At 34.2% G+C, this 72089-nt stretch overlaps 5 protein-coding genes and 1 pseudogene across 5 annotated transcripts; 1 reads left to right on the forward strand and 5 right to left on the reverse strand.

The window, feature by feature from the left end:
- Positions 1-19558: 19558 nt before the first annotated feature.
- On the reverse strand, positions 19559-20990 carry LOC143615000 (uncharacterized; annotated as a pseudogene).
- A 7430-nt stretch (positions 20991-28420) lies between these two features.
- LOC143614993 (small ribosomal subunit protein uS13z/uS13y/uS13x-like) lies at positions 28421-30315 on the forward strand. The gene is made up of 4 exons (XM_077088264.1): positions 28421-28521; positions 28591-28751; positions 29738-29926; positions 30048-30315. Exons 1-4 carry the CDS (start codon positions 28519-28521, stop codon positions 30151-30153), a joined length of 459 nt encoding a protein of 152 aa, XP_076944379.1. The 5' UTR covers positions 28421-28518; the 3' UTR covers positions 30154-30315.
- A 3977-nt stretch (positions 30316-34292) lies between these two features.
- On the reverse strand, positions 34293-35166 carry LOC143614995 (transcription repressor OFP16-like). Its single transcript, XM_077088266.1, has one exon. It carries the CDS (start codon positions 35161-35163, stop codon positions 34543-34545), a length of 621 nt encoding a protein of 206 aa, XP_076944381.1. The 5' UTR covers positions 35164-35166; the 3' UTR covers positions 34293-34542.
- Positions 35167-39855: 4689 nt separating this feature from the next.
- Positions 39856-41097, reverse strand: LOC143615001 (uncharacterized). Its single transcript, XM_077088270.1, has 3 exons — positions 40608-41097; positions 40172-40509; positions 39856-40104 (listed from the first exon to the last, which is right to left on the reverse strand). Exons 1-3 carry the CDS (start codon positions 41095-41097, stop codon positions 39856-39858), a joined length of 1077 nt encoding a protein of 358 aa, XP_076944385.1.
- LOC143615002 (uncharacterized) lies at positions 40360-42197 on the reverse strand. The gene is made up of 3 exons (XM_077088271.1): positions 42140-42197; positions 40594-42027; positions 40360-40559 (listed from the first exon to the last, which is right to left on the reverse strand). Exons 1-2 carry the CDS (start codon positions 42195-42197, stop codon positions 41258-41260), a joined length of 828 nt encoding a protein of 275 aa, XP_076944386.1. The 3' UTR covers positions 40360-40559; positions 40594-41257.
- Positions 42198-67298: 25101 nt separating this feature from the next.
- Positions 67299-67712, reverse strand: LOC143615004 (uncharacterized). Its single transcript, XM_077088272.1, has one exon. It carries the CDS (start codon positions 67710-67712, stop codon positions 67299-67301), a length of 414 nt encoding a protein of 137 aa, XP_076944387.1.
- Positions 67713-72089: the final 4377 nt, after the last annotated feature.

Raw genomic sequence — 72089 nt, forward strand, 5'->3', positions numbered from 1 at the left:
GTGTTTTTTTTTCTTGAAATCGCGTCTTTTTTTCTTGATTATTTGTTACATTTTGCTCGACATTGTGTTATATTATGTGATTTAGTTGTATATTTTTATTTATTTATCGTGTTTTTGTTTATTTTCATCATTATGTCTTTTTTCTCGACATTGTATCTTTTTTGTCTTTTCTTTTTGAATGAGAAAGGCGTGAGAAACATTTTAGTTTTTTTTTTCGTTTTTGATTTATAATTTGAGTTACAATTTTTTCTTTAATTTTTTTAAGGTTTTTTTGTTTTTTTTTTGTCACAATTCTTCGCACACTTCTTATTTTGTCTCCCTTTATATATATATATATATATATATATTTTAATTTAAAAACCGTTTTAAATTATTGGTTTTTTAGGACCGTAAGTATGCTAAAATGAGCCTGTTTGGATTTTCTGATGGAGTCTTAAAACCCACAACAATTTGTAAAGTACCTTTTATTTGGGGCAAAATTTTATATTTGATTAACATGTTTTTAGCATTTACATGGCCACACAAAATTACCAATGTTCATTTTCTAATCACCTAGACCTCGTATTCAATCGATTCAGTCATCTAACCAGCCTTGGGTTAGGCATACACAAACATGCGAGCTTTGTGTTTATGGGCTTGCTAGTTTATAAACTCTTTTGTAATACGGTTTATGGGTGGATTATCAATTGCAAAACCTTTTTCACACACTTAAAAGGTGTATTCGACCCAACTCCATCATGTTTATCATCCTTGATCCGATTCTCATTTTTTCACATCGTATTTGATCATGTATAGCTGTTATTTCATCTTCTACACGATCTAGTGTTTCAGCCACCTAGACCTAGTACGCTATTCATTTGTGTTAACTCCGAGAGGTGTTTGTGGACCTATGAACGATGTGATTGAGCAAATGCATGCCAAAAAAGATCACCAATGTTCATTTCAAAGTCACTGCATCCATTGACATGACTTTCCATCTAATCACATAATCAACCTCAGTACCTCACATCACCACATCTAATAACCAGCCTTTAGTCACCCTCGTCTCTTCAAGACTAAAAAAAACACACACACTAAATTAAGCTTTCACATACTGAAGCAATCACTACTGAAACCCAATATATATGTATATATATATATATATATATATATATATATATATATATATATATATATATATCAAAAAAAATTTAACTCGGATATATATATCAAGATTCATCAAACACAGGAAAATATATAACCAAAACACAATCTTTGTGTGCATGCATCTATAGCTAATTTAAAATGGTGATCGACTCTGAAAATCCATATTCATGTACATTAGCAGTTGTTGTCTATATAAGACTACCTGCAGTAAGCAGAAAAACATATATAGTTAAGGTGGTATATTAAGCAATATATAATGAGAAGCAAAAGAAAAAAGAACCTTATACTTTTCAAGATTTATAGTTTATTTCTTGTGTTAACCTTAATCAGTGACACGAGTTGTTGCCTATTCATGTCAGGAGTCTCATTCGGGACAATTTTGGAAGTCAAGTATTCAATCTCAATGGGTATACAACCTTTTATAACAAATGTGATTTATTTGTCTGAAAAAACAAAAAAGATAGCATTTTAATATATCCTTTTTAAAAACAGTTTTCGCTACTCTTACTACGTTTAAATGTTTTAAAAATTTGCATTTGAAAAGTCATGGTTAGAAGTGCAGTGGACATAAAAAAGGATGTAACTATTGCTATGATTGATCATAGTTTCTTTAAGCCTTAAGAAACATGTCACATATAAGCTTTGAAATTTCTCATAAATTAGACTAAAAACAACACAATATCGAATTTGTAAAATACCTTTTATTTGACGTTATTCTTGTTTTTCACATGTTTCTGAAGCATTTTTGAGTCATGGAAGATTACAATGCTCATTGATTTCATTTTTTCCTTTGTTGATTCTTCAAGCAGCTTGAAGCCGTAAGCGTCCCTCCATATCAATACAGTATCAGATGTGGCAAGAATGACAAGCTCCCAGACACCAAGAGCACATAAAATCTAGAATTAAATACACGATAAAGTATTATAAGTTCTTTATTATTTACGGTGCATATGTCCAATCAATTTTTGCAGTAATAAAGTAAAAATAATTAAACTATATGGGAACATACTGTTTCGATTGAATCTAGAAGACGACGACACATTCCTTGACGCCTATGCTTAGTAGCAGTGCCAGTATATGGCATTTTTGCGACTTTCCCCCCTGAATCTTGTCATGATTAATGCACAAAAATAGAGTGTGTGAGTGTATAATACAAAGTAACGACCCGTGTTAATAGATTTGCATGAATAAGCTTAATTAATGTTACCTTATGGTTGATACGGAAATTAATTATGTACCCTTTTCCAGTATAGCCGTAAAGAAACTTGAAGATTCAAGTCGCCAAAATTTTGACCTGCCAAATATATATAGAGCCCATGATGATCAGTTGTTACTTTTAAACAGAGAGCTCACAACTTAATGCTCCTATAATGTAACACTGATTAAGGAATGTAGTTGTCATAAAAAAAAACTTACCATTTGTTGTATAAAATATTCTTGATGTTATTTGTTTGAGTTGCCTCGTCAACACTTGGTTCGAAACAATTATTCAATATCTTCAATTCCTTATTATTGCATTTTTTCCTAGAAGAGGTTGAATATCGTCCAAGATCATAACGCTTAACAAGCGTGCACGAGAAACCATCTTCAAGATCAATCTTGAGCCCCAAAATCCTTTTGTCGTTTATAATAAACTTGTTAAGAAAAGTATATAACGATTGGGCGTTCAAGAAATCCGAAATCCGAATAAAACCGAAACCCAAACCAAAATAAACCGATCCGAATTCTTATTCGGATATTCGGATTGAATCAATCCGAATAACTAATTCGGATCGGATTCGGATATGGAATTTAAAAAAAAATCGGATTGTTCGGTTTATTCGGATATTCGTTTAATCCGAATAAAAAACATGTTTTTAGTGATATTTTCCGGTTTGGTATATTTATTAGACTATTATTTGAAGTTTGAACTTTAAATTGTGTTAAAAGTAATTCGTATTTTTCGGTTTGTATGTTTATTGTGATTCTAAACTATTAAATGTTTGAACAAAAAATTAGAAAATTTTTTAGGTTTATTTTGTAGTATTTGGATATTATCTGAATCCGATCCGAATTGAATTTAGATAGTTTCGGATCGGATAGGAATTTTCCTAATTCGGATCGGGTTGGATTTCGGATAGGGTCCAAAAATTTTCAAATCCGAATGACCCGAACCGAATAAACCGAGTAATTAGTTATCCGATCCGATGAACACCCATATATAACGATCACGTACATTATATATATAAAGAAGCGATGATGATCAATAGCGATAACTTTAAAAAGATGGTAATGGATACCGATACCGTTGATATTAGTGTGTGCATTCGATAGTTTGTATGAGAAATTAAGATAAAATCAAATAAACTTGGTAAATATTTAAAAAGATGTTCAAGGTTTATATACGTACCAAACTCTATAAACAATCAACATGTTATCAATAATTGTCATGTGTTCTTCAGTCCCCTGCATCATAAATCGAAAAAATAAATTAAAAAGAATATAGATGATGAGATTATACAAAATATGATTAAGAATACTTACAATTGAATCCCAACGCTCAGCATCGATAACGAAGCGATCCATATGATAAGAACTAAATGAGAATTAGGGTTTTATGGTGGTAGATGCACCACTCTTGATGCATATGAGGATTAGGGTTATATGGTGGGAGATGCGCCGCTCTTGATGCATTTGATAATTGAGAAGTAGGGTTTATTTATAATAAAGCGTCGATGCTATATTTTTCATTTTAACCCCTCGATTTTACTTTATATATTCTGATATCTATTGTTAATCATCCGTTTCATTTAGCATATGTCCATCTATCTAGTCTAATCTATTCATTAATAAAGCGTTAGCATTTTATATTTCCGTCTACTCTCTAGTTATTTTTAAATGTTTATGTATGTGATATACTTCAAATTAGACATGTTTATTACCTAGTTATATATCTCTGTCACTTATTTGTTATTTTGGGTAAATTACACAAATATTTCTCTAACTATATATTTAATTAAGTATAAGTAAATTAGTCTAGATGTGTAAAAATAAAATGTCGTGTCATTTAAAAAAAAGTTTTAACAATGTTAGATACGTGACTTTAACCGAGAAGAAGTTGAAACCATAGATGCTAAATAAAAGACAAATTGCAACTAATGGATTGAAAGAATAAGTTTGGTCAACAATAGGCCAGGACTTGACAATATTTAAGTCTTATTTTTTATTACACGCTAAAACAATCCTCTGTTTTTTAGAACGACTAAGTAACGTCGGATACTCTGATGTCTATTTTTAAACAATTATTTTCCCATTAAAATTCACATGTTTACATTTATATTCGTACTTTATAAATAAAGATATGATTATTTAACTTATATTAACCCTTCCAAAATTTTTATAGTATAATAAAACACATATGAGGTAAAGATATTATAAAATGATATGATATAATATGTTGTGACATCATATGATATGAAATAAGTGACATGATATGGTGTTATTTGATATCATAACATATGATGTAATATTAGGGATGTACACAATCGGTACCGGTAGGGATGAGCATTTTGTCCAAAATACCTGTACTCGTACACGCACCTATACCCGTACCGATTAGCCGATTTATCCTAATCGGTACGGGTGTTGGTACTCATTTTTGTTGAATTTTGGCACAGGTACAATCGGGTACGGGTACGGTACATTTACAGTTGATATTTTGTACATGTTTGGATTATATAAGGGTTTTATTGAGATTCTTCATGTTTAATATGCAAAATAAATTCTCCAACCATGTTATTATTAAACAAGTACCAAAAGTTTCTTTAAAATTAAATAATATAACATCCAAGACTCGAACCAACAAACAAATCACTTAAAGTCGACGACCGACTTATGGTTCTTCAATACTATATTATAATAATTAAATCGACGGCCAATTTGGTACATGCACTAATTTGGTACCCGTCACGTACCTGTGCAAGTACCGATACCCGGACTAATTCAGGTAGTTTGTTACTCGTACCGGTACCGGTTTCAAGATCTTCGAATATTTGGAAATAAAAAAGTAAAGTGGTACAAAAGCGGGTATTGTACCGAATTACCCGTACCAATACTCGTATCCGTACCATACCGAAAAATTTGGTACGAGTATTGGTACGTGTTTTTATTGATCTTTGGTACGAGTACAATCGGGTACAATTACGGGTACGGATTACTGTCCCACGCTCATCCCTAGGTATCGGTACAAAAGTTTTGAGTTTCGGGATCGGTACGGTACCGTATTTCCTGAATTTTTACCTTCGGTACCGGTACTGAACCGAATATTACGGTACCAGTACCGGTACCACGAGTTTGCAATTTTCGGGATCGGTGTTTTCGGTACCGGTATTTTCGGTACCGAGCTCATCCCTATGTTATATTGTATAATTTATTAGTATACAATACGATATAATTATAATATGTTATGCTAAGGTATTATACGATATTATACAATACTATCCAACATGAACATATGATGGGTCTGTTTGGTATGAAGTAATGGAATGAACGAAAGAATGAAATGGACATAAGAATGAAATAAATCATTACTATTCTATTATCTTGTTTGGTTATCACGTATGAATGAAATGAATAATCATTTTATTATTATTTTATTATTAAATAGTAAACTATTCAAACATAATAATTTTTTATCAATGAATGAAACGGTAATAACATAATGCGATATAATAATAAAAATATAATAACAATTATAATTTAATACAATTATATTTTAATAAAATAATAATGATGATATAATAATAATAATGATAATAATAATAATAATAATAACTATAGAAGTATCACTAACAACAAGTCAACAACAACTATAATAATAATAATAATAATAATAATAATGTTCTTGATCATTTCCATTCTATTTAATAAAAAATGAAATAAAAACCACCTTTTATCAAGGAATGAAAAATGTAATATATTGAATGAATTGCATTCCTTAGGCGACATGTTTGTGTCACCCCACCCCTTATCGCCCCTCCCACCAATAATAAATCGCCACGTCATCATCATCATAATACAAGCAGGTGTCGTCCCGCCCCATATCGCCTCTCTTATCGCCCAAGGGCGATGTTTTCGCCCTTGTCGCCCACATTGTAGCTCCACTACACTTAGCCTAATATGACATGATAAGTTATGATATATGTTAAATATTTATTATGACATGATATTTTATGATATGATAGATTGAGTTATACTACAAAGTACAAAGTGTTATATAAATGAGAATGGTAAGAAGTTATAATTGATTGCTATGTGTCAAGTAAGGATCAAATGGGGAAAGACAAAGGGAAAAAACACATATTTCTTTAGTCATTTGCAATGCACATGTCAGTTCTCCCATAAATTAAAACGTCTATAAATTTTTCGTACGTTATTTTTTTAAATAAAAGGTTCACCATAATATCAAAGTTTTTTTATCTTTAATATGAGTACGACTTTGTGTTGGTTCCCGTATCACCAATCAATAACAATAAACAGATCTCAGATCTGTATATAAGATTAATACGAGTAAGGATCTAGCTCATAATTAACATAGATTTAGTGTTGCATATATGTGTATATATTATCAATAAGTTATCAATAATGTTTGTATAATCTTAGGTGAAGCTTGAGAGAGATCTGGACAGCAAAGCCTTTCAAAACTTTCTCTCAAAAACTTAAATTAAAGTGAACAGTAGTTCACTATATATAGAAGGCGACCTGGTTCGTTAACATCCCCTAACGAATCAGGAGGGAATACATTATAATGTCTTAATTCGCTAACATTCCTGGCGAACTAGACTTAACTTAACGAACTAGTCTTAGTTCGCTAACATTCCTAGCGAACTAGACTTAACCTTAACGAATTGGTTAAATATAAACATTAAATATTACATTAATTGATAAATAAACATTAACGATAAATACAAAGACTCCAAACGCAAAACCGTGCACTAACACTTTGTTTTATAAAGAAAACGTTATTGTCTTTCTACTTGTCATTGTGTGTCTCCATTTATCATTGTGTCTTTATGCACATCATTATGTGTGTGTTTTAATAAAGTGATGAAATCTAAAAATTGTAATCGTGAAATAACACTGTTGTGCAATCATAATATGTAAATATAATAATAAAATAACAACTTTAATAAATACATAAAACACAATGATTAATACATATTACATAATAACCTGAAACATAAAATATAATAGTAAATACATATTACACAATGGTGTGAAACTAAAACACAATGGTAAACTAAAACACAATGATGAATATAAGGACACAATGGCGAACAATAGACAAAATGATGAGTATAAAGACACAATGACGAACAAAAGACACAACGACATAGGTTTTATTTAATAATATATATTTAATATGAGTACTGATTGAAAAACACAATGACCATAACCTATAACACAATGTAGAAAACTAAATTAAAAAGCATAATGACCAACCAATAGCACAATGTATAAAAATCCACTATTTTTTATTTTTATTTTTTTAAAGCAACATGATACTCATATTAAAAATATAAAAACGTTTGTTTTAATGATGACTTTAAAATAAATTACCATATGAAAAAGTTATGAATGTTTTAAAATGATGAATGAATTGACATGCATACTACATGTGAAAAGATAAAGTCAACAAATATTAACTATTCCATTAATTCCATTTTTATCATTTTTTCCTTTTCAAATTAATAACAAAAGTTCAAATCTAAGATCGATTAACTTGATTCTTTTTACACTACTCATTTTATTTGACATTAACATAGTTATAATCAACTTATTAAATGTTTCCATTTTCATATTAGCTTTCTTATTTCCGTGTTATGCCTTTTTGATTTTACGCTAGAAGTTCTATTTATTTTTTTTTATTTTGTGTAAATTACACAAGTCGCAAACTTTAAGTTATAAGTAGCAAGCTACATAATTAGTCTATGAATGTAAAATCTAATTTTTGTTCCATTTAACAAAAACGTTTAACAATGTTAGAGGCATGGCTTTTGTTGAGAATAAATATAAACAAAATATGCAAAACAAAAAAAAAATGCCAAAATAAAACTGATGGACTTGAATAATAGGTTTGGCGACACCATATAGAGCATGGACTAAAACGGTAATATAATCTTACCTTATTTAAAAGGGGGCTGCTATTTATACATCCATACACCCTTTAAAGAGAGTGTACCTAAAAGATAAAAATGTGAGTAAAAAAAGTGTCTAAATAGACAACCCCTTTTAAAATACCTTTAGTTTGGCTACTTTTAACATATATTTTTCTCTATAAAAATTAACGTGTTTACATTTATAATCATAGCTATAAAAATATAGGGTCAAATTATTCTACAAAAATAAATAAAAATGAGAAGGATGAGAATGACTTGTAGCCATACAAAAAAACCATAAAAAAAAATTATAACTCAAAATTTAATAAAAAAAGTAAAAACACAAAAATATTTTCATCGTCTTTCTCGTTCTCATAAAAAACACAATGGTAAGTGAAAAAAGTCGTTGTGTCTTTTTGTTTATCATTGTGTTTTGTGTTTATTTTCGTCATTGATTGTGTCTTTTTTCCTTAATATTGTGTATTTTTTTCTTTCTGTTATGTTACATTACTCAATATTGAGCTAATATTTTGTTCGACATGTTGCTATATTTTGCGATCTATTGTGTCTTTTTTTAGTTATAATTGTGTCGTTTGTTCATTTTCGTCATTGTGTCTTTTCGTCATTTTTTTTATTTTTAATATATATATATATATATTAAACGGGAATGATGGCGAAAGCATCTTAGGGTTTGTTTGTTTACATCTGAATGGAACCATTCAAATGTAAACATTTGATTCATTCAGACTTCAGACTGTTTGGTTCCAAACAGAAAAGCATCTGAATGGTTAAAATTAGGTCTGAATCATTCAGACTTGTTGTTGTTGTTGCTGAATGAGACAGATCGAGGCTCATTCAGACCTGACTCATTCAGATCTGACTCATTCAGATCTGAATGAACCAAACAACCCCTTAGTGTTTTAATTTTTTTCATTTTTTATTTATATTTTGAATTATGATTTTTTTATTATTTTTATTGAATTTATTTTTAAGGGGTTTGTTGTATGGTTAAAAATTCTTCTCACACTTCTCATTTTGTATCTTTTTATATTTTAACTTTACCCTAAAAACATATGCATATAATTTATTGTAATCTATCCTTTTAAAATGGTACTATAAATCAGGTAAACATATTGTAATATAATGTGATATATATCATATGATGTGATGTGATATACTGATATAATATAATGTTATTTGATATCCTTCTGTAATACAACACGCTATGATATAGTATAATAATATCGTACATATAAGAGCATACTGAGCCCATGCATAATGCATATATGAATGGATTTTGTAAATTATATTGTATAGTTATTAGTGATTGCGAGTAGAGCATAGAGAATGTTATATGAGAACATTCTCAATCTGTTCTATGTGGTTATAAGTGGTTGTGAGTAGATTGAGAGAAAATGTAATGGGGAAAGTTAAATTTGGTTTCTATTGTTCACAATGTATAATTTTTTAATATTTTTGAAAAATGTTTGTCCGTGGAGGAAAAATAAAAGATAATGATAAATGTAAAAAAATGACTATTTAATTGAAAATGAGATAGAAAATGTAGTAAATTTTAATGTAATTATAAGGATATGAATAGAGAATGTGCTTGGAATGCTATGAGAAAGTTAAATTTGGGTTTACATTGTTCATGCCGTATAAATTTTTAATATTTTCTTAATGTTGTTGTGATTGAAGAAGAGATAAAAGGTAATGATAAAATTATCAAATATATTGTTTAATTAAAAATAACAAAATATTTTTTTGGGTAATTATATGATATGATTTGTTATGACATGATATGTTACGATGTATATTAAATTATATTATTCGATATGATATGTTATATTGATTCGTTATGACATTATATGTTACAACATCACATGTTACGAGGTGATATAATAATCACATGGTATAAGATGATATGTCATGATATTATCTATACTCTTTAACTAAAAACTACAAATTTTTTTACTTATCACTCACACATTTTAAACATCTATATATTATGATATGAAACTATATTATCGGGTGCTGAATCCGTACCAATCTTTAAATTTATGTTATGGAAATCATTATTTTATTATTTATGTCCTTGTATTTAAAAATATTTTAAATTATAATAATCTGTATTTTATAAATAGAAACAGGATCAAATACATTTCATTCTTAACATGAAAACAGTGGGAAACCAATTTGCTATTATAATTAGGTTTATTTTTTATAGGTGTTTGCTATTATTTTTTTTCGTAATTTCTAATTTTCGATTATGAGACTTTATAAGTATGTTGATTTATATTTTGTTGTTATTGTTATAATTTTTTTTCTTTTGTTGTTATAAGTATTTGTTGGTATATGTTGTTATTATTTTGTTTTTGATTTTGATTATTTTGTTGTAATTTTTAGGTTTTTTTCTTTGTTATTATCAATCAATGTTTATGTAGATTGGTATTGTAGTTGGTATTGTTTCTTACATTCTCATTTTTTTATAAATTCATATTATTTCCTACATTCTCATGTTAAGATTAAAATGTACACGAATCTTCCCCTTTATAAATAAGCATTGAAACACTTTGTCTCAAAAGATTGTTTTAGAGATGCACTTTAGTTTTGAAACTTTGAATTAACATGACTTAATAGAATCATTACAAATTGGATTAATAAAACTTTACAAACATGACAACTATTAAAACATAACCGACTAAACCCCAACCCTAATTCGTAAGCCCCCTCGCGTGAGGGGCTGCGGGGTATATTACGGAAAAAAAAAGACAAAATTGCCCCTCACGTGAGGGGCACACTGATGAGTTTAACGATTAGACTTAACGGGGTTAGTGGGGTTGGGTTTAATTGCAAGTAAAATGAAACGGCATGGAAAAAAATCGCAAATTTGAAACTATTAAACTAAAATCGCAAATTTGAAAAAAAACACAAGGACGAAAACCACCGTTTTAATACCTTAAAATAACATTACATAACTACATCTAAATATCTACTAACTAGCCTTGGGTTAGGCTTACACAAACATATGGGCTTTGTGTTTATGGGCTTGTTAGTTTATAAACTCTTTTGTAATACGGTTTATGGGTGGATTATCAATTGCAAAACCTTTTTCACACACTTAAAGGTGTATTCGATCCAACTCCACCATGTTTATCATCCTTGATCCGATTCTCATTGTTTCACATCATATTTGATCATGTTTAGCTATTATTTCATCTTCTACACGATCTAGTGTTTCAGCCACCTAGACCTAGTACGCGATCCATTTGTGTTAACTCCGAGAGGTGTTTGTGGACCTATGAACGATGTGATTGAGCAAATGCATGCCAAAAAAGATCAACAATGTTCATTTTAAAGTCACTGCATCCATTGACATGACTTTCCATCTAATCACATAATCAACCTCAGTACCTCACATCATCACATCTAATAACCAGCCTTTAGTCACACTCGAAGCAATCACTATTGAAAACAAATTTTTAAAAGCAAAATAAACATAAAAACCTTCCCTAATATCTTTAACCCCATTCCACTAGTACCTTTTCTTGCCCACAATTTTGTCATAATACCCAAAGATCATGAACAAATTAAAATAAGAAATTTTAAGTTCAAAACTAAATATTTCAAAAAAAAAAATTAACTCAAATATATATACATATATCAAGATTCATCAAACACAGGAAATTATATCACCAAAACACAATCTTTGTGTGCATGCATCTATAGTTAATTTAAAATGGCGATCGACTCTGAAAATCCATATTCACATTAGCAGTCGTTGTCTATATAAGACTACCTGCAGTAAGCAGAAAAACATATATAGTTAAGGTGGTATATTAAGCAATATATAATGAGAAGAAAAAGAAAACAGAACCTTATACTTTTAAAGATTTATAGTTTATTTCTTGAGTTTAACCTTAATTAGTGACATGTTGCGTATTCATGTCAGGAATCTCATTCGGGTGGAAGTCAAGTATTCAATCTCAACGGGTATATAACCTTTTATAACAAATTTGATTTATTTGTCTGAACAAACAAAAAAGATAGCATTTTAATATATCCTTTTAAAAACAGGTTTTGCTACTCTTACTACGTATAAATGTTTAAAAAATTTGCATTTGAAAAGTCATGGTAAGAAGTGCAGAGGACATAAAAAAGGATGTAACTATTGCTATGATTCATCATAGTTTCTTTATGCCTTAAGAAACATGTCACATATAAGCTTTGAAATTTCTGATAATTTAGACTAAAATAACATGTCACATAAACATGACATATAAACATGTCACAAGAATTTGTAAAAATACCTTTTATTTGACGTTATTCTTGTTTTTCAAATGTTTCTGAAGCATTTTTGAGTCATGAAAGATTACAATGCTCATTGATTTCATTTTTTCCTTGGTTGATTCTTCAAGCGACTTGAAGCCGTAAGCGTCCCTCCACATCGATACAATATCAGATGTGGCAGGAATGACTGGCTCCCGGACACCAAGAGCACATAAAATCTAGAATTAAACACACGATAAAGTATTGTAAGTTCTCTATTTATGGTGGACATGTTAAAGCAATTTTTGCGGTAATAAACTAAAAATAAATAAACTATATGGGAACATACTATTTCTATAGAATCTAGAAGACGACGACACATCCCTTGACGCCTATGCTTAGTAGCAGTGCCAATATATGGCATTTCTGCAACTTTTTGCCCCTGGATCCAGTCATGATTAATGCACAAAAATAGAGCGCGTGAGGGTATAATACAAACTAAGGACATGTGTTAATAGATTTGCATTAATAAGCTTAATTAATGTTACCTTATGGTTGCTACGGAAATCATTTGTGTACCCTTTTCCAGTATAGCCGTAAAGAAACCTGAATAATCAAGTCGCCTAAATTTTGACCTGCCAAATATATAAAGAGCCCATGATGATCAGTTGTTACTTTTAAACAGACTTGAGCTCACAACTTAAGGGTTGTAGAGATCTACTTGATGGCAAATGCTCCTATATATAATCTAACACTGATTAAGGAATATAGTTGTCATAAGAAAAAAAAAACTTACGATTTGTTGTATAATATATTCTTGATGATATTTGTTTTAGTTGCCTAGTCAAAACTTGGTTCGAAACAATCATTCAATATCTTCAATGCCTTCGTTAGTTTTTTATTGCTCGTTTTCCTAGAAGAGGTTGAACATCTTTCAAGATCATATTGCTTAACAAGTGTACACGAGAATCCATCTTTAAGATCAATCTTGAGGCCGAAATTCCTTTGTAGTTTGTTGTAAACCTTTTAAGAAAAGAATATAAGGATCATGTATTGTACTTTCTAAGTTTTTAGTTATTTCTAAATGTAGCATGATTCCAGCAACTAGATTTTACAAATGCTATACAATAACAAGTCAAGATATCTACCTCATGGCATTCCCTTCCACAAAAAGATAGCCCACCCAAGTATACACTTGAAGCCTTTGCACAAGATTTGTGAACTGTAGCACCATAAATAGTTAGAAGACTTCATCAGATATGGTTTAAAATTATATGAAAGTTATCAAATTCTGGTTACATACATTTTTGCTCACAGAGTGAACATTTCACCATTTCCGAATTCAATGCACGATGATGTTGAAAGGCGCCACAGAATTTGCACAAACAGTATACGCAGTGCCATTCCCCCAAAGGCAAGTCCTGCACCGTGCAAAAAAACTAAGTTAAATATTGTTCAACATAACATAACACCCGATAATCTTAGTTCAAAAATCAAGTTACATAAGTCTAAAATCTAAGAGTGTTTTTACTTGAATTTCAAGGCAGGTTTTATGAAAAGCCGAAGGGCAACTATCGCATAATACTAAATCACCATCGGCTCCGCAAAGGCTGCATACTTCATCATTAAATCCCACCCCAACTGTAACATTTTGTATTGTTGAACTCGCTTCTTGTATTTTCTGGGGTGCGTTATTTGTTTTAAGACGTTTGTGTTTCACTGCTGGCTCCAAGTGATAATCATCTAACTTCGGAGGCCTTACACAACGCTTTGGGCGTGTATTGACTTCTTCATTTGCATTCCCCGAATTTATTAGCACGCCCTTTGAAGAAGTTCTATCTTTGGCCGGACTCTCGCCTGGGATTATCAGTTGTGCGTCACTTTGTATCTTTATATTTGGGAGACGTCTGTGTTTCACGACAGGCTCAAAATAATAATAATCCGGCTTTGCAGGTTTTAAACGACGTTTAGGTCGACGTTTATTAATGACTTCCACATTCGCTTGGGTGGAGTTTATCAACATACCACTTCTCAGTTTCATGGTGATAAACCTACAAAACATTGGATAATGTAGTTAGTAAAAGAAGAAACTCAAGGAAAGGCTGCAATATTGACACCATTATGCATATTATATTTTTCTAGCAAACAATATATCAATGTGAGAATAAGATCATCTATCGTAAACACATTCTTATATTAGTTTTATTCTTACATAAATAATAGTGCAAAATTAAATATTTCACCCCCTAAACAATCAGATAAACTCCAACAAAAGATGTTTAAACAAATAACATGAATTTAAGAGCAATCAAACAGTAGACCTGATTTATATATAATCATTGCTTCAATGAATATTTGTAAAGTATTTTTAATTAAAAAATGAAAATTTATAATTAAAAAAAAACAATTTCATTTTTTAGCCAAATGAACCTGTCAAATTCTGATGCTTTGAAATCACGAGAAATTAAACTGCTAGACACAATGACATTAATTAACAAGCAACCAGTAGAATTAATTGATATTTAGTCATTGCTTCAATGCAAAGTATAATAAGAAAAAAAAAACCTAATTCATTTTTGTTTACATAAAATGATAAAAGCATCAATAACACTTCCAGACAGAAAATAACGAAATTCAGCTAATATTAGATGCTAAATTAACCACTTAAAAGTTGTAAACATCAAACCACGTCTGGATTAACACCCAGTACACGTACACACCCAAACAACAAAATTCAAATCATCCAAAATAAAACCATACATTTTCATCAATAAAGAGTGTAAATTAAAGCTTGAACACAGAAATTTAGATCAGAAAATGAACAAAATTATATATATCCCTAACATAAAAGAACAATGTTGACAACCTAAATTAGTTCGGAGAGAAATTGAAGATGATGAGTTGATGGAGTTTAGAGAGAGAAAAGGGTTGAGAGAGAGAGAGGTGGTGTGAGCTGGGAGTTTGTTGTGAAATTTGGCTTTAAGCATCGAATTTATAGATGTAATTATTTCACAACTGAAAACACCTTGAGCAAATGTTTGCGGAATTTAATGATTTTTAAGGTTTTCAATATTATTCACATGGTTTTCTTGTCCTAAGACAAAAAGATTCACATCAGATATACTCTCATACAATTGCTTGACTTATTTAATTTTTTTATTCAATTTTTTATTTTAAATTGAATTGAACTTATACACTCTTATTTATACAATTGTTGTTTTAAAAAAAAAATACACTCATACAAATATATTTGACTACATTAAGTGCTGTAATTTGAATTTAATTAATGATAATAATTATATAATCACGAATTACATGATTAAACATATAAATACTTAGATACTTTTATTTTGTTGATTTTAATAATCCACAATACTTCCATGTTTGCTTAATACACAGCTATATAAAAATTTGTTTTAAGAATAATTAAGCTTGGTGTAAAATTTAATATTAATTAATGCAAAAGAAAATACACTATATAGTTTAAAAAAAAGTATATAAATAGTACTTAAAATAACATTAAAACAAACTTAAAATAGCATTAAATTAAACAAACTTTTGTTGAGTACAAATAATAATTTTCAAGATAATGTCACCATGACACTTATAAAGGCAAAATGAACTAAATTATGGTCATGATATGAAATATTTTTTATATAAAGTTTGAACTTCTAATTTTTTACCGGCTAATGGCAAGTCTACATATTAAATAAATACTTGACCTCCTAACAAAATTATCACCTTATCAAAGTAGGATTAATGGCAAAAACCATTCTTCAATATTTTTGTTATGTTTTGAAACAATATTGTATTTTCATTTATTATTAACAATTATATTATAACTATTATATATCATAACTTTAACAACTTTACTAAAATGCATGTATTTAAATTAACATGAACTACATCCATTAAATCTCTATTATTTGATGACTGAGTTTGAAAAAAAAACTACTAAGTCTACTTGTTTAATTTAAGATAATAACTTAATCCACTCTGATATAATTATTCCATATCTCACAATTAAATGTTTTTTTTGTCAGATTAAACGTATCTCTCTCTTCTACTTGTCATATCTCCTTCCCTAGATATTCAATTTTTTTTAACAAATTTATTTGATATATTACTCCGCCTAATATTTTTTAATTTTATAGTACAAAATTTGTGCAGTTTATTACGTAAATACACTATTTTTTTATATATTAACAAACATTAAGAAATTTGTTTCTCCAAAAGTTATTAAAAAACACTCTTTAAACGATGAAAATAATTATAGAAAAAAATGTATTTTTAAATTATAAAAATGTTCATTTTAATTAAGAAAAAAATGGTTTTTGTCATTTAAAAAAAATTGCTTTAACAATACAAAAAAATAGTAAAAAATATTCTTAATTTTTAAAAAATGTGTTTGAAGACAATAATAATGATAATAAAAAAAATAAAAAAATGACAAAAAAAATCAAAAAAGGTTTGAATTATATAAATGTGAAAATTAATTGAGAGGGTGTGCTTAGTAAAAATGGGACGGGTGGTACGTTTGGCAACACTTTTTTTTTCTTTTGGCTTACATGTTTTCTTAACAGTGAAATCATTAAAACCACAACATGAACAACCAACAATGACGAAAATCACACTTTACACCTAATAAAAATAACTAAACAATACATGAACATATTGTTTCGATTGAACCTATAAGGCGACGACACATCCACTGACGCCTATGCTTAGTACCAGTGCCAAAATCAGTCATTTTTGCGAATACATAAAAATACGTGAGAGGGTATGCTACCAAATAACGGCTTGTGTAACAAATGTATATGAATAAGCTTAATTGAAGTTACCTTATGGATGGAACCGTAATAAATTTTTCATCCATTTCCAATATAGCAGTAAAGAAGCCTAAATAATCAAGTCGCCTAAATTTTGACATGCCATATATATAAAGAGACGATGATGATCAATAGTTATGGATTTAAAAAATGGTAACAGTCTAGCAGACATCTACTATATTAGTGTGTGCATTGGGTAAGGCTGTTCACGAACCGGGCTGAACCGAACGGACTGAATTTTAAGAAACGAGCGATAATTTTATGCTTGAACTTGGTTTTGTTTGAAACCGAGCGGCTTGATTTCATACTAAGTTTTTAATTTTAATTTTTTAAAAGTAAAAAAATATAATTAATTCAAGACTTTCAACCTTAAAATGTCTAAAAGTCAAAGTTAACAAGAAAACATATATAAAGCGGGCAACTAGAGTTTAAAATTAAACTTTAAAGTCAATATAATAGAAGAAAATTTCAAAATTTTAAAACTTACTTTAATTTTACACGCACACACACACACATATATATATATGTATAATAAATAAAAAATAATTCAAGCAAAAATGAACCGATCGAGGCTTTGCTCGTGCTTGGTTTGTTTTCAAACCGGATAAAAAACAAGTTTTTAGTGATATTTTCCGGTTTGTTATATTTATTAGACTATTAATTGAAGTTCGAAATTTAAATTTGTGTTAAGAGTAATTCATATTTTCCGATTTTTATGTTTATTGTGATTATAAACTATTAATATTATGAACAAAAAATTAGGAAATGTTTTTAGGTTTATTTCAGATTATTCGGATATAATCTGAATCCGATTCGAATTGAATTAAGATAGATTCAGATCGGATAGGAATATTCCTAATTCAGATTTCGGATAGGGTCCAAAAATTTTCAAATCCAAATAACCCGAACCGAATAAACTGAATAATTAGTTATCCGATCCGATGAACATCCATATATAACGATCACGTACATTGTATATATATAAAGAGACGATGATGATCAATAGCGATAACTTTGAAAAAATGGTAACGGATACCGATATCGATGATAATAGTGTGTGCATTCGATAGTTTGTATGAGAAATTAAGATAAAATCGAATAAATTTGGTAAATATTTAATAAGATGTTCAAAGTTTATATACATACCAAACTCTATAAACAATCAACATGTTATCAATAATTGGCATGTGTTCTTCAGTCCCCTGCATCATAAATCGAAACAATAAATTAAAAAGAATATAGATGATTAGATTATACAAAATATGATTAAGAATACTTACAATTGAATCCCAACGATCAGCATAGTTAACGAAGCAATCCATATGATAAGAACTAAATGAGAATTAGGGTTTTATAGCGGCAGATGCGCCACTCTTGATGAATATGAGAATTAGGGTTATATGATGGGAGATGCGCCGCTCTTGATGCATTTGATAATGGAGAAGTAGGGCTTATTTATAATAAAACGTCGATGCTATATTTTTCATTTTAACCCCTTGATTTTGCTTTATCTAGTTTGATATCTATCTATTAATCATTCGTTTCATTTAGTATATGTCCATCTATCTAGTCTAAACTATTCATTAATTGTAAAGCATTAGCATTTTATATTCCCATCTACTCTCTTATTATTTTTAAATGTTTATGTATATGGCAATGATATACTTCAAATTATACATGTTTATTACCTAGTTATATATCTCTATCACTTATTTGTTATTTTGAGTAAATTACACAAATATTCCTCTAACTATATATTTAATTAATTATAATTAAGTTACATAATTAGTCTATATATGTAAAAATAAATGTCGTGACATTTACAAAAAGAGTTAATAATATTAGGCTATGCGTAGTGGAGGGGCTACAAATGAAGGCGAATTGTGACACGTGGCACCCAGTCAGCAAGGAGTGAGAATTTGTTTTTGAAGTGTAATGGTGTAGGGGCTACAAGTTGGGCTCACAATATCTTTTTTTATTATTTTCTTTTTATAGTTAAACTAGTTAATTAAAAACCAATTTGTTTAAATAATTAAACAAAAATGTATTAAAATTAAAAAATAAATACAAAAAAAATCATAAAACTAAAAAAAATACACACCAATAATAAAAATAAATTATAATAAAAAAACACACCACAACAAAATACATATAAAAATACAAATAAAAAAAACTAATTTATTCGTCTTCATCTTCGTCTTCGTCCCCGTTCTCGTCTTCGTCCTCCTCTCCGTCCTCAACGGGACGATTATCCCACACGTGTTGAACCAAATCCGCCTTCAGTTGATTATGTATATCACTTGACGTGAGCTGGTGAATGTTATACGTTTGTTGGTCTTGGGTTGGTTCAGGGAACTGTTATGGAACGCTTCCTGGTATATAGTGTTGACATATTGCTTTTCCCTCGTCTTCTAAAATCATATTATGCAATATGATACACGTATACATAGCATCGCTCATTATTGCCAACGTCCATACACGACAAGGGTTTTTCACATAGTGCCAACGTTTTTTTAGAACCCCGAAACACCTCTCGATATCCTTTCTCGCGGACTCTTGCTTCTTCTTAAAATAATCTCTTTTTTCTTCGATAGGGTCTTGAAACATCTTGACGATGATCGAGTACTCTGGATATATCCCATCTCCCAAATAGTATCCGTGACGATAGAAGGTATCGTTGGCATAAAACGGTAAGACCGGTATGCTACGGCTGATGTAATACTCTAACACAGGCGACGCGTTGAGAACGTTTATGTCGTTGTTGGACCCGACTGAGCCGAAGTAGGCTGACCAAATCCAGAGGTCGTGTGAACAAATGGCTTGAAGAGTAACCGTTGGCACTCCAAGGTCACCACGAGTGTATTGACCTCGCCATGCGGTTGGACAGTTGGACCACTACCAATACGTGCAATTTATACTCCCGATCATGCCTGGAAAAGAATGTTTGCTTTCGTGTACATCATATATGCGAGTCGGGTCGTTTGAAGTAGGAATCCTCAGATAACGACGAGAGTATAATTGTATTATCCCTATACAAATAAATTATTAAAAAATATTTATATTAAAAACAATAGTTAACACAAACAATTTAAATTTTACCGATGCAAAAATTCTCCAACGCATCTCTCGTTGTTTTCTCAGCCATCTTTATATACTCGTCATTGATATCGGTCGTGTTGTCGTATGCGAGGATGCGTAGAGCCGAAGTACACTTTTGGATGGCGGAGAATCCTAAATATCCTCTTGCGTCGGGTTTCTATTGAAAATACTCATACTCCCGTTCCATATCTCCAACGATGCACAAAAATAAACGCTTGGACATCCGAAAACGACGTCGAAACATAACGTCGTTATATGTAGGTGTGTCGTTGAAGTAGTCCTTCATCAAACGAGTGTTCGCTTGCTTACGATCCCGAAGGATATATGATTGTCTACGTGGTGCCGTAGACGGAGCAGAGCGGGGCACCATGTTATTGGCGACGACCCGAACCGCGTTCGTGACCTCTAAATGCTCTTCCGCCACTTGTCGATGAATCTGATAAATTCTTCGACTCTCGTTGATTAATTGATCCCAAATCTCGGCAAAATTCTTGGAATCCGGGGAACTCATTGAGTTTGAAGAAGTATGAAAATGATAAAAATGATTGGTATTTTTATGTTTGGGTTTGTGTATGATATGGTGAAAATGGTTTAATTGGTTTGATATTTATATTAATTTTTTATATTATTTTTTTATTAGCCGTTACCCCCCCCCCAAACGGTAACATTATTATTATATTATTATTTTTCAATTCTCTCCGGCGACAATTAAACCCCGCCCCCGCCCCAAATCGCCCACATATCGACCGGGGGGGTGTTTGCGCTCTTCGTCGCCCCATTTCGCCCCTAACCCACGTCCACTACATAAAGCCTTAGAGACGTGACTTTAACCGAGAAGAAAGTTGAAATCATAGATGCTAAGTAAAAGACAAATTGCAACTAATGGATAGAAAGAAAAAGTTTGGTCAAACAATAGGCCGGGGCTATGACAATATTTAAGTCTTATTTTTTATTACACGCTAAAATAATCCTTAGATGCTTATTTTTAACACTTATTTTTCCATTAAATTCACATATTTACATTTTATATTCGTACTTTATAAATAAAGATATGATCATTTAACTTATGTTAATCCTTCCAAAATTTTTGATAATATAATAAAACACATATGAGGTAAAGATATTATAAAAATGCTATGATATAATATGTTATGACATCATATGATATGTTATATGTGATATGAAATGGTGTTATTTGATATCATATCATATGATATTATATTAGGGATGAGCAAAATCGGTACCGGTATTGAAATCGGTACCGTTGGTACTGAATAGGTACCAAATGTTTGAGTTTCGGGATCAGTACGGTACCGGTATTTCTCGAATTTTACCTTCGGTACCGGTACCATCCTTGTACCGGTACCGAAACCAATATTTCAGTACCGGTACCACGAATTTGCAATTTTCGAGATCGGTATTTTCAGTTTTGAGCTCATCCCTATGTTATATGGTATAATTGATCAATATACAAAACGGTATAATTACAATATGGTATGCTAAGGTATTATACAATACTATCCAACATGAACATATGATGTGCCTGTTTGATGTGAAGTAATGGAATGAACGAAAGAATGAAATGAACAAAGGAATGTAATAGATATGGAAATGAAATGAATCTTTACTACTCTATTATCTTGTTTGGTTATTGCGTAGGAATGAAATGAATCATCACTTTATTATTATTTTATTATTAAATAGTAAAGTCTTCAAACATAATACTTTTTTTGTCAATTAATAAACGATAATAACTTAATGTGATATAATAATAAAAATATAATAACAATTATAATTTAATATAGTTATATTTTAATAAAATAATAATGACGATGATAAAGTAAAAAAATAATAATAATAACTATAGGAGTAACAACATCAACAACAACAATAATAATATTTTTGTTAATTCTCCATTCCATTTTAGAAGGTATGAAATAAGAATCACATTTTACTAAGTAATAAAAAATGTTATATATGAAATGAATAACATTCCTTAGGCGAAATGTTTGTGTCGCCCCGCCCCTTATCGTCCCTCCCACCAATAATAGATTGCCACGTCATCATCACCATAACACAAGCAGGCGGCATGTTTGTGTCGCCCCGCCCCTTATCGCCCAGGGGGCGGTGTTCTCGCCCTTGTCGCCTCTTATCGCCCACATTGTAGCCCTACTACACTAGCCTAATATGATATGATAGGTTATGATATACATTAAAGATTTATTATGACATGATATTTTATGATATGATGGATTGAGTTATACTACAAAGTGTTATATATATATATATATATATATATATATATATATATATATATATATAGGTTTAAGTTCAAGAAAGAAATCAAATTATTGCAAGAAAATGAAATAAATGGCTTCAACCAATCACAAGTTTTCTTTTTTATTTTTCATTTAATTAATTAGTGGGGTAACTTAGTAAAATTTTCATTTGCTTTATTTGGTAACTATTAAATTTTATAAGATTTACAAATCACATTTTTTTTATGGATTTGTTTATTTTATTCTATTTGTTTATTTAATACTTATCAACCTAAATCATTTTTCCCAACTTCCAGTTGGTTTTGGTTTTTCTTTTTCGTTGGACGATGTCTAATATATATTTAAATAAATTTAAAATAAAGGATCAAATCAATTTTGTTTTTTTAATTAAATGGTAACAAAAACTAAATACACACATTTACACACAAAAGATAATACATGAAAATACAAAAAAAAATCGCATTTCAATTAATAAAAAAATACACGCACACTGAATCAACCTACAGAATAATTGTTTCTAATCATCATCTTGTATGTAGCTAAAAGATTGTAAAATGTACAACATATACTCATATTAACATGTCCCTACACAATAAATGTATCCCTACACAACCATTAAACATCATATCTCTACACAACCAAAATACACCTACACAAATTTCTAACAACTTATACGTATTTTGAGAATAAAATTAATATATACCTACACAAACTTCTAACAACCTACATAATTTATACAGATACCTACACAAATTTTTAACAACCTACACAACTATACTTATTTTGAGAACCAAATCCATATATGTTCGAAATAACCTACACAAAAATAACTTTTAACAACCTACACAAAAATTAGTAAAACAGACACACACTTAAGCTAAACCAAATTAATATATATTTACACAAACTTTTAATAGTTTATAAATATTTAAAGAACTAAATTAACAAATGCCTACACATAGTAAATGTATAATCATAACTATATGTGTATCAAAAAAACTATCTATCAATATGCATATAATAATTCTTAAACAAATTTGTGTAGGTATATTTTGAATCGGTAAAATTACTTTAGCTCAAGAATAATCCAAAGTCTTAAAAGTCAACGTTGGTTGTTTACACAAACAGAAAAAGGAAACAAAGATAAAAAAAGAAGAAGGAAATAACCCACGAAATCACGTCGATATTTTATAGCCAAAATTAATTAGATGTACAGTTGGGTTATGAATAAATATTAACAAGGAAAATACAAAAATACCCTTTTATCTTATAAACTATTAAAATGAGCAAACTAAAAATTACAACATTGCCATGTTAATTGTAGACCATATATCAAACATAATCAATGGTTATAATTTACTTCTTGCAATAAAACCAATTCTCTCTTGAACAATCCCCTATATATATATATATATATATATATATATATATGAGAAGGGTAAGCAGTTATAATTGATTGTTATGTGTCAAGTAGGAACCAAATGAGAAAAGACATGAAGGGAAAAAACACGTACTTTCTCTAGTAATTTGCAATGCACATTTTAATTCTCCCATAATATAAAACCTCTATAACTTTTTCGTACGTCATTTTTTTTAAAGTTTCAACCTAATAACAAAGTTTTTTTATCTTTAATATGAGTACGACTTTGTTTTATAAAGAAAATGTTACTGTGTCTTTCTACTTGTCATGGTGTCTCTCCATTTATCATTGTGTCTTTATGCAAATCGTTATGTGTGTGTTTTAATAAAGTGATGGAATTTAAAATTTGTAATAGTGAAATAACACCGTTGTGCAATCATAATATGTAAACATAATAATAAAATAACAACTTTAATATATACATAAAACACAATGATGAATACATATTACATAATAATCTGAAAGATAAAACATAATAGTAAATACATATTACATAATGACGTGAAACTAAAACACAATGGTAAATACATAATACACAATGACCTGAACATAATACAAAATTCGAAATGAAGGGTAATATAAAGTAGGTCTTCATCTTCAGGCATCATATTCATAGTCAGAAGTTCCGGCTCCATATCAAGGATATCGTCACTAGCATCAATATCATCACTAGCATCAATATCATCAAAACCTTGAAACTTTTTATCCAGGAACTTGTTCAGAAATACCGTAATGAAAGAAAGATAGGAGTTTTTCGCTAGGTATTTGACCAAATAAGATCGTCCAGTTCCTATAGAACCTATCACTAAAATAACCCTAAAGAGAGATAAGGCCAAGAGGAGCGAAAAGGGTTTTCCATGTGTCACACCCCGACTTAGAGCCTAGGCGTGTGACCACAAGTTGGTACCTGTTTTGTAAATACATCAGAGTTGCGGGTTTTATTTTAGCGGAAGTCTTTAATAAAATATTATTATCTTGAAAACTTATTAAACTCTCTGGTTATAATACCCATTCAATGTTTCAAATACATTTCTTTAGAAAACATAACTCTTTGTAATATTTTGAAATAAAATATCCGAGCCATCACATAGCATCTAATAACTATAACTCCAATCTTCTATTCCTTCTTGCTTGTATGTTCTAACCTTTCTTGTTTCCATGTCACATGGGTGGAAAAATACGTCAACACAAATCCGTTGAATAACGCTGACTCTAAAATCTCTTTTCAATACCTTCGTGAAACCAACAATAATACATTTGTGACTACTCATTAGGCGCCCAACTGAATTGGGATCAAATTACCCTAGGTACCATGTACAATTAATTATATACACAATATCATTTCTCTGAACAGTCCCGTAGACCTTCAAAGGCATGTTGATGATATGCATAGCCTCGGGGAAATGCCGAGTCACCATGTATGTTTGGATCCAGACACATGTATACTCTTAATCAGAGTGTCCGTTTCTTATTATTGTACACAAAGTTTTTAAGGATTCGTAAATCCTATGCAAACATTCAGACTCATTATAAAAGGTTTGGGGCGTATTCACATTTTCTGTTTATAACCAGTTTCTGATACTGATTCCTGTTTTCTGATTTCCTCTTCTTGTTTTGTTACCTCGGACCTATAGTACGAGAATAACCTTTGTATAAATAACTAGATCAGCGATCTAGCTTCAGACCTTTAGTCCGTTTTGTATAGCCTTAACCTTGATAAAAACATTTGTTTATTCAAAACATTTGGACCTTTAGTCCCTTTCTTTATTTACTAATTATAGGCTACATTTCTTCTTCAGGAAGAAACGTCTATACTGAGTTTCTTATTCAAGAAGAAACATTGATCAAACTATATTATTTGAATATTATATTTCTTAATAATAAAGAAATACTATTTTAACTATAACTTTCGCTTAAGAAAAGTTATATAACTCTTAATCATAATCAAGGTTCGGCTATACTTCCGACTATGGTCTAAGCCATTTATAATAATAATATAATAACTTAGGCAGAACCCCTTACCTCGCACGGGTATTCGGAGTTAGATATTCCTAAGTTTGTACGGGTAGCACTTCTACTCTATGCACGTTTATCGAGACGTTCTTGATTAACTCTTCTTGGCACGCAAATCGAGGCAGTGTGTAGGTGTCGCCGAGTCGTGCACGTACTTCGAGACAGAATGTCGGGTTATTTGGGTGGCACGCACTTCGAGGAAACGTCGGGTAGTTGGCACGTATTCCGAGGTTCGGCACGCCAAACAATACTCGGCACGCAAAACGATGTAGAGAGAGTGATTTCTAGAGAGAGAGTGGTTGTGGGTGTGAGGGAATGAGCCGACCCCCTCCTATTTATAGCTGATTTTGGGTCCCATCGCGGTACGCGATGGGACTATTCCCTGACTCCGGCGCGTAGCGCGACGCCTACATTTCTGAGGTTACGCCACGTGTCGCCACGTGGCCTGACACGTCTTGCCACGTGTCCCATGTGGCCTGACACGTCTTGCCACGTGTCACCAGAGTGTGACACGTGTCCATGAGTCATCACGGCCCATCGCGGTACGCGATGTCCGTCCTCTTGGACTCATCGCGTGAGGACGGACATCGCGTACCGCGATGGTCCCTGAATATTATTTTTCATTTTCAGTCCCTTGTCTTTTGTAGCTTGTCACTTATGGTCGGCTCGCGGCGATGCGAGCGTGCGAAGTGCCAAGTGCGCCATCAAAGCGCCACATTGCGCCCAACGCCATTCGTTGTCGCCATCGCCCTCGCCCGAGCGCGTCGGGTGCTATGCACCCTCCGCTAGGACCACTTGGTGCATGATATTTATAAAAGAATATTACTATAGAAAATCTCTTTCTTATAAAGAGCTTCCATTTCTTTACAACTTTCCATGTGGGATGGATTCCATCTTTCTTATTTATACCTTAGTGGAATGCTTTCACTTTCTTACATCTTTCAATGTGGGATGAAATTTCTTTCATGTAAGTAAACTTTAACTTAGGAAGTATTTTTATTTCCTTATTTTTCTCATAATTCCTTATTTAATATTTTCTCATTACTTATCTTGAGATTATTTTTGATCCCTCAACTTTCTTAAGTTGTCAAATTTGGATCAAAATTTTGGGGATGTTACACCATGAGATGGTGTGACTAAAACACAATGATGAGTATAAAAAACACAATGGCGAACAATAGACAAAATGATGAGTATAAAGACACAATGACAAATAAAAGACACAACGACATATGTTTTGATTAGAATTTTATCTTTAATGTGAGTACTTATTGAAAAACACAATGACCATAACCTATAACATAATGTAGAAAACTCAATTAAAAAACACAATGACCAACCAATAACACAATGTATAAAAATCCACTATTTTTTTTACAACAATATGTTACTCGTATTTAAGATAAAAAAACGTTTGTTTTTATGGTGATTGTTTAAAAAAAATTTATTGTATGAAAAAGTTATGGATGTTTTAAAATGATGAGGGAATTGATATGTATATTGCATATGAAAAGATAAAGTCAACAAATATGAACTATTCCATTAATGTCATTTCTATCATTTTTTTTCTTTTCCAATTAATCACAAAATTTCAAATCTAATATCAAATTTTTTTTGAACAACTTTCAACAGGATGTACCAAACAACCGGATAATTGAAGATGATCTGGATCAATTAGTTAATAGCAAAAACCGGTAAACCAATTCATGAACCACACCAATAGGATGAACCAAACAACCGAATAATTGAACTCACTAGTGTGAAGATTCGTATACCGATCTACTTAATTAGAGAGAGAAAAAAAACGATATCAAAACCAATATACCGGTTCCTGAACCACACCAATTCCAAACCTAAACATGTTTGACCCAAACCGGTTTTCAAACCAACCCAACTCAGACCGACGGTTCTTATGCCAGTCCATAACCTAGTTTTACAACATTGTTTATGAGGAAGAATGTTTGAACCTATCAAATCAATTCGGTTTGAATCAATTCGGTTTGAATTTATTATGACTAATCGCCACCTAGTCAAGACTTTTCCAACACTGCTTATAAACCAGGTTATAGAGCAGACTAGTTTGGGCCCACTAACCGATTTGCAGTCACTTAAAGAAACTGCTTACAATATTCTGGATCGAAAGGCCCAATTGTGAAATCCATCCATATCCATGCCTTCTAATTCAACAAGCCCATTCATCACTAAATTCAAACACTATATAACCCACCAGATCCCAACTGATCTAGAGTTTGCCATCGATTTCAAGCATTTCGTAACATCAGCCGCTTGAACAAGAACAAAAGCAAGAACAAGCTCAAACAGCCGCCATGGTAATTCGTGTTAGTGTGTTCTGTAATATTAATATTAGATTGGTGTTCTAATTTGATCTGGGTTTGCAGAGTCTGGTAGCAAATGAAGACTTTCAGCATATTCTTCGTGTGCAGAACACCAACGTTGATGGGAAGCAGAAGATCATGTTTGCCATGACTTCAATTAAGGGTATTGGTCGTAGGTTCGCGAATATTGTTTGCAAGAAGGCTGACTTTGATATGAACAAGAGGTAGCTTTAGGTTCTTTTAATTGATCTGTTTTATATTTAAGTTTTTCAAATTTTGATTAGTTTAATTGTTGGTTAATTTATGCATTTGTATTAAGGTTTTGGGAGTTGTAAGGTTAGAAATTATAGGGCTTGATGTCACTTTGGTAATTTAAATTTAGGTGTAACTGAGCAGAGCTGACCTCGTCTTGGCTCGAGTTGACTTACATGAGCTTGAGCTTGGCTCGTTTCAAGCTCTTGTTGTAAAGTTTGAGCTTGGTTTGTGAGTAGTTGTTTCGAGCCTCGTTTATAATTCATTAATTAATTTATGTACGTTTTTAAAGAGAATCTTAGACAATTCTAAGCTCAACTCAAGTTCATGTAGTAATTGAATCTAGCCAAAACTTGACTCGAGCTCATGTAGTAATTTAAATTATTCAAAACTTGGCTCGAGCTTGCAAAGGTAAAACATAGAAGTCTAAAATAGGTAAAGTTTTAAAACACACAAGGCTTGAGCTTGGACTTAATATCTAAACGAGCTTTATTTGTGGCTCATGCTTGGAAAAGCTTGGCTTTGAGCTTATTATTTATTTCAATATTGAGTAGCTTGCGAGCAGCTTGGCTTGTTTGTCCCCCTATGAGTGGACGAAGTTTTGTAGTATGATTTAGTTGGGATATAATTTTTAATGTTACAGAGATGTTTATATAGGTTAGAAAGCCTTTATGTACATGACATAGAATCATTATGAAATTTGAAGTTAGTTTACAAGAAACATTTGAATATACATTTTATAAAAATCAAAATTCATGCAATTATTTTTATTTTCATATTAAAAGTTAGGCTAACCAGTATTTTACAGTTTTAAAGCAATATATGATAGGCATTTTAGTTAGAATTTTAATGAAACTAATGCCATTGGAGGTTTTAATTTATTCTTTGTTTTTTATGGTGGTTACTTATCTAGTAATTTTACATGTGTTTAATTCTTCTTGCAAATTTGAATTTTCAGGGCGGGAGAACTTTCTAGTGCTGAGATTGATAATCTGATGACAATCGTTGCTAATCCCCGACAGTTTAAAATCCCAGATTGGTTTCTTAACAGAAAGAAGGATTACAAGGATGGAAAATACTCTCAAGTCACATCTAACGCTCTCGACATGAAACTTAGGGATGATCTTGAAAGATTGAAGAAAATCAGGTTCATATTATTTTCTTCTATTTTATTATTCAATAACTAGAAGTTACACATTACCTTTGATTTTGATTTCTTTTTTATTGCAAAGAACCACATAATAAATTTAAATTTAAATGATTGACAGGAACCACCGAGGTCTTCGACATTACTGGGGTCTGCGAGTCCGTGGACAACACACTAAGACCACTGGTCGTCGTGGTAAGACGGTTGGTGTGTCCAAGAAGCGATAAGCTTGTTTCGGTTTTGTAAAGTTTTTGTTTTTGTCATATCTAGAACGTTTGTTATGCTATGTTTTTGGATGAGTTTCTAGAGTTCTTTAACAAGAGTTTGTGTTAGATGCTTCATATGCTTTCTGATTAAGTGGTAATGTTATTTTGTCTTGTTAAGTCTTATTACTAAAAGGTGGATTATTAAGTAATATAAAATTTTACATAACATAAAAACATTTTTAGTTATATAATATTTAATTTTAGTTGGTAAAATTTGTTGTGCTAAATGAAAAATACAAATTTGTAGTTGATATTTAAATCACAGAGTTTCCCTTAGTCTTGTAATTTTTTGGAAAGCTGGTTTGCTTTCATTTATTTTTTTAATATTTGTTGTAATTGAATGTGATAAAAGAAAATAAAAATTATAATAATAATGGTATAAAAAGATTACTTACTTCGTTTTATTAAAAATGTCCATATTTCATTTATATTTGTGTCATTACAAGTGTTCAATTTCTAAATGTATTAGCCAATTTTCAAGTTTATCTTTAAACACGTATAATAATATTTAAGAAATAAAAAGTACTTCAATCTATCTTAAACTTTTTGTTTTTTAAACTATGACACTTAAAAGATACGTGAAAAGAAAAGAAATATAATGTTTTTTAATGTAATTATAAAAATGAGGATGGTGGACAAGTTAAGGAGATAAATAGTGCTTTTTAGCATAATATAGAATTATAGATATGAGGATGGGGAACGGTTCTGGTAATGCTCTAAGAGTTTGTTTTGTAATTATTTTTTTAAGTCTAACTAGCTGGTTTTTGTTTCTTACTAAGCATATTTAATACATGATTTATAGTCAAAATATAATTGATATATATACTAAAACTAAAATGATCGTGGATAGTTTCTTTGTTCAAGTTCTTGAACAGTCAATTATAATATACTAACAAAAACAAAAGCAACATGGCATCGATTATAAGATCCAAAACCATGGATTCTAAAACTGTAGAGCACAAGTTGCAACCATAAAAAACAAATTTATTGTTGTAAAAGACAAGTCATAGAAATTTAAAAACTGGAGTTAACAAAACAAAATCAAAGATTCTCACATTTGTTTGTGGGAGTTCTCATTTCTTAATCCAAAAAATTATCTGGATTTAAAAATACCAGCCAATATAAGAAGTACCTATTATTTGTTTTATATTTGCCAACTCGAACCCTTCAAATAATTCATAACAAGCTTTTATATATACGTGGATGTGATTAATACATAACCAATCTTATATAGAGTAACAAGAAAAGCGAATCAACACTTGTGTTTGGCATATATAATGGCAATTAGAAGATGGTGAGGTAGATGACTATATAATAATATATACCATGGTTGAAGCAAAAGACAAATACGTTATACGGTTATAGTGATCCATTTTATTTGTATCATTTGCTTTAAACGTGACATATAAAATATTATGTAACAACTTGTTTCATCTTTTATCCACTTTTCACTCTATGCACCAAGCACTATGTACGAACGATAAAGTTCTTGCAATTCTATACTTCAAACTAATTATATATTTAGCATAATCTCTTTGTGTATACATTATATATGTTTGTCTTCATCTTTAAAAAAAGTTATCTATTTGATCGAGAAGAATAAAGCGGAAAAATAACGTTAAATATTGTAAATAAACACATGATTTTTTTTGTTTGACGTTAAATAATTAGGGTTTAGTTGTAAAAAGGCCAAAATTGGGAACTCAAAATTGAACTGCCCCAATAGAAGAAGGGAACAGCTTATATTATTATAGAATTGTACTTTTGTAAGCTTATAGTAAAGTAGGGACAAACACCTATACAAATTCAATTATTGTCCCAAAATACGACATTAAAATTGTCACCATCTTTTTAATCCTTTTCATGTTAAGTAGTACTTCCAAATTAACTAACACACACACTAATTAAACATGAAGGATTAGAAAACAATATTTTATTTTATCACAAAAATATAGAGGTGTTATGTTCTTATTATAAGTAAGGTTAGTGATTTGAATCCCACACGAACATGGAAATCATGTTAAGCAAATGTATCTGAACACGACTCTATTCGTAGGTTGACACGACTCATTTAATCCTCCGTTCACACATTTAGTTCTAAAATTATTAATTTACACAAATAAACTCAAGTGCTGACAACATGGATGCTCTCAAACTACATATCTATTGCGTATTTATTTTTTAACATTAAATTTAGAGATATGTATTGCAGAATTTTGTTCTAAATTTTAAATAAATATACAAATTAGCTCGTGAACCTATTAGCCGTCTAGTTACCCTGAGGCCAACCATATAGCTAAGTGTGTAGTTGGATTCGGCCAAACTCCCAAATTCATTTAAAGCTTACACATTTCATATCAGGTCATGCATTCATACCTTAACACCACTTTAATGAAGTTAGCTGTAATAGTGTCAGACAAGTTCATCTAGGTAAGTATACCCATTGTTTGAAATAATCCAAGTTATAAGTTGGTATAATATTCTTATTACAAAAATGAAATAGATGAAGAGTTGGTTTTTGATTTTCCGTTGAATTGTTGTTTATTGTTAAATTTTCTTAGGGGGTTTAAACATCTTATGAATGGTATTATCTTATGATTAAAGTAATAAAATTAGAGGCTAGGGATTTGTTATCTTATTACAAATTATTCAATATTTGTTAAAAAAAACTAATAACATTAAGCCTTAAGGTATGTTATGGTTTAAACAATACTATACACAGTTTTTTAATTGGCTTAAAATGCTAAATGTTAACACTTATTTTACATTTAACAAATATAATAGTTATATTGTTATAATTAGATCATTCAAAGAAAAATAACATAATAATTAACTAATGTTGCTCCATTTCATCACTGATTGCAATTTACAAAGGACTGAAAATGACTTTACGTACCATCATATTTAAGAAGTGTTATTTGTTTCAATATTGCAAAACAAAAGGTAGAAAAAAAACCCTCAACATTTACCTTAAAAATATACGAGGCCTGGATCAAATACAAATGACTTTTATTATTAAAAACATACAAATAACTAAAGTAATTATGTTAACATAAGTAATTATTATTATTATGCTATAACTTTTAAACTATAATAATTATTATTACACTAGTAGTTTAAAAAGAAATTATTATAGTATATTATTTTTTATAGAATAAACTGCGGTTTTCGTCCCTGTGGTTTGTCTAAATATGCGGTTTTAGTCCAATAGTTTTAAATTTGCGATTTCCGTCCCTGTGGTTTCATTTCACCTGTAATTAAACTCGAATTCATTAACCCCGTTAAGTCAGATTGTTAAACCCATCAGTTTACCCTTCACGTGAGGGGCAGTTTTGTCCTTTTTTCCCCCAAATACACCCAGCCCCTCATGTTTGGGGGCTTGCGAATTACGACTGGGGTTTATTTGGGGAGAAAAAGGACAAAAATGCCCATCACGTGAATGGCACGCTGATGGGTTTAACAACCAGACTTAACTGGGTTAATGAATTTGGGTTTAATTGCAAGTGAAATGAAACCACAGGGACGGAAATCGCAAATTTAAAACTATTGGACTAAAACCGCAGATTTGGAAAAACCACAGGGACAAAAACCACAGTTCACTCTTTTTTATAACATAAATACTGTAGTTTAAATTGTAATTACTCTAGTTACTTTTATGTTTAGTATGCTACATTTATTTGTATCTAATCACATCCCAAAATATGTGTACTGGTTAAATTAGTAATGCATGAATATTTAATACACCTTATAATGGAATATATGAGGGAATGGAATGAACATGACAATGAAATGGATAAATGAATGAAATAGATCATTGGCATTCCATTGTCATTTTTGTTTACCATGTAAGAATAGAATGATTAATCACTTTATTATAATAATAATTATTATTAGTAATAATAATAAAATTAATAAATAATTTTAATAATAATATGAATACTCGTAATAACTAAGTTTTGGACCCTCGTGCTGCAACGGGATCTTTAAACTAAATAAAAATAATCGTAACAATGTTGAATCATGTATGCACGTTGTGAAACGTTAACTCGTCAAATTTCAAACGCAAAATAATTACAAAATAATTGCCTTGGATAAGGTGTACCAATAATAATTTATATCCAACCAAATCAAAATAATCATTTATGATTATTGAACTTTCATCAACCCCACATTTGTTTCTCACTTCCATTAATTTGGAAATTTTGGGAATCACATTTAATGACTTGACAGAAAATATAACTAAAACTTAATCATTTTAATAATACAACTACAAAAAAATGTTACATTAATCACACCCCACCATCCTCAAAATAAACAAATAAAAAAACAAACCCACCACCACCGGAGACGTCAAATATTCCGGCCACCACCACCGCCAGCGGCTTCCGCCGTCATGAGAGTAACAAGAAGATCAGCAAAAGCTCCAACTATAAACTTATGAGCACTTTTGGGGTTCAAGTCAAGGTAGCACGTGAGCAGCTCGTTCAAGTAATCCCAGTTGGCACGTACATCGATGAAGTCACGTGCCTCCACCATTTCCTGCATTGATTTTCTGAAATCATAGTACGGGTCTGGCGAGATCGCAGGGATCGCCAGGCCGCCGCCGACGGATTCAATATTTTCGAATCCACCGACGACGGCGTGTGCGTCAACATCTTCCGTCAGGTCAACTACAAAGGACGTTGACGCGACGGAAGATGTTGAGTGGGAGGTAGATTCGAATATCGAATTTGACCTCCCAGGTGAGGAAAAGAAGAACCGGTCGGATGCTACCACGGTTGGGATGTCTGGGGCGCCGTCTTCGGAGTCGGAGATGGCGGGAATGTCGTAGAGGGTGTTGAAGTTTTTGGTGAGGGTGGATTCGGAGTGGCAGCGGCGGTGGCGGTGGTTGTTGGTGGTGGGTGGGGGTGATTGGTGGCGTTTGAGTTTGGAGAAGCAGAGGTTGAGATTGCGTTCGAAGTTGGTCGGCATTTTGTGTGTAGACTGGTGTGAAATGAAATGGAGTTATGTGATGTAGATTTATTTCAGGATATGAATGTGAGAGGGAAAGACAGAAATAAAGAAGAAGAGAGTGAGATTTCGGTAATGTGTTGGATATTAATAAGTTAAAAGTTAAGGAGATTATTTGTCATTTATTATTGAGCTAATAGCCATTTTCGTCCCTGTGGTTTGCGACTTTCGCCAGTTCAGTCCAAAGTTTGATTTTTTGTCAATTTAGTCATAGTAGTTTTCATTTTTAGCCTGTTATATCCTCCCGTCTAACGGCATCCAAGTATGCCGTTAGTTTAAGGGTATTATTGTCTTTTTCTTTTTAGTTTTAGATTATGTTTAATTTAAATCAGTTTTATTTTCCTTATAAGACCAAAAGCAGAACGAAGCCCTAGATTATCAACCAAATTGTTCCATCAAAACTCTAGATCATCAATCATGGTTTTCTGCTCATGTGGTTGGCCTACTGTGATTCGTACCTCATATACGGAGAGTAACCCAGGAAGACGGTTCTATTGTTGCAGCAAACAGGTAAGTTATACAATTGTATTGAACAAACATTTGAAATTAGGTTTTTTTTCCCCTAATTTTTGCCCTAATTTTTGTTAATTGCAGCCAAGGAGTTGTGGCTTTGTTGTTTGGATGGATCCTCCAATATGTCAAACATGTACTAAAATGGAATTGAAGACCAAAAGAATTAAGTTTGCATTGACTTTTGTTTTGGTTGTTTTTTTCCTTTATGTATGTTTCCACTGAATGTTGAAGTTGTCTTGCTAAGATCTCTGTCATCGTACCACTGTATTGTCTTTTGTAGTACTAATTTTATGATATGAAAATGTATGGTCTTTGTTTGAACATATGGTTAGATTAAACAACTCAATGTTTGATTAAGTGTTTTGTAAAATGTTTGACAAGCTAATTGGTTGGTTTTGTGTAAAATGTTTGACAGGTCAATGGTACCACTGTAGTTGACTTTTGTAAAAGTCAAAATTAACCTAATTAAAAAACATATGAAATTAAAGATGATAAAGATTAACATATTATACCAAATACAAAAACTCATGAAATTAAAGGTTAATGGATTAACAGTTTATATTGCTTTTGTATGTTAAGGTCAAATGACTTTTGTAAGATTAACAGATTATTTGCAGATTTCCAAAATTATGCAGATTGTATGTTTTTGTATGCAAAGTACCAAAATTATGCAGATTACTAAAATGCCTTTTATCAGCCTGCTTGTTCAGATCAAACAAACAGGAAAAAAACAGACAAACAAATAAAAACCAATACAAATTACCAAAATGCCCTTTAACTACAATTAACTATGCAATTCAAACAATATACCATTAGCCATTCCAATTGACATTTGTAAGGTCAACTAACCAATACAAAAGATTACAGGTTTTAACATAAAGTAAAAAGTACCAAAAACATCCTAATACCAAAAGAATACAAGTTTTAACATAATTAAACATAGTACCAAAATATTACAATACCAAAAGCAGTTTAACATCCTAATATTACAATACCAAAAGCAGTTTAAACCCCTGAACAGCCTGCTGCATCAGTTGCATCAACTTGTGTTCCTAAACCTCCTGCTTCTCTTATATCTCCTCTTTTCCTCTTCTTGCAAGATCTCTTGTTGTGTCCTGGTTGCTTGCAAATATCACATGTAACTGTACGACCCTTCCTTGGCAATTTCTTGGCTTTACCAACCTTTTGACTCAGTAATTCAATTTCCACAGCAGATTTCTTTCTATTCTTTTTTGGTCTACCAATCTGCACATGGTGCTTAGGAGCAGTCAATTTAGTGGGCCAAGGGGATGGTGCCCATTCTTCTTGGCCATTGATTGGATCTATGGTGTGTGCATAAACATTCTTCCATGTCTCCAACCAATACACTTTGTCAACCCATTTCTCTGGCACACCATCATCCAATCCATGTTCACCCATATCAAAAATACATGCCACTGCATGCTTGCATGGAATCCCAGTTAAGTCTCACATTCTACATGTGCAAGACCTTTGGTCAACTGTCACAACATATTGCTCTTGATTTGGACCACTAACTTGATACTTTGTAGCCCCATTCTAAATAACATTACACTTAGTGGCATCCTTCTTGATTTTTTTAAATGAAACTGTAACATTGGGTGTTAATGGACCTTTACATTTTGCTATCTTCATATGCACTTTCACAATTCTTTTCATTAGGTATTCCCTAATGAACTCTAGGCAACTAATGATAGGGAGGTCCCTTCCAGGTGTCAACTGCCTATTGAACACCTCACGCATGTTGTTTAATTGCAAATCACTTAGTGCCCTACCTATAGTATAAGCATAAGTAATTCAACTGACAAGGATGTAATTAACAACAATGTAATGAAAAAGAATGTAATTAATAACATAAAAATACCAGTAAAATGTGATAGTGACTGAAGAAACACTAAGTGACCCGGTACAGATTATAGATAATCTGGGGGTTAAGTAATGTTTCCCACGGATGAGATCTAGCTGAGAAGGCTGTTCTTCAGGAGACCTGCAAAACTAACACCGTAAGCTCGTCACTGAGAAGGGGGGGGGGGGTTCCTCCTTGTGACCACCCTCCGGCGTGAGAATCAGACTAGGTTGCTCTGAATATAAGTGTATATTAAGAGATTGCTAGATAACTGGATAACAGATGATCTTACCATTCCAAGATGTTGGAGTATTTATAGCCGAAGGTAGGTTTCCTAGAAGGTACAGCCGGCTGAATAGTATTCCTGTTCTACCAACAGTGGACTATGCACAGGCCATACTGGTTGGTGGATAGATTACGGCCAACAGTAACTATGTCGGCTGTACTATTCCTCCAACTGTAGATTTATGCACGTCCTACCTACTGTGGATTATACGCAGGCCATGCTGGTTTGGTGAATAGGTTACGGCCAACAGTAACACTATTTCACCAACTGTAGGCTGCGCACGCCCTGCAGTTAGGGTTGGTGAGTAGGCAGCGGCTAATAGTGACAAACAGTACTAGAGGGTGCTCCTCCTCGCACTGTTGTCGGTGAGCTGTCACCCTGTGATTGGCTCATGGGTTGTTCTGGTCAGATCGTCTGTCCTATCCATACCTTGGTAGGTATAGTACAAAAGATCTTTCAGAATCATAGACTGGCTCATTTAGGCGGGATTGTTCCCGCCTTGCTCATTCCTTCATGTGACTACTGAAGTATCTATTGTCTTGTGCGTGTAGCCCTGCTGTCTGCTGGTAGCCTTCCCTGATGGCTTGTATCCGCAACTGCGGGAACAGGCGGGGTACTTCACCATTGGGAGGCTTTCCCTGCGTGTACAGCTTGCGTACTGCGCGTAAGGTTCTATGAGCATGGTGGGTCCTGCGGAAGCAGATGGCCTTTGCGCAGACGTCCCGGTTCAAGGTGAGTCTTGCGGGACCAACTGGGCTCTTGCGGGACCAAGTGAGACTCAACGCTCCTGACTTGCGAGAAGGTTACATACCTACCCGCATCATACCCAAAGATCAAGCAAAAAAAAAATCGGGAATTTTTGCAAGTGACATTAGGAAATCCGCGGGAAGAATCCCCACGGAGAAACTTAAAACTAAAAACCTTTTCAAAACCCCTTGCTTAAAGTCCAAAAGTTCACCTCACTTTATTGAACATGAAGAGGTAGGTCCCAGCAGAGCCCAGTTGGTCCCGCAAGACTCACCTTGAACAGGGACGTCTGCGCAAAGGCCATCTGCTTCCGCAGGACCCACCATGCTCATAGAACCTTACGCGCAGTACGCAAGCTGTACACGCAGGGAAAGCCTCCCAATGGTGAAGTACCCCGCCTGTTCCCGCAGTTGCGGATACAAGCCATCAGGGAAGGCTACCCGCAGACAGCAGGGCTACACGCACAAGACAATAGATACTTCAGTAGTCACATGAAGGAATGAGCAAGGCGGGAACAATCCCGCCTAAATGAGCCAGTCTATGATTCTGAAAGATCTTTTGTACTATACCTACCAAGGTATGGATAGGACAGACGATCTGACCAGAACAACCCATGAGCCAATCACAGGGTGACAGCTCACCGACAACAGTGCGAGGAGGAGCACCCTCTAGTACTGTTTGTCACTATTAGCCGCTGCCTACTCACCAACCCTAACTGCAGGGCGTGCGCAGCCTACAGTTGGTGAAATAGTGTTACTGTTGGCCGTAACCTATTCACCAAACCAGCATGGCCTGCGTATAATCCACAGTAGGTAGGACGTGCATAAATCTACAGTTGGAGGAATAGTACAGCCGACATAGTTACTGTTGGCCGTAATCTATCCACCAACCAGTATGGCCTGTGCATAGTCCACTGTTGGTAGAACAGGAATACTATTCAGCCGGCTGTACCTTCTAGGAAACCTACCTTCGGCTATAAATACTCCAACATCTTGGAATGGTAAGATCATCTGTTATCCAGTTATCTAGCAATCTCTTAATATACACTTATATTCAGAGCAACCTAGTCTGATTCTCACGCCGGAGGGTGGTCACAAGGAGGAACCCCCCCCCCCCCCCTTCTCAGTGACGAGCTTACGGTGTTAGTTTTGCAGGTCTCCTGAAGAACAGCCTTCTCAGCTAGATCTCATCCGTGGGAAACATTACTTAACCCCCAGATTATCTATAATCTGTACCGGGTCACTTAGTGTTTCTTCAGTGACCAATGCCTTGGTGGAATTTCCTTCAACCAATCATATAACTCCTTATTTTCTGTAAACACCTGTTTCATTGCTTTATTAAATGTCTGAGGAGTTGTTGCATATACACACTTCCAGTACAGATTCTTTGCAGCTTGACCCTTCCACTTTTGTTTCATATTTTCTTCAATATGTCTTGCACAATATCTATGTTCAGCATTTGGGAAAACTTTTTGTATTACAGGTATTAAGCCCTAATTTTAAAACAAAAATATTTGTAAGTAATATGATATAAAACATAATCAAGTGTTAAATAATTACCTTCTGTCTGTCACTCATAAAAGTGAAATTAGAGTTAGATGTCAAATCCAGATCATCAGCTAAAATCTCCAAAAACCATGTCCATGAATTGGTATTTTCTGATTCAACTATTGCATATGCAACAGGATAAATACCATTGTTGCTATCAACTCCAACAACAGTTAAGATTTGGCCTGGGTATATCCCCTTCATGAAACAACCATCTAGCCCCAATAATTCTCTCCCACATAATTTAAAGCCTTCCCTCAATGGAGCTAAACATACATAAATCCTCTTAAACTGTCTAGTTGGGCTGCTAGGATTACATTCACTTTCAACATCAATCTTGATAGTTGTACCTAGCATAAGTAAACAGTTTTAAGATACATAAGTAAATATTTTAGCAAAACTACACTAAAATACAAGTAAACAGTTTAAGATACTTAAAAATACATACCTGGATTGCATCTAACCACCTCTTGACAATATTCTCTAAGAATAGCATACTGACCACTAAAATCATGCACAACATTCTTTTTAGCAACTCTTTTAGCCTTGTAAATCTGGTTAGGGGTGACTTGAACTTGCAACCTCCTTTGAATATTTTTTTGCAATTTCCTCATACTTTCATTTGGGTCCTCTTCAAGATCTTCCTCCAGTTCCTTTGCCAACCACCCAACCGTGCATAAGCTTACAGTTCTAGTTTGTAAACATTGATGCTCAGTATCTAATGTTGTCACACACCATATTCTTTCAGCCCCATCAAAAGACACATGTAGGACCCATGGGCAAGTGGGAGGAGGAATCTTATTCTTTTTAGGTTTAGATTTATGGCTGGAACTACCCTCTTGGGCCCCACAATTTTTTTTACATTTTCTTTTCCTTCTTGGCATGAGATTCTCTCCCACCTCATTTGTCTGGTTATCATTATTTTCACAACTACCCATATTTAAGTTTCTCCCCAAACACACTACACGATACCTAATCTTGTCATTCTTCACAACATGAAGTTGTCTCCTTGAATGAATTGCATGAGTCTTCACCATTTGCTTTATCTCATCTTTACCACCAAAAGTTTGACCCAAGTAAAAATGACAATATTCTTCATCAGTTTCTTTTGAGTGTGATTTTCTCTTTTTTTTTCTTGTTCATCCTAATAGCTCTTTGCAACATAGTATCATTATCAGGATCACTAAGACTATCAATATCATGTAGATCTAAATCATCTAACTCATCTCCTTTATCTTCAACATCTTCACCTCCATCAGATATATCATCCACGGCTGCTCTAAATAATTCCATATCCTGATTTGGGTTATCCATACTGTTTTCATTAAATATGAAGTCTGAATCATAATCAGAACCTTCTGCCTCACTATCACTATCAAACCCCTCTACATCTTCATCAGATTCAGGCACCCTAACATTATGTAAATCTATGTCATCTAATTCAACTACATCATCATCTGTAGGTTCATCAGATTCTAATTCATCATCTATTTCCACATTAAAACAACTTAACATTGAAGCCTCTTTTACCTTTGATATAATGTGTGAATGTTCCACATACACCTCAATTACCTTATGCACACTAATATATCCTATGAGGCTAAGAGCATCAGCATCATTGGACAAGGGTCTTAAACCTGAATCTAAGTCCCCTCCGGGAATTCTAAAATAGAATTTCTGGTCAGTAAGAACTTCCTCTTCGCTGTAGCCTAAATGTTGTACCATATCATTCACAATAATCACTGAAAACAGATCAGCATTCACTCTATCAACAAAAGTAACCAAACCCCCCTTGTATGTAGTTTCTGGAGATTTCTCGAACTCTCCCCCATGGTGGAATTTAATAGTAAAATGGTCTGGAAAATTCTCTGAAACCGATTAATAGATAATAGTTAGGGGTTAGGGTTTGGAATTCAAGGGTTTCTTTGATTAATAAATAATAGTTAGGGTTAGGGTTAGGGTTAAGGGGTTAATACATACCGTATTCAACGTCTGGATCGAAATCATCACCAGAAGCTCTGGTATCCCACATTTCCATGTTGTTCTTCACTTAATCGCTGGTTCTTCTTCCCTAGTTCTTCACTTTATCACTGGTTGTATTCAGTTAATATCGTATCTAAGTTCTTGTGTATTCAGTTAATATAATAATTAATTGTAATATCTAAAAAGACTATTCAGTCCCTGAGGTAATATCTAAAAAGACACTTCTAGCCCTCAGGTGATAAAGAACTAACGGCATACTTGGATGCCGTTAGACGGGAGGATATAACAGGCTAAAAATGAAAACTACTAGGACTAAACTGACAAAAAATCAAACTTTGGACTGAAGTGGCGAAAGTCGAAAACCACAGGGACGAAAATGGCTATTAGCTCTTTATTATTTGAAGTTAAGTAATTAAATAAGATAACTAGATAGATGAAAAATTTTTAAAAATAGGAAATATTAAAAGGGTGTAATGGTTTATAGAGAGAGAAATTGTTTTTGGGTTTCTAGGTGTTTCGCCATTTTAAATGGCGGAACCGGCCATGATAGCATAACCAGTCAGAAGCTGTCTGGTGACATGGATGTTAATTTTGTGTTCCGCCATTTCAAATGGCGGAAGTGAAACAAAAACCACATGTTCCGCCATTTGAAATGGCGAACACAGTTTTCACCCCCGGATAGGCTACCCCTATTCATTTTTGTCACTTCCTTCATTTGAAATGACATAAGTGAACAATATTATCCTGACACTGAGTAGAGGCTGTTGACCAAAAGACTATTCACTTCCGCCATTTGAAATGACGGATGTGACCAGTACCGACAAGTAATGACCTGACATGACATTTCTGGCACCTTTTTTACCAAACTATTCACTTCCGCCATTTGAAATGACGGAAGTGAACAGTGACTTTATGACACCTTTTATAGCATGCTTTCTTGATCACATATTTAAACTAACACACTATTCACTTCCATCATTTCAAATGGCGAAGTGAACAGTGACTTTATGACAACTTTTATCGCATGCTTTCTTGACCAGATATTTTAAACTAACACACTATTTTAATATAATATTCACTCATGTCATTTTAAATGGCGTAAGTGAATAGTAAAATTTATAAATAAATATAAATTATTACTTTATAGATAAAAATATAATACGTAATTAAGACTCAAAAAATTATATGTTAAATAGGCGTTATAATATGTTTAGTAACCATACCTATAATTTTTTTTTTGAAAATGACAAATATGACAAATCGACGTTTTAGTGCGTCTTCAGACGAGTGTTTACGACGATACCTATAATTTATTTAGTAGCCATACGTATAATTCAAATACTTTATAATGAAATATCATAGGTATGGCTATGATTCAAATATATTTTTATTTATAAAGTAATAATATATTTTTATTTATAAATAGTGTGTTCGTAAATATTATAGGTATGGTTATATGGTATTTAAAAGCATGCGATAAAAGTTGTCATAAAGTCATTGTTCACTTCCGCCATTTGAAATAGCGGAAGTGAATAGTGTGTTAGTTTAAATATGTGATCAAGAAAGCATGCTATAAAAGGTGTCACAAAGCCACTGTTCACTTCCGCCATTTCAAATGGCGGAAGTGAATAGTGTGGTCAAAAAGGTGCCAGAAATGTCATGTCAGGTCATTACTTGTCGGTACTATTCACATCCGCCGTTTCAAATGGCGGAAGTGAATAGTCTTTCGGTCAACAGCCTCTGCTCAGACGTGTCAGGATAATATTGTTCACTTATGCCATTTCAAATGGCGGAAGTGACAAAAATGAATAAGGGTAGCCTATCCGGGGGTGAAAACTGTGTTCCGCCATTTCAAATGGCGGAACAGGTTGTTTTTGTTTCACTTCCGCCATTTGAAATGACGGAACACAAAATTAACGTCCATGTCACCAGACAGCTTCTGAGTGGTTATGCTATCATGGTCGGTTCCGCCATTTGAAATGACGGAACACCTAGAAACTCAAAAAAAATTTCTCTCTCCTATAAACCATTACACCCCTTTAATATTTCCTATTTTTAAAATTTTTTCCTAGATAAATAGACGGTGTAGGTGGAATATGATATGTGAGGTGAAAAATTTTTTAAAAATTTTAAAAAAATTTTAAAATTTTTTAAAAATTTTAAAAAAATTTTAAAATTTTTTTAAAATTTTTTCCTATTTAATATTAGCCGTTATGTGAGGTGAAATATGATATGTAAGTTTGTCACGTAGGTAGTAGGTAGGTGTTACGTAAAATTTCAATATGTGTTTGAGGTATTTGTATTTTGCGTTCATTTCTATGTGTTATGGAACTTATGGTGATGTGAAATATAATGATAGGATAAGATGGGTGTATATGAATGGGTTATACGTTTCAATATAAAAAAATGAAATATAGCCCACCTTCGCATCCTCCTCTGTGCTAGTGTGTGGCGGTCTTAGCTATGCGATTGTGTGGTGGTTTTCTGGTGTTCTCTCTTTATACATCCTAGAACACATGGTGTTACGTTTTAATTGCTTTTTTTTTAATGTTGAAATCATATTATTGTGCCACTTCGTTTTAGTTGTTATTGACACTAGGTTACATTGAATTTCTTTTATTGATTTTATAAAATGATTATTGTATCTCAACATTTTGACAAGCAAAAAGGTTAAAGAGCATATAAAAATGTACGATGCATGATATTTATAAAATCTTAGGTTTTTGTGGGTTGACGACTGATAGGTTGGTTAAATTGTAAATAATATACCATTTCAATATACGATAAATAACCAAGATAAGTAACAACCTAGTCGTATTCAAGTGAGAAAAGTAAACAACTAAGAAAGTAAATATGAATTTACACATCAAGAAACTTAAAAAAATTCAACAAAATGTCTGGTTTGTATATCAAAATGCCTAGAAGGTATGTCCGCCAATCAAACCAGGCCACATGATCTGGATCTGATGGTGGCTCTTGATCAGTGGCGGAGCCACTCATACGGCACCGGTTTCGCCCGAACCCATTCTATTTTCAGTTTTATTTAGAGCATATAGTAGTGTATTAACGAACAAACCCATTCATTTTAAGTGACCGAACCCATTCATTAAGAAAAGAAAAAGCGAAGAAAGCATAACAGAATTTTTCCGGTGAACGGAAGGAATGTCGATGGAGGAATTGGTAGCTAACTCTATTTGTTGAAAAAGAAACAAAGCACTGACACCGAAAATAATGTGTTCAAATTTTGTTTTATCTTACTTTGAGAGATAATAGTATATTAGTATGTTAACTTTCTAGGATTTTATTCTTCATATATTGATATAGTAGTTTTTATTTAACCGTTACTATATATAATTAGAATATTTATTAGATTATGTGATTTTCGCTATAGTTTTTTCTATTCTTTTCGCAAATAATTGAGGAATTCCTTTTACTTTTCATAATTAGATTTGTTAAAATTTCTAAAGTTTTTCTTTAATCACTTTAACTTTCTAAAGTTCGAATCCCACTTGTGTCATTTTTGGATGAATATTGGCAATAAAATATTTGAGCTATGTCTTGTTTTTGTGTTTCTAGAGTTTTAGTTATGGTACAATAATTTTTGAGTTAAAAGGTTATATATCGCCCCGTTAGCAAAATGTATGCTATGTGACCTGATCCGACCCGAAAACTTTGATGTTGGATAATAATAAATCAATTCTGTAAATGATAGCGAACCCATAAGAAAAATTTTCTGGCTCCGCCACTGCTCTTGATTGGGGGTTGGCGGATGTTGTCGTGGCGGAGGCATTGAAGGTAGCTAGATCCCCACAGTCCTTGCATGACTGCTACATTTGAAGACTTGGATCCCGGAACATGTTATTAACCCATTCGGGGACACTTGTTGCTCTTATAACATATCGATATGTGTGCTACTGTTGAGGCATTGACTGCTTCCTGTTTAATATCAAAAACATTACTAGAAACTTGTAACGTGTCAAATAGTTAACAAAATCTTATTTCGTGTCAAATAGTTGGCACGTATGACAAAGAAAATCTTAACCGGCATGAAAAAATAGGAACCCATGAGTCATATTAAGCGAAACACTTCATTGGAGTGGTGTGGCATACATTGCCCTATACAACTCATATCATTACAAGAAATATGATGATAGGACATGCTTTAAGATTTGATCCCTAATAACTGCCTTAGATATAAGATTGATCTAATATTACATAAATATGGTTTGAATATAGATACAGCTTAATACGAACTAATTCGTTAATCAATGGTCAAAAGAAAATAAAACAAGGCCACAATAAGAGTAAAAGAACAGATATCATTTCCCATTTATAATCGGCACTGCCTTTTATAGGCTTTATTGAAAACTAAAAGAGACCACTAAAAAAAATTAATTACAAAAGTCTCCTAATAAAAATTATAATAAAAAAAACTCTTCATGAAGAAATTAAACTAATAAATTTATATTGGCAATAGTCAATTCTAATGTGCAAACTGAAACTGATCCCTGAATTAGTGTCAAATCATGTAAATTTGATGAAGCAAAACCCATCATCTTCTTTGTTCATATATACTTAAGACAAATACGCCACTTTGTGTTTTTGAAAAAGGATAAAATAGTTATTTCTATTTAGCAAGATTTTAATAAAAGCTAGTGTTACAATGCAGACATGTTATAATACAAACGTTACAGATTTAATATGTAAAGTTTTAAACATACAGCCTCAAAGGTCATTGCTCCACATTGATTTTTATATACCTATGTTTTTTGTTTCCTTTATTGTACGTAATTGAAACCGAACGAATTCACATCAAGTTTCCGCTTTAATGCACGGTAACAACACTTGGGTTTTACACAATCCGGGTTTTACCAACATCATAAATGTCATTTTAAATATTTTACTTTTTTTTATGTTAATTTGAAGAATTTAGTTTTTGGATTTAAATGCTCGGGTCTTACCAAAGTTATTTACACTGTAACGAATATAACTGATATCAACTGAATTTGCGTCTACTCACTGTCGCAACACTCGGCCTTTTACCAACGCATGATATTTACCGATCAAATAAGTATATTAACTTTTTTATAATACTACGCAATACAAGTGACATTACTTTTCTTTTGGTTTTTTATTTTAAATATGTTAATATTATATTTTTTTTTAGTTTAATTCCGGTACCGTAACAAATGTACCTAGTACTGACCGAATTTGCGTTGACTCGCCGCTGCAATGCCCAGCTTTAACAAATGATTTCATGGCGCAAGGTGCGGATAAATATCTAGTTGTTACAAAAGATAAAGTTTACCGAATCAAATAAAAATAACAATTAAATAAGTGATATTTTGGTTTTCTTTGAGCATTCGTAATAAGGAGCCAAAAAACACCAAAAAACATACATAGTCAACTGCAAAAACATTATGTTTTAAAAAACATACAAAACCCATCCAATAATAAATAATTATAAAAACACCCTTACCGCCCCCATCACATGCAGGCATAAACCTTTTTTCTAGTTTTGTTCAAGAACACTTTGAAAAGTAAGCACTAATGGGGGTTGGGTTGGTTCCAAATCCATCACTCACCACACTCAATGATGGTGTGTCACCTCACCCCACCACATTCCATCACTAGTGATGGACATTCCATCACTAGTGATGGAATGTGGTAGAGGTGGTGTGTGTGATGAGTTTTTTTTTGCCAAGTTGATATCTTTTCCTAGTGATGGAATGTCCATCACTAGTGATGGAATGTGGTAGAGGTGGTGTGTGTGATGAGTTTTTTTTTGCCAAGTTGATATCTTTTCCCCACTCACCCAACACCCTTTCAGAGATTTTGAGTCCCACAAACACTCTTCCTTTCTTTCAAATTAACACCCTAAACAATCTTCACCCTCTCAACGGCCATATAATGATATAAACTACACTCTAAACCTTAAATCAACCAAACCAAACCCCCAAAATGTGTCTTATAATCTTTCTCATACCTCTTTCATTCCTTCTAATTTCCACAAATCCGAAATTGCCCCTAACCAGGCATCTGCTACGACCAACTCGGCAACACCTCCGACCATAGTCACAATCCATCACCTTAATCAAATCCTTAAACGTCGGTTGCGTCAAACTCTACAGTCAACTCGGCAACAACCTCCGAAATTGCACCCCCAACGGTCATGTCCTCGGGCTCTACCACGTGATGGCCATCATGGCCGGACCCCCATCACGCGTGATGGGGGGACCGGCGGCGGTGTTCCAAAGGTGTTAACACGTGATGGGGTGGCCATCACGGACCACCCCCATAATACGCAAAAACTATTGGCATAGAAAAACTCAAAAACATATGAAAAAAACCCTGTAAATTCTCTATTCATATCCATAAATTCTTATTTTATTATTTTTTTTCTCTTTTGTCTTGTATGTAATATATGATGATTGGGAGATAGTTGATATATTATATGATATGGATCAAAAGTGAGTCCCAACTTTAGGGGGGGAGGGGTGGTTATCACTCATCACACACCCCACCCGATTATATGGTGCCACATCACCAACCCCAAATCCATCACATGTGATGGTTTTTTACTAGGGGTGGTGGTGTGATGGAATTTTTTTGTTTTGTTTTTATCCGATGTCTTGTGTTTATCGTGTTTACCTTGGGGGGGGGGTGGATGTGGTGGCATCACTCATTACACACCCCACCCAATCAAATTGTGTCACATCACCAACCTCAAATCCATCACATGTTATGGTTTTTTACTAGGTGTGGTGGTGTGTGATGGAATTTTTTTGTTTTTGTTTTGTTTTTTGTTTTTTTTTTTTGCAAGATTAAATGTTACAAAGATAAATAAAAAATAAAAACCGACAAAAAATGGTTGATATAAGCCTCATCACGTTTCCGCCAACTTAGCCGACTTTTATATAATTTTTATCGCATTTAAAAGTTCAAGGTTTAATTCGTAAATTATTCTAAATTTTGTTTAAAAAAAATGTGAAAGTTAAGGGGTTAAATGTGTAAATTGTATTTAAAATATAATACAATAATAATAATAACAAAACGTAACAGCCTTCCTCCTTTCCCCCATTTTTTCCGGTGACCCAATAAAACGCAGCAGCTCCTCCTTCTTATAGTTATAATACATGTTTGTTGGGGATTCATGATATTGAGCGTCTGGATAATCTAAGAGCTACGATAATCCGATGGCTCTCCAACTTCTCATTCAGATAAAATTCATTGTATGACAAGAGCTTAATATGATTTGTGTGTATTTCAAGAACCAGAAAAACAAAGAGATTTGATCAATATGATGAAGAAACATAAATACGTGATTCAAGTTAGAGTCTGCCTTGACAGTTTTCAATCTTGAACTTCAGGGTTTCATTAGAAAGAACCTATTTTGATCATGGATTTCACACGTGAAAGTCTTAAAAATTCATTTTCAGTTAACATAATCTTGTTTGGGTGAACAAGGCGTAATCGGTACATGGCCGCCAGGGCCGGCTTAGACCCCATCCTGGGCTCGACCTCGTTTAGGGCACGGTTTTAGTGGATGACACAAAATTTTTAAAAGGTTTTATATATGTATATGTGTATATGTAAGTCTTTTTAAACATTAACAAGTGAAAGCGACAATGAAAATAGGAGAAAGAAGAAGGATATAACAAAGATAAAAGATAAAGAAATATTACCGGAAATTTTTCCGGCATGTACTGCGAGAAGTAGTTTTTGTTGGTTTGGAGAATTGAAGGAGAAGATAAAAGAAATTAATATTTTTTTTATATATTTTGTATTTTGCTGTCTACTTTTTCAATATGCTTGTTGACTAATCTTTTATCTTTTCTTTTTTGATAAATAATACAATCTTATGTAGGGTTATCGTGCAAGTAATCAAAATGAGTTTATATTTCTGGAAGCAATTTAGCAATCATCCCATTTATAAATGTGTTTTTTTAATGTTTGTCATCGTATTGATTCGTACTTAGTATTCTTTATTATTACAGTTATTGTTCATATTTTGAAGAAAAAATTATATAAGGTCCATTTTTTGTTTGAATGGTTGCCACCGTATCAAGGCGCACTTTGTTTTATTTATTGTTATCACATTTATCGTTCATATTTTGAAAAAAAAATATATAAGGTCCATTTTTGTATTTGTTTTGGGCACTCGAAATCTCGGAGACGGCCCTGATGGCCGCAAGCACTCCGGGTGGTGAAATTCGATTCGTGAAGTCAAAGATGAAGCCGGAGAAGAACAATGAAATTAAATTCTGATAGGAAATTGGGTTCGGTTTCATTTGGGAACCCTTTATTTTCAAAATTCCTACAGTATGTATATAATTTTAAATTCGTGTGACCAATTTAAAATACAATAATTTTAAACGACTAATTTATAATAATTTACCTGATGGAGAATCACGAGTCAAAGAGGGTAAGATTCGAAGAAAACTAATTTGTCAATGGAATCTATAAGTTGTCGAAAAAGGACATGACGTTAACAAGGTGGACGAGAGAACGATGCATGAAATCGGAGGGTATGATTGTCCTACACACTTTTATTTTGCAAAGACATCCCTCGAGAAGGACACTTTGGGACCTACTCAATTTCATGGCTTTATTTACAAAAATAAACAGCCATTTTCGCGAAAATGTATTTTTGTGATAATTATTTTCAAATGTCAGAATGATTCTTTCACTTGGTTTACAGCCCCGCTTATTGTTCTTCATTTTTCATGCAATTCAAAATGTACTCGTCTTTTCCAATTCAAATAAAAAGCTTCTTTTGTGTTATTTGAAAAAAAAAATGATTGGTTCAAACTTAAGCTATAAGAAGTAATTTATATTGTTTTTACGTATGATATTGTTACATACCTACAAATGTGTTATAATTTTATTATACTTGAATATGTTTTATATGTGATAATTAAACAATTGGTCTAATATTCTACTCAAAAGCTAAGAAATGGTTTAATATTCAACTCGCGTCCGAAAATTTTTATAAATGGTTTAAATGTACCCGTTTTCGTTCCAAAAGTTGAGCCATGCCCCTTTGTTTATGAAAATTTTTATACATATTGAGTCTCTCCTTCTCCTCGGGGCTTTTTCATCCAAGCTTCGCCGCTGCCTATGAAAATTTTTATACATGTTGAGTCTCTCCCCTTGGGCCGGGCTTGCACCCGTGTAATCTATACAAGTTGAGAAGTTATAATCAATCCGCTCGCCGATGAATATGGCATCATCCGCATAAAATACATGGGATAAGGTTTGCCACCCTTTTGATTTTTTGATTCCATGAAAGATCCTAGATCACAAGCTTTTCTTGTTGCCACATTTAGAGCCTCTATCGCCAGACTAAACCTAAAAGGGACAATGGATCACCTTGACTAACATTGATAGAGGATTTATCTTTCTCGTCACAGTTAAAGATTACAAGTCGGTTTCAAGCTTATGGTATTACATGTTGAAAGTTAATCTTGAAACGAGTTCAAAGAAAGTTGAAAGAATTAAGTATAAGCTAATTAAATTAATTAACTAATTAGTATTTTAATGTTTAGAGTTATCTAGTTTGATTTAGTTAGTAGGGATAATGTTGATATTAGATTATAACTGAGAAAAGTATATGAGAATGATTACTCAAGTATAAATATAGGCGTAGGGTACGCATATTATTTTGTTTGGCTTTCGTTTTTAATAACATTGAAGAAGTCGTGGTGAGTATAAACATATCGTTTATGTTGCTTGATCTAATTAAGGTTGTGTTTGTTTTTGCTTATAAGGTCTGCAAAGAGCCTATGTCTGCGGGCGCGCAAACATAAGCTCTTGAAGACTGTTTGTTTAAAAAAAAAGATTTGAAAACTGCTTTTATTGTCTTAAAAAATAAGTTTTTTTTCACTATCTTCACACTTCTTACCATCATGCCAAGTACCAACACCCAATGTCCAACACCAACACCACCACCCACCGTCCGCCACCACCACCCACCGTCCGCCGCCACCACCACCCACCACCACCATCCGCCGCCACCACCACCACCGTTAACCACCACCACCACCCACCGTCTGCCGCCGCCACCACCACCGTCCACCACCACCCACCACCACTGTCAACCACTCACCACCACCGTTAACCACCCACCACCACCACCCCCCGTCGGCCACAACCACCGTCCACTACCACCACCATCCAGCACCACCACCCACCGTCCGTCGCCACCACCACCCGCCACCGCTGTGGCATCTGCCCGAATCCGACCCGACCCAGGTACCCGTTTTCTGATCCGATTCTTTTTATGATTTAAAATTTAATTATTTTCTTTTAAAACTTGACATTTAAAATATATATATTACTAATAATATTTTCCTTCCCGCCTCTTCCTCTCTCTTCCTTCCCGCCGTCCCGTCCCTCTTCTTCTCTCCGCCTTCTTTTCCCTCTTGTTGCCGTCCCGCCTCTTTCTCTCTCTTGTCGTCGTTCCGCCCTTTGAGCCTTGAACCCCCCCCCCCCCTTCTCTCTTTGTTTGTCCTTGTTTCTTCCCGCCTAAGGTTGTCTGCGCAGCTCCACGCGCCAGACTCCTTACAAGGAAGCCTGCGTGAAGACCAGTTGTTCCTGCGTTACGCGCTAAGAACTATAGTTCTTCGCGCGGCGCGCTAAGAATTGTAGATCCTCCCGCGACGCGCTGTGAATTTGTAGTTCTTCCCGCGGCGCGCGCTAAGGTTTGATCTGTCTGCCTTCGCCCTCGCGCGCTCAATCTTCTCGTGTGCGCAGCCTCTCGCGCGCGCAGCTTTCTCGCGCTGTCTTGTGTCTTTTCTTCTGTTTTATCTAGCCGTTTACTTTTGTGATGTCTTATCTTCTGTGCTGTTGACCTGACCTATCTTATGTCAGAAAAGCCACTTTTGGCGCAGCATGCGCACCAACCCCATTGGTTGACAGAAAAAGTGACTGACATTATCTTTGGAGATCTGCTTTTCCATGCTTGACCAGTACCTTTATCTGACCCTCCCATGCCTGTTTACTGTTACCTGTCAGCTTTTCCTTGTCCCCTGCAGCTGCCATATCTTTTGATATCTTTTGCTTTTGGAACCTTTTTGCTTTTGTTATCTTTTGCTTGATCCTGTTGAAGATCTTTTCCCCTTTTCTAGGGATTGTGTTCCCTATGGTTTCCCTATAAATAATAATGCTATTTTCTTAACACTACACACACAAATACTTATTATCTTTCTCTTCCTTTGCTCTCTGCCGTTGTCCTCAGTCGCCTCCTCTCTCTGCCTCCGTCTTCCTCCCTGTTCTGCCCTGCTTTTCCGGTAATATATATTATATATAATAATTTACTTATTAATTATGCTAACTTATAATCAAGACTTAAAACCAATCGTTAAAACGATAATCTTTAATTATAGGATAACTTTGCTTGTTAAGAGTTGGTTCTTGATTTATCTTACACCGCACCGTTTATCAAGTGAGTAATCTCGTATCTAATCCCTTTTTATTTTTAATGTTTTGGGATGTTCATGTGTTCGTACAAACTTGAGTCTTAAACTTGTTTATGAACTTTAGTCGCACAGTATCCCATGTGTTGAGGACGTTTACTTGGCTGTTTATTTGTATGTGTGTATCATTAACCGCTTTGTTCGGCCTATTCCGCAGTTTTCATGGATCCATTAGATGAACACGGGAGACCTATCGTTTACGGTTTTCTTTGTTTACACTTGCACAGATGTTTTCTTGTTTTTGTGCTCATTTGGGAGCACGGATTGAACTATGAACTATGATCTATTTAGGCTTGATCACAATCTGATTACACCCTTGTTAAACACCAGACATACACGTGTTGCGCGCAGATTTATTGTTATCTATGTATGGTATTAAACTTGATTTCTCACCAACACGCAAGTGTTTGACGTTTTATTTTAACACATGTTCAGGTTTGCTGTAGCTACATTTGGAGCTTGTGGACACGTAGGACGTTTTTACTTTTGGACCTAGATTAAAATGTATCAAGACAAGTTATTGTTGTTCGAATATTTTGCCTTATAATATAATGATTTATGTTGATTTATGTTATCTTGTGTTTACGTTGCGCGTGCGCGAATGAATATATTTATTAAATATTGACACCAAATAGTGTCACGAGTAATGAAACAATATGTGGCGCCCCGATGTATAATCCGCCTTTGGTCGGGGTGTTACAGATTGGTATCAGAGCTCCGTGACTTTAGGATAGGTGGTTAGACGTAACGACCTAGAATACCTAAGAGTCCCTTCTCGCGCATGAGAGAAATCTCATGTTTGCGCGCTTATTGTTAATTTCTCGTTATTTATAAATATGCTTGCACAGACGCAGCGTATGGTTTTATGTTTTATTTCGCGATATTTCGATTTTTGCTGAATTTCCATTTTTATTGATTTTACTTACATATTCGTTTGTTGGGATTAAAAATCCGAAAAGTCATGGTGATACATGAATAGTTGATTTTCAAATTCCATTTACGATTATATCCTGAGGTTGGAGACTTGAAAAGTCATGGTGATACATGAATTGTCAACCTCCAATACTCATTTTCTTGTATATTTTATAGAGGATTGAAAAGTCATGGTGATACATGAATCGTCAATCTCCAATACTCGTTTACTAGTCATTTTAAATTGAGAATTCGGAAAGTCATGGTGATACATGAATTGTCGATTCTCGATTCGAATTTGTTATCTGTATTAAGTTTGCATTCAAATTCATGTTTTACTTTAACTATTGATGGTATCTAACCTCGCGAAGCCAAGCTTTATAAGATTATACTTTGCGCTAAGATATTAACAAAACTAAAACTTTTATAGAATGCCTCCGCTATCTCGCCGTCATCAGAGGAGAGAAGCCTCGCGCAGGCGTTCGCTGCAACGTTCCCAGGAAATGGCCGCCGCAATAGCCCAAGCTTTGAGCCAAAACAATACCTCCGGTTACAACATTAAGTCCTTTAATGCGGGTAACCCCCCAAAGTTCACAGGGCTTGAAGGAGCCACCGTGATGCTCCAATGGCTCGAGAAGATTGAAAACACTTTCCTCCACACCCAATGCCCTCCTGACAGACGAACCCTATATGCTTCCAGTGTCCTGGAATCTAGAGCGCTTACATGGTGGAATGGAGTAGCTCATGCGCGTGGCGCAGAGGCTGCTTCTAGCATGCCCTGGGAGGAATTCAAAGAAATTCTGACTCGAGAATTCTGCCCTCCCAACGAAGTTAAGCGCCTGGAGGAAGAATTTTGGAACTTGAAGCAATACAGTGGCGAAGCGCGCGAGTATGCGACGCGCTTCCATGAACTAAGCCTGCTTGTCCCTCACCTTGTTACCCCTTCCCGCCGAGCCATCGAGAAGTTCCTTGGGGGTCTCCCCATGGAAATTCAAGATTCTGTATGGGCCAGAAACCCAGTAACCCTCTCTGACGCCATTGAGTTGGCCGCTGTGCTCAGCGACAACCATGTCAGAGCAGGAACCCTGTTCCTGCGGGGATCTGAGAAGACCAAACCCACCAAGACTGTCCCAGAACCAACAGCAACTAAACCAGAAACCTCAAACCGTAACAACCTCAAGCGCAGGCGCAAAGCCTATGCGCTTACCAACCCGCCCATTGTCCAGCAACCCATCTACCAACCTCCAGTTTACACGCCTAACCCACTGCCAACCTACCCAACACCTCCTGTAGTCCATAACTATGCCTTAACCAATCCGGCACTCCCTGCCCCGCCAACTAAGAAACCCTACACAGGAACCCAACCGTTTTGCCCAACCTGTAGACTTCACCACCCAACCCAAACCCCGTGTCGACAATGTAACCGATGTGGCCGCGTTGGTCACTCTGCTGAGTACTGTAGAGTCCCTCCCGCCAACCCAATCGCGCAAACACCACCAGCCTACCTACAAAACCCTCAACCATCATACCCTAATCCACGACCCAGGTCGTGCTATAAGTGCTATAATTGCGGTGATCCCAGTCATTTCCGGAACGCGTGCCCGAGACTACAAGTGCAAATCACACAAGCGAATCCGGTGAACCAAATCTCGAACCAAGTGGCGCGCGGACGAGCTTTTAACATAACCGCGCATCAAGCGCAAGCGAATAATGACGTAGTTAATGGTACATTTTTGCTTAACGGACATTATGCTTCCGTAATTTTTGATACTGGCGCCGATAAAAGTTTTATTTCTCGCGCATTTGAACAAAAGCTTGCGCGACCGCGCGATAACTTAAAAGAAAATTTTTCAGTTGAATTGGCTAATGGCGAAACTGTTTTAATTAACTCCGTGATTAAAGATTGCACGCTTAACCTTAATGAGCATGATTTTTTTATCGACCTCATCCCCATGCCTCTTGGAAGTTTCGATGTTATCATTGGTATGGACTGGCTTTCGAATAATCGCGCCGAAGTTATTTGCGCCAAGAAGTTGATTCGCATCCCTCGAGAAAACGGTGATCTTCACATCTACGGCGAGAAACCCTCCAGTGGTCTTAAGCTTATGTCTTGCGCCGAAGCCCAAAGACTCATGCGGAAGAAGTGTATTGCATTTTTAGCCCATGTGGTTAAACCCGATGAAGGAAAGAAGAAGCTTCGCGATATCCCCGTTGTGCGTGACTTTCCTGAAGTCTTTCCCGATGATCTTTCTGGTTTACCTCCCGTTCGGGAAGTCGAGTTTCGTATTGATCTTGTCCCTGGTGCTTCCCCCATAGCCAAATCTCCTTATCGTCTTGCACCCGCTGAAATGCAAGAATTGGCAAGTCAACTTCAAGAGTTGACAGCTAAAGGATTCATTCGCCCTAGCTCTTCGCCCTGGGGTGCTCCGGTGTTGTTCGTTAAAAAGAAAGATGGTTCGTTTCGCATGTGTATTGATTACCGCGAGTTGAACAAACTCACCATTAAGAACCGGTATCCCTTACCGCGCATTGACGACCTCTTCGATCAACTCCAAGGTGCCTCTTGTTTCTCCAAGATCGATCTCCGCTCTGGCTATCACCAGTTGCGCATCCGCGATGAAGATATTCCCAAGACTGCTTTTCGTACTCGCTATGGCCACTTTAAATTCTTGGTCATGTCCTTCGGTTTAACCAACGCACCCGCCGTTTTCATGGATCTAATGAATCGGGTGTGTAGGCCTTTCTTGGATAAATTCGTGATTGTGTTTATCGATGACGTTCTGATTTATTCCAAAACCAAGGCCGAGCATGAGCAACATCTTCGGTTGGTGTTGCAAAAGCTTAGAGCCGAGCAGCTCTTTGCCAAACTCTCCAAGTGTGAATTTTGGTCGGATGAAGTACAGTTTCTTGGTCATGTTGTTAACAAGATGGGTATTCATGTCGACCCATCCAAAATTGAAGCAATCAAGAACTGGATTACGCCATCCACTCCTACCGAAATCCGTTCCTTTTTGGGCTTAGCTGGTTACTACCGGCGATTTATTTCGAACTTCTCAAAGATCGCTTTGCCTTTAACAGATCTGACGCACAAAGGTAAACCGTATATTTGGGGCTCGATGCAAGAAGAAGCCTTTCTGACGCTCAAGCGTTTGTTGTGTGAAGCTCCTGTCCTTGCGCTACCTGAGGGTAATGAAGATTTTGTCGTGTATTGCGATGCATCCAACCAAGGTCTCGGTTGTGTTCTTATGCAACGAGGCAAGGTTATCGCTTACGCATCAAGGCAACTCAAGATTCATGAAAAGAATTATACAACTCACGACCTCGAACTTGGTGCAGTGGTATTTGCCTTGAAGATCTGGAGACATTACCTTTATGGTACTAAGTGTATCCTCTACACTGACCATAAAAGCCTTCAGCACATCTTTGATCAAAAGGAACTCAACATGAGGCAACGCCGATGGAACGAACTCATCAGCGATTGCGATTGTGAGATCCGGTATCATCCTGGTAAGGCTAATGTGGTAGCCGATGCGCTCAGCCGCAAACCCTGCCAGCTTAACTGTATCTTGCCGCGCACGCAGCTTCACTTCGCGCCGATCCAAAGCAACCTTGAATCGCGCATTCGTGACGCGCAGCGCGCATCCATCAGTAATGGTAGCCTTCGCGCCGAGTTAGCGTGTGGCGCGGAAGCTCATTTTGTCCCTAATCTGAGTGGAATTCTCTGCTATCTCAATCGCATCTGGATTCCCTTTGATGAGAATCTTCGCGCTGATATCCTGGGTGAAGCGCATAAATCTCGGTATTCTATTCATCCCGGCGCTGATAAAATGTACAAAGATTTGCGCATTACTTATTGGTGGCCCGGTATTAAAAAGGATATTGCTGTGTTCGTAGCTAAATGCCTGACTTGTTCTAAGGTAAAAGCTGAACACCAACGCCCATCTGGTTTGCTCGAACAACCAGAAATTCCTACGTGGAAATGGGAAGGTATAGCGATGGACTTTATTACCAAGTTACCTTTGACAGCAAGCAAACATGATAGCATTTGGGTAATAGTGGATCGATTGACTAAGTCTGCTCACTTTCTGCCCATTCGTGAAACCTACCGTGTTGAGCAACTTGCGCAGCTTTATGTCAAGGAAATTGTCTGCCGTCATGGTACTCCTTTGAGCATCATATCCGATCGCGATGGCCGTTTTATATCCCGCTTTTGGAAATCTCTCCAATCTGCGCTAGGAACTCGCTTGGACATGAGTAATGCATATCATCCTCAGACTGACGGACAGTCTGAGCGAACTATTCAAACTCTTGAGGATATGCTCCGATCTTGTGTTCTTTATTTTGGAGGTAATTGGGATTCACACCTGCCTTTGATCGAGTTCTCTTATAATAACAGCTATCATTCCAGTATTGGTATGGCCCCATTTGAAGCACTTTACGGTCGTAAGTGCCGCTCCCCGATTTGTTGGAGCGAAGTGGGTGAAGTTCAAATCACAGGACCCGAACTTGTTCAAGAGACAACCGATAAAATCGCCAAGATCCGTGATCATCTGCTGACTGCCAGAAGCCGACAGAAGAGTTACGCAGATCGCAGGCGAAAGCCTCTCGAATTTCAAGTTGGTGATCTTGTTCTCCTCAAAGTGTCGCCCTGGAAGGGTGTTGTCCGCTTTGGGAAGAAAGGTAAGCTTGCTCCTCGTTATGTTGGGCCATTCAAGATTCTCGCGCGTGTGGGAAAAGTTGCCTACAGACTTGACCTGCCGCCCGCGCTCAGCAATGTGCATCCAACGTTCCATGTATCCAACCTCAAGAAGTGTTTAGCCGACGAGAACCTTCACATTCCACTTGATGAAGTTCAAGTTGACGAATCCATGCATTTCGTTGAGAAGCCTGTTGAGATTATGGATCGCGAGGTTAAGCAAACCAAGCGCAGTCGTATCCCTATTGTTAAAGTTCGCTGGGAGTCCAAGCGCGGAGCCGAGTTTACATGGGAAAGGGAAGATCAGATGAAGATCAAGTACCCGCACCTGTTCTCTGCGCAACCTATTTCAAGATAAATTTCGGGACGAAATTTCTTAAAGTAGGGGAGACTGTGGCATCTGCCCGAATCCGACCCGACCCAGGTACCCGTTTTCTGATCCGATTCTTTTTATGATTTAAAATTTAATTATTTTCTTTTAAAACTTGACATTTAAAATATATATATTACTAATAATATTTTCCTTCCCGCCTCTTCCTCTCTCTTCCTTCCTGCCGTCCCGTCCCTCTTCTTCTCTCCGCCTTCTTTTCCCTCTTGTTGCCGTCCCGCCTCTTTCTCTCTCTTGTCGTCGTTCCGCCCTTTGAGCCTTGAACTCCCCCCCTTCTCTCTTTGTTTGTCCTTGTTTCTTCCCGCCTAAGGTTGTCTGCGCAGCTCCACGCGCCAGACTCCTTACAAGGAAGCCTGCGTGAAGACCAGTTGTTCCTGCGTTACGCGCTAAGAACTATAGTTCTTCGCGCGGCGCGCTAAGAATTGTAGATCCTCCCGCGACGCGCTGTGAATTTGTAGTTCTTCCCGCGGCGCGCGCTAAGGTTTGATCTGTCTGCCTTCGCCCTCGCGCGCTCAATCTTCTCGTGTGCGCAGCCTCTCGCGCGCGCAGCTTTCTCGCGCTGTCTTGTGTCTTTTCTTCTGTTTTATCTAGCCGTTTACTTTTGTGATGTCTTATCTTCTGTGCTGTTGACCTGACCTATCTTATGTCAGAAAAGCCACTTTTGGCGCAGCATGCGCACCAACCCCATTGGTTGACAGAAAAAGTGACTGACATTATCTTTGGAGATCTGCTTTTCCATGCTTGACCAGTACCTTTATCTGACCCTCCCATGCCTGTTTACTGTTACCTGTCAGCTTTTCCTTGTCCCCTGCAGCTGCCATATCTTTTGATATCTTTTGCTTTTGGAACCTTTTTGCTTTTGTTATCTTTTGCTTGATCCTGTTGAAGATCTTTTCCCCCTTTTCTAGGGATTGTGTTCCCTAGGGTTTCCCTATAAATAATAATGCTATTTTCTTAACACTACACACACAAATACTTATTATCTTTCTCTTCCTTTGCTCTCTGCCGTTGTCCTCAGTCGCCTCCTCTCTCTGCCTCCGTCTTCCTCCCTGTTCTGCCCTGCTTTTCCGGTAATATATATTATATATAATAATTTACTTATTAATTATGCTAACTTATAATCAAGACTTAAAACCAATCGTTAAAACGATAATCTTTAATTATAGGATAACTTTGCTTGTTAAGAGTTGGTTCTTGATTTATCTTACACCGCACCGTTTATCAAGTGAGTAATCTCGTATCTAATCCCTTTTTATTTTTAATGTTTTGGGATGTTCATGTGTTCGTACAAACTTGAGTCTTAAACTTGTTTATGAACTTTAGTCGCGCAGTATCCCATGTGTTGAGGACGTTTACTTGGCTGTTTATTTGTATGTGTGTATCATTAACCGCTTTGTTCGGCCTATTCCGCAGTTTTCATGGATCCATTAGATGAACACGGGAGACCTATCGTTTACGGTTTTCTTTGTTTACACTTGCACAGATGTTTTCTTGTTTTTGTGCTCATTTGGGAGCACAGATTGAACTATGAACTATGATCTATTTAGGCTTGATCACAATCTGATTACACCCTTGTTAAACACCAGACATACACGTGTTGCGCGCAGATTTATTGTTATCTATGTATGGTATTAAACTTGATTTCTCACAAACACGCAAGTGTTTGACGTTTTATTTTAACACATGTTCAGGTTTGCTGTAGCTACATTTGGAGCTTGTGGACACGTAGGACGTTTTTACTTTTGGACCTAGATTAAAATGTATCAAGACAAGTTATTGTTGTTCGAATATTTTGCCTTATAATATAATGATTTATGTTGATTTATGTTATCTTGTGTTTACGTTGCGCGTGCGCGAATGAATATATTTATTAAATATTGACACCAAATAGTGTCACGAGTAATGAAACAATATGTGGCGCCCCGATGTATAATCCGCCTTTGGTCGGGGTGTTACAACCGCCGCCACCACCATCCACCACCACCACCCCAAGACCACCACTCGCCACAACCATCCACCACCACCCACCGTCCGCCGTCACCACCATCCACCACCACCGTAGTCCCCCACCTACCACCACCGTTCATCACCACCACCACCCATTGTTGGCCACCATCACGGTCCACCACCCACCACCACAACCGTCCATCACCCCCACCCACCGCTCACCGCCTACCATAATTGTCTACCACCACCCACTTCCGTAGTTCGTACACCACTACCAATTATTTTAGCAGTTTACAAACGTTAAATGACTTTTATCTACTGTAATATATATGATAGGTAACTACTTTCAGCTTATGCAGACGATATCCAGTTTATAAAACAAACAGTATTATATTTTCATAATACAGACCTTCAGACCACATCTTCAGTTGCAGATATTAAATCAGATGAAATCAGATTGAAGACAATTTTTGTCTTAAAAACAAACAACACCTAAGTCTAACGTATTATACAATATTGAACTGATTCAAAAAAATATTTCTTGTAAAAAAATAAATAAAATGAAATGTATTAAGCATGTGTAGGTACTATGACTATGATGGACACCACAACCATGACATACTGCGTTGGTGGTCAGTGGTCTGATCGTGAGTGGCTTGGGCGCGAGCTCACTCATTACGTGATTGGCCTTACAATGTTTTCACCAAATGTATTTATCTGGCCCATCAAATGCATCCAACAATTTTTTATTTTTTATTTTATTTTATTATACTATTTATTTAATTTAAATCTTAATTTTATTTTTGTCAAACAATTTGTGCTTGTTAGTTAAAATAACTAAATACAACTTTATTTATTTGTTTCTTGAATATTCCAATATAAATTTTAACGAAAACGGAATAGTTTTCAAGAAAACATTTTTTTTATCTCATAAGCGGTTTGAATATGTGCTTGGATTAATATTTCGAACGATTAAGTAATACTTTAGAAATAGCTATATTAAATCTTTTAAGGTAACTAATCAAATGAGTTACAAAAGTAAAAACGACAATTTTTACTATCGCTAACAATAATCATAAGATCAGTTGTTGCACTCTGTTGTCTGAGAAAGAGGCTTTCACCTAGACGCCATGACCATGTCACGCCACGTCAAGGGTTTGTGGCCTTAGCCTTCACAACCTGAAAAGATGGAAATTCAATGCTTCCGATGGTTTTATGACTTTATCCAACTTTTTAATATGCATTTTATTCTATTGTCCAACGGAATGCTCCCATTTATTATTGTTTTTTTTAATTATGTTATATATTTAATTGAAGACTTACTTTTTTCTCAAATAGTTTGTGCTGGGTAATTAGAGAAATAAACTAAATACACAATCTTTTTTTAAAGAACTTTCTGACAAAGTCTGAACGAAAACATAGTAGTTAAAAAAAGTCTTTTTATCACATACATGGTTTAAACGTATTTGAATCAACATTTCGGATGATAAGTAATTTTTATAATAATTAACAAAAATACATTAAATAATAAGAAAATACACTAATCACTTACCGTAAAGCATGTTTGATTAGAGTGTTTGTCCACGTGACATGTGTACCGTCAGTGGAAACTTTGAGAGTATTTATTATGCAGAAATGACATACGGAATGAAATGAACCATTGTGGATGAATGAAAATAGAACGTGTTTGGTTGGTTAATGGAATATAATCATCTATAACACAAGGAATCCGTTCTCTCTAAACATATCAAAATCATTCATCCACACTCCATACTTTTTTTCATTCTATTTCATCTTTCGCATTACTTTCTCAAGACGTTCCACCACCATCACCGACGTCGTAATTTTTAACGGTGATTAGTTGATAAATGATGATACCTGGAGTTTTGACAAATTCAGAAATAATAAACCAATAACATTGATAGAAAAAGAATGAACCGTACACAACTATATCCATTAAAATCTCATACATAATAGGGAGAGGATAAACAAGTTACTTCTAGTTTTAGGTAGATTCCCAGAAGTCCAAAATAAATAAGAGGATATGAAAAAAATGTATTAAAAGGAAACGTGTCATCCCTAAAAGAAGGCTAAGTTAAATGTCTTTTCAACATATAAATAACATAATAATGTAAATTATAAATTTAGTACTCTACTCTAGAATATTTTTGGTTTTTTCTTTTTCTTAACTTTATGGTTTTCTTATAAAGTAAGTCAATCGATGTCAAAGTAAGTCATCAAAGTTTTGAAATACACAATAAAATGTATTGTGACCATTTCAAAAATATTTATATTCGACATTTAACATTCTGTACTGAGAGGAGAATAAAATTTATTGTGACTTTTATAAAAGTATGTATCAACATTTATTATTAAAATGAACCCCATATGGACGATCAGTTGTGAAGTACGATCGAGGATCCCACAAAATAATTGATTATAAACAATAATTCAATAAGGTGACTAAAATATTATTATACATGAAAATATCAACAACACTTATGTCGAGATTCATTTAAATCATATTTAAAACACATTTTTCATCAATACTGTTCAAAATATGCATAGATCTGTCGATACTCGCAAGGTTAGGTTGTCACAAAGATATTGTGGGGTGTGCTGGTTATTTGGTTTCAGTTTAGAAATGAAGAAAGACAACAAAAATGATAGGTTATATTTGTTTTAACGGGATTAATTAAACTCCAAATTTTAGACTTAACCTTGATCTTTAGGGAGTATTTAACTCTAGAATATTGTGAAATTATGGTTTTATGACTTTATCTTTCTCGGTTCTTGAAATCGTTTTCACAAGTCTCAGTTATTATGCGTGCGCTTATCATAAGTATGGATTTTCTCATCTCATCTACAAATACGTCCACCTTAATATTCAAGTTAAAGGTGCACTTGATTTGAAGGCTATGATAAGAGTGAATGAGTATAAAAGTGACAACGCTGTATGATAATTTCCTCTTTCATCTTCGAATTTGTTTTTCCTCTATCGCGCTAGAATCAACATCTTCTCTCATTCTCTTCCTTTCACCATGGCCGGCTTTGCTGTCACTAGGCATGCTTCATTGTCTAGAAGATGGAGAAATAATAAGCCAAATTCCATTTAAACAAAAATGTCCAAATACAATTATTCAACACAAAGGGCACACAATATGTGTTTGTTTAAGTATTGGAGAATGGATGAAAGACACATGACATTATCTGTATCGTTTGTCTAGATATGAAGTTTGAAGCTATGTAGGGACACACATGAATGAATGTGGGCGAACTTGTGTACTAAGGTTGGTTTTTAACGCGTGCATGCATTTAATTTGGGTGTCCATTGGTTCATTTTGGAATTTCTGAAACTAGTGATGGATCCATAAATTGTTTATATGAGGAGACAATTGGTTAGGCTAAAAGTCGTCTATTTAGAAACAACAAATAATACGAAGCACTTAATAAGTAGGCATTGCTGAGTATTTGATACATTGGTAAGAAAATACGAGTACAAATAATCTAATAAGCTAGATAACTTGTTAGGCAAACGGGTTGAATATACCACATCTCAAACTATAAACTAATTAGGCAATTTGGTTAAATTGAGTTCGATTTATTGTGTCCAACCTCGAATAGGGTACGTTTGGTATGAGTAAGGAATGACAAGAGAATGTAATGGTCGGAGGTATTCTTGAATTTAAACAACCCAAATTATCGTCATTCCATTATCCTAATTGGTTAACCTATAAAAACGAAATAAATAATTATTTTATGTTATTTAATAGGACCGAAACTCACATAAATGAAATACAAATAGTAAATTATATCACTGCCTCAGAATAAAGGAAAGTTTCAAAAAAAGTAGCAATGGCGGCGGCGGCGGCGGTGGTGGTGTTGGTGGCGAGGATGGTGGCGGTGAAGGTGGTGGTGGTGATGGTGACAGTGGTGGTGGTTACGTTGGTGACGATGATGGTGGTGTGGTCAGGTGGTGGGGCGGCTACGCCGCTACAGTGGTAATCAGGCGTGGTGTGGTGATGAATGATTGTGGCGGCGGCGGCGGTGGTGGCAAAAGTGATGGTGGTGATCAGGTGGTGACAATAGTGGTCAGGTGATGGTGGCGGCGGTGGTAGCAACCGGGGTGGTGGTGCCTTAAAAGAAATATATCTACTTAACCTAGAGCTGGGCCGTTTGGGCTTTTAGCTGGGCCAGATACTAGTTTTTCATCTTGCACCATTGAATTAAATCATTAATTACTAAAAATTTCCACATAGGCACATACTACTATTCTACTAATATCGAAAGAGGAATCGTATCTTAGTGTCCTCATCTATCACGCTGATAATAACATTCTTTTTGTAATATACAGTTGACTCAACTGGCACGAAAGAACATAATAACCATAGATTTTTTATGTTCCATAAAGCTTATAGATTAATAATAAACAATGACCATGAGTATTTCAATATTCTATACATTCCAAATATTCAATATTCTATAAATTCAGCATCACGCTCCAACGCATGTTAGTCCCAAAAATCGAGGCGCGACGCACTCAATGTACAACCAAATAAGGCCTAGTTATCAAGTAAACCTTTCATAATTTCTTCACCCCTTAGTTGTTTTTACATATAAACCTCTTACAGACTCGTAACTTTAACCAATTTTGACCCAAAACTACATCAGGCACGCCATTTCCTCATGGGCTTTTTGAACCAAGGTTGTAACTAAGCTTAAAGTTTGACCCGTTGAAGTCAACTTTCTATGGTGGTAGCAATAGTTCTGTACAATCAAGAATGTTGTTTCTTTTTTGTTCTAAACGCGTAGAAAAGGTTCAAGCTTTAAGAGCATCAAGAACCTAAATGTAAAGAAATGGCCACATACCTCCATCTACACACTCGATAAAAGCATAAAACCGAGAAAGCCGTTACCAACAGCACCAAAGATCTTGGGTCAAGAGACCGCCCTAAATTCAATGATCAGAAAAGTTTCAACAAGAAACATACATCCTTTTGCACCTGCAAGTAAATTTCACTCATATACGCTTAAAACTGATAGATTGCAAAGAGCAAAGGTTTACAACTTTACATGCTACAAATTCCAATGATTAAGAAGATAATACACAAAATAACTTAAAACATATAAGGATTGATTCATAAATACTTTACCACAAACTACAAATCAAACTAAAATTGCAGTTATGTAACTTACAATTTGATGATTATCAACACCTAAAATACAATTTTTGTAGTTCCAACTTCCAATCTAAATGAATCATGATCAAATCAATAAAGATGAACATTGTTCTCAATTTTTCATTCCTACCAAACTATTAGATCCACTAAATTCAGAAATCGAAGACTCGAAAGCATGCAGCATATAAATATTGAATCATAATTACTTGCTCCACAAGCTACAAATCAGACTAACATTGATGAAATCATAATCCAATCAATGAAATTAACACTGTTCTTTCTCTAATCTTCCATCCATTTCAAGGTATTAAATCCCTTAAATCAAGAAACCGAAGGCTCGAAACCACGTAACATCATCAAAATAAAAAACTAATCAAATATATTCATCGAGTTCGAATTAACTAGATTTAATCAATGAAGATGAAGACTGTTATTAAATTTTCATACATTTCAAACTATCACATCCATTAAACCAACCAATTCGAAGGCTCGAAACCACATAAAATTCAAAATAAAAAACTTATCGAACATCTTAATCGAGTAACACGACTAAAGACTATACCAAAACAAGCCCAACATCCTTAGGCACCGTAACCACCACCTCTCCACCACTAACCACCGCCGTAGCCATCTCCGGCACCGTACACTCCGGCAACCTAACCCGCCACAAATCCACCAAACCCGAACCCGGTACTCCATCATCCACTCTCACCACAAGTTTAATCACACCAGGACATATCTCAATAGCACGTGCAGCAATCTCACCGTCAATATTATCATCAGTTTCCACCACAAACTTCAACGAATCAGACGTTTCTTGAATCGAAACGACGGCGTCGGAGTAGAAGGGAAGCTCGAGGACTTTACTGAAGATGTGAGGGAGTCGTTGGAGCTTCTTTTGACGGCGGGTTGGAATGGGATCGTGTACGAAGATGTTGTTTTGGTTGGTGGATATTGGGTGAATCTTCATGGGTGTTGGAATTTGGGAAAGTGTGAATCCTATAGGTTACAGATCTTATGTTAGTGAATGTTTAACTGGTAAAGTGAGTTTGTGTTTTTTGAGGTTTATTTACGGTGGGTGTGTATTGTATATATATATTATATTGTGTTTAAAAGTTCGGGATTTGTGAAAAGGAGAGTGGGGGAAAAGGTGGAAGTGAAGTTCCATGAAACTTACAGGTAAGGTTGGAGAAGGCAAGTAAATTTAAAATACGCGTTAATCAAATAATAATACGAATGTTTTGTTGTATCAAAAATAAATGAGTTAATGCTTAAATTCATTACTCAGTTTTTTGATCCGGTGAAAACCATCATTTAAGGTCAACGTTTGTAAGCACGCGTTCGAAGGCATAACAATGTAATAAGATAAGACCCGTTCAGTCCAATGATCTAACTAGTGAACATCGTCTTCTCGTCAGTCTCCCATCATCATCTGGTAGCGCCGACATAAATGATTGGGGAGACGATGGGGGGTGGGGGGTGGGATGAATCGAACTTAAGTCATATAAATTGGCAGGTCTCTCTCTTATCAATCTACCACCAACTTAGTGACATTAATTAAATAATAACAAATAATAATAACTAATTTACTTTATTTTAATTTGAGTATTTTTTATTCTAAGTTTTCTCCAATGGAAAATTTTTTAACGTCTACACCTTATATTTGCAAGGAATTTAACTCACAACATAAATTCCATTAAACCAATAGGTTATGAGTTTTACTTAAGTAAAAATACTTTCTTCTCAGGGTATGCAAGTTTGTTGCCTCGGTGCCAGCTCATGGGACGTTAGTTGTATAAGGTTTTGCAAATGTTACATGTTATATGTCATTAGATTTTCTTGCAGTGTTACATCATGTGAACTTTTAATAAGAAACACGTTACCATTACATTTGTCTTTAGCAAAATCATATTGAAAGTTAATGGATTGCCACACATATTGAAAGTAAGTGAAGGAACCAAGAAGTTGACTAGCGAAATCATAATACATGGCACCTTCTCAATAAGAAAAACCCACGGGTTTTTCAAAGGAATACAACGGCAGACGGGCAAAGACATGAAACTTTTTTGTAGGTTCCCTCTTACTTGAAAAGATAACCTTTGGTTTTTTTACTCATATTGAATTTGAAAATCGAAATCAATGATGAATGATTATTGATGATTTAGGAGGGTCATCATCGGGGGCTGAAAATCGAACAAATTAGAGGCTTTTTGTCATCGAGGGTTGGCCGCCTGATCCAATGGTGCTGGAGTTGACACTCGATAGTTGTGAAAAGAGCAAAGGGCAGAACTCAAAAGGCCAAAAGCGCAAAGGGTCGGTGTTATATTTTATTTTTTGTAATTATATTTTCGATTTCACATTTTATTTAACTATTATTTTGGTTTTATATGTTAACCGGGTTATTACTGGTTCACTTTATCTTAAATTCTAGTCTTCACTTAATTTAATGCTATGGCCGTTTGTCTGATTTAATTATATATGCTTAGTATTTAGTAAATTATATGATTCCTAAAAGTTTTACATAAAATATTTAGTGTAATAATTTTGAGATTTGAAAATAATCATGATAAAATATTTGATATATATTAAATTTGATATCATGAAAGAATTTAAATAATCACTAACATACATGATTTGAAAATATAAGGATACTAGGTTAGAACCCGTGTGATACACGGGTTGATAAAAAACAAAAGAAATAATTAGATACATATTGTACCTTTTCATCAAAAATAATAGTTAACATCTCAAGCTAGTCTAAAATTAATAAGCGATATCTATTGCTCAAGTTTTGTTCAATAATTTATATTGCATACAAATAAACAAACATCTCTAGATGTGTTAATTAGTCTCTAATGCTTGCAGCTAAACAATTCATATGCCACTTTATTTAAAACTAAAACTTGCAGCTTCTAATTTCTACAAAACCAAACTATACCTAATGAAAGAAACCAAGCTGAACTTCCTTTCATAACCTGAGAATTTATAAACACAAATGCATAAGATAGAGAATTTATTTTGTTCTTTTTATAAAAAGACAATAATATCTTCGTTGACAAAAAATCACCTAGAATATAAACACACCTAAGCCTAAATGTTATCAAATGCATAAACTTCAAATATGTCTCTTTTTACTGTTAGTGTAAAACATCATAAAATGCATAGATGGTTGAAATAAAAGAAAACATAGTCACTAACCAATTTAACAAATGACATCAAATATGATCACCATATGGTAAACAGACTTTATTTATAATACAAAAGGCTTTCTAAATAAATTTTGTATGCCAAAAATGACTTAACTAAAAATATTAACATTACATTTTTAAATATAACATATCCATACTTTTTTTAGTGGAAAAAAACATATGTTAATTTTGTAGCAGGCAACTGTTACGTGTGATGTTGAGCTTTGATCAAATTATATTACTCTACTACAATAATTTTGAAAAAATTTATATAATATCCATCGAGTCTATAATCATTTTTCCATATAAGCAAGTGTAGAAGCATGTATCTAAAGGGTATAATGGTTATAAATAAAACCAAAGCCACAAGTAGATCTTGACTACCTAAACACAAACACTGATGTCGTGTGAGTGATATGAAACTGCATTATAATGTACAGACTGAAAAGTTATCTTTCTGGGGTTCTTCTTTTTGTTATCACGAATAATTTTTCTTATACGTCGGTTTTCCTTACATATATGTAAAGGTAAAAAAGTTTAATAAGTAAGCTTACAATTTTTGATCAGTTTTCGTTGTGTAGAGGCGAAATTCTCATTGGTGATACCTATATTAAAAAAAACGAAATATGCTAATTGTATCAAATAAATAAACAATATGATGTAATCAATATCAATAATGAATAGTAAGAATAAGAGTTTAGAGAAATATACCATCACTACTATTAGATATAGGTATTCGCAACACATGCAGTATTGGTAGATGTAGAAGACATCATAGTGTCACCATTGAAGGACATCATCTCCTTAAAAACAATAAAAGTCCGTAAATATTCATTAAAAATTCACTAAAAATAAAATAAATTCAAACCTGATTGACGTATTTGTTTGTTGTTAAGTCAAAGGGTGTTAAGTTCCGAATTTCATCATTGACATTCCCTGTCCGAAGTCATTTATTGGATAATCTATTAAACATCCAATCCAATATATTATTAACCAAAGAAGTGATGATATAATTATTGTACGTAAGGCTATTTGGAACCGATATTACCCGGATGAATAAGACGTAATATAATTGGTAATTGCGTTAAATTTGTTAATGAAAACTATAAAACAAAGATGAATAAATATCTAAAAAAAACTATCGAGTCTGTGATCATATCTCTATGGTATGTTGCTATTTTAAGAGATAGTTTTCTTTATAAAATATGTGTGTATAATATATTGGATTCTTAAACATATATTTATTGTTCTAAGAAATGGTTATCTTTATTGTTCTTTGATATTTAGTAACTATCAATTTAGGTTTTTTAAATTGAATTAGGGTTTCAATTGAAATTCAAAAGTTTACAAAGATTGATCGAATACATGTAATTTGAATCAGATTTATATATCCGATTAAATAATTAAAAAGACTGAATCAGACTGAACCTGTTAATAGAATTACAAAGATTGATCGACTAAATCAGATTGCATAATCAGATTCAAAGATTGAGCAATTGAACCGATTAATACAATTAGAAAAATTGATCGATTGAACATGTTAATAGAATTATAAAGATTGATCAGTTAAACCTGATTCAACCTTGATGTGAAGATGAATCGATTGAATCCGATTGAAGCTGCAAATAAGATTGAATTTGTTTAGGTGAGAAGATTGAATATATGAATCCACAAAGGTTTGATAGTTACATGTTTAGTTGATTGCTAGGGTTAGAAGTTGATTGCTAGGGTTAGAAGCTGTTGAGTGCTGATAAACATATCTCTAAATATGAAACTACGATATTGATTTTGAAATAGTCAGATGTAAATGTGAATTATAATATTGAATTAAAATTAAATAAAAATTGTTAGGAATTGCTATGTTGCATTTTAAAAGATTCGGGTTAAATAGAAAAAGTTTGATGATTTGAAATCTACTTTATATTTATTAGTAAGAGAGATTTGAATAATATACTTATAAAGAGCAACTAATTAATATTATTCGAAAATATCGGTCCGAGGGAGAAAAATCCTCAAGGAGTTGTATAAATAAGCAACCATATATACATGCACTACTTCACAAATAACAACAGTCATAATTAATTTCCGTTCTTCGTTTTCAATCTCTCAATCCCTTTGTTGCGTGTTCGGTAAGTAATCAAATAACCCACGACGTTCAA

The sequence above is a fragment of the Bidens hawaiensis genome, unplaced genomic scaffold, assembly GCF_021521415.1.
Source record: "Bidens hawaiensis isolate Kalapana, Puna unplaced genomic scaffold, B.hawaiensis_p1.1 tig00041658_1, whole genome shotgun sequence".
NCBI lineage: Eukaryota > Viridiplantae > Streptophyta > Magnoliopsida > Asterales > Asteraceae > Bidens > Bidens hawaiensis.

Bases quoted from the DNA above. Each gene is read 5' to 3' on its own strand.
- LOC143615001 (XM_077088270.1), bottom strand. From the start codon at position 41,097: ATGGGTAGTTGTGAAAATAATGATAACCAGACAAATGAGGTGGGAGAG. The intron at 40,510-40,607 runs GTATGTATTTTT...TACTTATGCTAG, and splicing joins GGTGGTTAGATGCAATCCAG to GTACAACTATCAAGATTGAT. The intron at 40,105-40,171 runs GTAATTATTTAA...TTTTAAAATTAG, and splicing joins TTATGAGTGACAGACAGAAG to GGCTTAATACCTGTAATACA.
- LOC143614993 (XM_077088264.1), top strand. The intron at 28,752-29,737 runs GTAGCTTTAGGT...TTGAATTTTCAG, and splicing joins GACTTTGATATGAACAAGAG to GGCGGGAGAACTTTCTAGTG. The intron at 29,927-30,047 runs GTTCATATTATT...AATGATTGACAG, and splicing joins GAAAGATTGAAGAAAATCAG to GAACCACCGAGGTCTTCGAC.
- LOC143615004 (XM_077088272.1), bottom strand. From the start codon at position 67,712: ATGAAGATTCACCCAATATCCACCAACCAAAACAACATCTTCGTACAC.
- LOC143615002 (XM_077088271.1), bottom strand. From the start codon at position 42,197: ATGGAAATGTGGGATACCAGAGCTTCTGGTGATGATTTCGATCCAGAC. The intron at 42,028-42,139 runs GTATGTATTAAC...AATCGGTTTCAG, and splicing joins CGATCCAGACGTTGAATACG to AGAATTTTCCAGACCATTTT.
- LOC143614995 (XM_077088266.1), bottom strand. From the start codon at position 35,163: ATGCCGACCAACTTCGAACGCAATCTCAACCTCTGCTTCTCCAAACTC.